Here is a 72,089-nt window from a genome sequence, read left to right as displayed (position 1 = left end):
CCATCCTGCATGGCTGAAATATCGCCTCTTTACTTTTCTCGCACGGCTGCAACATCGCCACCTTCATTTAAATTCGGTACCGGCTGAAAGATCGCCACCTTTTGCATTTCATGGGCTGAAAGATCGCCAACCTATTCAAAGGCATCATAGTTCGGAGGCACCATCCACATGGCCCGAGAACATCATTTCATGGCCTACGAATTTTTATTTACGCTCTTCATAGCCCGGGACGTCATGGTCCAAGGACGTCATCCTAACCGTCCAAAGACAGCATTCATGGTCCAATGAGAACTTACATCACGTTTAAATTTATGTACAATCTATGCTGTATTGCCCACTTGCAGGTACACCGGCTATCAAATGGCCGTCTCAGTAGTAGCGATCCCGCTCCAGTTCTTGCAGCCTATTAGACTTCGACTATCCTTCTTAACTAAGGCATCGCGTCCGTTCCTTTCAATAACTCTATCGGCATATTTCGCCGATGGATACTGAACTACATATGGCCTGATTCCTGTAAGACCAGGGATATGTAGGCAGCTCAAGAGCCAGAGCTCGGTCAGAATTCTTTGCAAATCGTCTCTTTCGGTCAAAATTGGCCATCATATCTTTACCCGACAACTCTTTCATCATTCCCGGGTAAAGAAGGGCAGTTGGTGATACCCAATTTTTTCCTATGTATTTCTTTTACATGTAAATACTTTCAAATATCATGTACATACATATATAAGTATGCCAAAGTGTTTTAGTATTTTTCCAATTTTTTAAAACATTTTTAAATTGATTTATTGCTCTATAATTATTCCCAAAATTATCACTTTGGTGAATAACTTATTTTATTCTCATATTTATACCAAAATATAGGTATGTTACTTTTCATATATTTTTACAAATTAATTTGGTATTTTAAAAGCTAAATTGCATATAATTGCAATTTTAGCCTGCTTTAAGATTTAATAGCATTTTATAATTATGAAACTGGTTCCAATATTTTTTAATTAATATTTATATACTATTAACGGATCCAGTGCTTTTAATTTGCTTTCAAAATCATTTTTTACCATTTTTTATAAAATAAAAAGGGAAAACTGGCTATTTAAATTTTGGCCTCAGTTCGTTTCAATTGCAGCCCCATTACATTTCGATTTTAGCCTAAAATTGACCCAATTTCAAACTCAAATTCGGACCAGCCCAATTACCACTCTAACCCAACCCAGCACCTATTCAACCGACCCAGCCCATAACCCCTTTTAATCCCGACCGTTGATCATTTAGATCAATGGCCACCGTTGCTTCTTACCTTTTTAATCCAAACGATCCTAAACCCTACCTCATTCTTTTAGAGATGCCGCCTTTGAATCCCTTATTTCTCTCAAGTCTCTCTCAACTCACCTCATACCCTAGCCGAAGCCTCTCAATGAAACCCTAATCCAGGGCTTCCCAGGCTCATCGGAGGCCTATACCAGCCTTTCATGGCTTCTACGTGCTCGTTTCTGAGGTCCTATGACCAGATCTTGAAAGGTTTTGACCAAGCCTTTGCTTGGTGACTGTTCTCCGTTCGTCTTCAACCTTTGTCCGGCCAGCCATGGCTATCCGAGTTTGACCTTCGACTCTCCTACTTAGATCGATGGTTTTCAAAGCCTTCCTCATCACCTGGGTTTCTTACGAAACCCTAATCTCTAAGGTTCCTCCAATTTTATTTCAGATCTGCTCCGGATCTATGTGTGTTTTGAACTTGCTAAGCATTTTTTCTCGAATTTTCTTTAATTTTGCTTTCAAAACTCTTTATTCTTCAACTAGGGTTTCATGTTAAGTTATTTCGAATCTCTTCTCTGATTCTCGACATATTTTGCTGTGTTTTGCTTGTATTGTTTTTCTATTTGAGTTAGCATGTCGAAAACCCTAATTTTTGGAATTTTGTTTGAGTTTCTTAATCTGTTTGTTTGTATTAGTTTGATTTACCTTGTTTACACCTGATTAGCGTTGAAAACCTTAATTTTTGGGGTTTATTTGAGTGTCTGAATTCGCTTGTTTGTTTCACTTGTTTATCGCCTCTAAACTCGACTAATTATCGAAAACCCTAGTTCTTTGGGGCCTATTCGAGTCCCTTGAGTTTATTCGTGCAATTCGTCTGTCTGAAGTTGCTCAGCCTGATTCTTTTTGTTTCAGCATCTCTCTTCCTTATGTGATTCCTTTTTGTTCTGAGTTCTGACGATCTGTCAAACTCTACTATGTTTTCAGAAAGGTTTTTACTTGATTCTTTGCATGCTTCTGATCTTTTCCTCTACTACTAAATCACTGAAACCTGTCCTACGTGACTATCATGCTATGAATGCTTGCTCTATGCTATTACTGTATGTTGTTCCTTCTCGCCATAGCTTGGCCTCACATGCTTATTACTTGTGCACTTCATTTATATACTGAGTCCCTTCTGTGATTGATTTTCAAACTCGTGATTGATTTTCAAAACTTTTCCTTATGAAATTCTAATTTTTTACTCGCCCGTCAAGGGTTAATTGATTCTCTCTCTTTGTTTGGCCTTACCAGATCCTTTCCAAAATAAGTACATTCCTGTATTTAGACTTAATCCCTTACTATATGGTTTTACTGCTCCTTTTATGGTAACAATCATTCTGCTTACAAATTGATCTTCTTTTCTTATATTAATCCTGTTAGTATCCGTTTGAGCAGTAATCTCTTGATTAAAGGGGAATACCTGTGTTAATTGATTCTGACTATGTTTATTTCCATATTTGTTACCTTATTCTCTACTCGTTTTCAAAACTATAAATACTTGTACCTCTTCTCTTTCAAAAAACAAGTTCGAACACACAGCATAAGTCACCACTTCTTCTCTCAAATACACTTAGGTTTTCTAAAAAAGCATTCGAGTTTTCTCTGAACTCATAAGCTCTCTTCTCTGATTGTGTTTTGGCTGCAAGTATCCTGCTTTTCTTTGTGCTTACTTTTCTGCAACTGGTATGTCTCTTCTTGTTTAAATTCTGCCCCCTCTCTTACGTGTTTATGCTTCAGTCTTTTCTTTGTTTATTTTACTTCTTTCTGCAAGCTTGTTATTCCTGCTCCTATATGAATCCCTATTCCTGAATCCTTTGTCTACTGAGTTATGGTTCAGAAAACATGACAACCCTTGACATTGTTGTTCATGTATATGGACTGGACTCCTTGAGTCCTAAACTCTTTCAATTCCCATTCCTTTTCCCCCTTATATGTATTCTGTGCTTGAGACCTTGGTCTGGCATTGTCCTAATCACTGCCCAGACCATAGTCTAACCTTCAATAGGTCTGTGCTCTTATTTGTTGGCTGAACAGGCTTGGTCAGGGGTGTGCCAGCCTACCTTGTGGCTAGGCAGACCACCAGCCTGCCATGGCCTTCCCCAACCCCTTGTCTTGCACTTACACTCATTCTTAGAACCTAAGTTCTGCCCCTCTCTTGTGAGCCTTGCTTTGGGATCCATGAGCTCCCTCTGAACTTGGACACCTGAGGGCTGGCTCTTCCACACTGCACTGTAACCCTTTTTAATTAACATATTGGGTGTAAGCACTGCCCGGAGTTCCTGAAACTCCTTGGATCTCTGAAACACCCTAGATAAGAGAAGGCTTTGGAAATCTGGATCTCGGAAGTGGTTCAAGCTCATATTGTTAGATACTAAGTCTGAATTAGGCTGCTCGGATGTAGCAGTAATTTCTGATGTATTTTTTATTTCTGTCTTATTTTTTACTGGTCTGTAATAATTTGTATAAACTCATGGGATTTTAGTAAAAAGGGGAGGGGGTTACTTTTCATGCACAAAAGGGTAGAAATCATGTCTATAGGTTTAATTTCTACACTGCGCAATTTCACACGTAGAGACCATGCCTATAGAATTTAACTTCTAAACTTTCTGCAACTATGCATATAGATCCCGTGCTCATAGGGGTTTACATTTCTGCACATAATGATACCATTAGGCAAACTGTAAGCTTAATTATAAAGTTTCATGTAGATACCATGTTTGTTAGACTCATGTTAAAAAGGTGTTAAAATTAGTTAACGTTTAGAAAGCATGCCTATAGGAACTTCGAGTCAGAACTGTCTCATTTGTTCAAAACAGCACCAACCGTTTAAATTAATATATACTTTGGTAAAACTGGCAGTCTTATGTGATTTTCTGAACCTCGTAAGTTAACAAAGATTTTCTAAACCAAACTGGCATTTTCTGAAACTCACTTTTTTCTGATAAGGTTCGTGAAACTCTTTTTTTCCAACTAGTCTGCATGTCTTCTGAAGCTCCTTTCTTTTCTTTTAAATCATTTTCAAAATAGTACATTCTTTTTCTGAAACTCGTTTCACTCTGATAAAAAACTGGTAACTCTTCATAACCAGTTCGCTTTTCGAAATTGTTAGTTCTATCCTACACATATCTGAAAGTAGACTAGTCCTTAAGAACTGCATTCGAGCGAGCCTAATGCGGACTTCCTGTCTAAAAGTATGTGTTGAACAAGTCCGCTTATCGCTACTTTAAAGACCAAACCAGTACATGCAAGACATGCTAAACTCTATGTCTTATCTGACTTAAAGAGGTTTACTTGAGCCTTACTTGCTTATCTGCTTCCCCTTTTACTTGCATTATGTGTTTTGATTGACGCCTAGTATTTTGTCCTTTAAAAGCTCTCAAAAGGCCCCAAATCCTTTTCCCTTTAGGATTAGTAGTCCTAAATGCCTCCGGGACTGATAAGATTGGGACGGGTACTAGCATGCAATAAGTAACGAAACTTTCTGTGCTTTAATACCTTAACGGAGTGGGATGGGTAGAATATGGAGATGATGATCGATGCGCTAATATCACGTGCGACCCCTCTTTTTGAGGAGTGATTGCTGGGTATTGCATTGAAGTGATCCATATTAATCGTAAACCTAGGACCCCCTCCCCTTATTTGCTTTCATCTCTTCTCGTGAGACCATTCAAATCTTTTTTTCATAAATTTCTGTCCTCTCTACTTACCTTCAAAAGTTTTCAACCTAATTGCAATGTTGTATGCAAGTCCTTATTTCTAGCCTTGATTGTTTAATTGTAAAGTCACAATTTCTAGTGGATCTTGAGGGGTGCCTAACACCTTCTCCTCGAGATAATTTCTAGCCCTTACCCGAACTCCGGTTTTTCCAACTCAAACCTTTATTAAAGTGTCCTAATGCACTATAATCATTAGGTGGCGACTCTTCAAAATTCCAAAACCCAATTCTCGAAAGGGAATAGAGTTGTCCTCCCAATGTCGTATACCCGATTTCGACCCGTAGAAAAAGGGGGCGTCGACAATAACTTTAACTTGTTTTCATTCAATTTACATTGCCATTTCATGAATTTCACTATCAAATCGAAGATTATAGAGTAGAAACTAGGGCTATTGGGTAGAATTTAGAAAGTTTATAAAATTGAGATTTAGACCTCAAATTGAGGCCAGATTTTGAAATAAATCATATATTCGGGATCAGGGTAAATGGATAATCAGAATATGGTCTTAATTTCGGATTTCAACCACGTCGGTCAGGGTTGACTTTTTCAATTATGTTAAACATTGAACCTTTTTTGTACAAGGGTAGTTTCTAAAGCTTGTTTGTCTTTTTGAGCATTATTTGACTAGATTTGGTGGATTTGGAGGCTCGTTCCAAAGGGAAAGTCGTGCTGGATTATTGATTGTGTTCGGAAAACAAGTAAGTGTCTTAGTTAATCTTGATTGAGGTAAATAAGATATAATCGAGTCTATTTGCTATGTTATCTATGTGTTGGGGGCAGGGTATAAGCAAGGTGACAAGTGTATATGCTTCAGTCATGGGAGAAGCATGCGGGTAGAATTAGCCTTATTTGTGCCATGTTACTTTGTGTATTATGTCTTTCATGCTTTAGATAGGTTGTATAATTCTTTTATTTTTAGTGTTCATGTTATTTCCTATGTTGAGAATTATTGGGATATTGGGTGTTGAAATAGTTGAATTGTTGATTGGTTGTTGGTGCTAAATTATTGGTAAATTCTCATATGATGAGTAGTGTTCAAATACTATTATTGATGTTGAATATGCTTCCCATCTTACTTGGTATTGTGTTGTATGTGATACTTGGTATGGAAGAGTGATACATGAAGTGTGTTGTCGTGCTTGTTAGGAAGAGTGTTTGTGCACGAAGGGTGTTTCCCGCCTTATTCATATATTGATATCATTGCACGAAGGGTGCTTTTGTGCTTGAGTTAAAGTGATCGAGGATATGTACGAAGGGTATTTTCGTGCTTGCTATTATATTATGATGAGAGGATGAGAGTAAAAGTATGAAGGGTAATGTCGTGCCGTTTTGTTGACTTCATTGCTCCATACTTGATATTCGGAATGTGGACTTGGCTTTGTGGCTTCATTATTTACTTTTGAAAGATTGTTTAGAGTTGTTGTAAAATTTTGAGTTGAGGCCTACTCAGTGACACTTTACTTTATTTTTTTGTTTTTGCCCCTTTACTTTTATCCATTTTACTTGTTGTTATCCCATTGTTCTACCTGATACTTTACCTGTTATTTCGTTACTTCATGATATATAACTGCATAGGTTCCTTACAGGTGTCTTGTTTTAGCCTCGTCACTAGCTCGTCGGGGTTAGGCTCGACACTTACTGAATATATTGGATCGTTTGTACTCATACTACACTTTTGCACTTCTTGTGCAGATTCAGATATAGGTACCAGCGGAGTTCCGAGTGGTTCTTAGTAGATACCAATCAGGTGATTCGAGGTAGAGCTGCATTCTGTTAGCCGGCCTTAGAGTCTACTTTCTATTTCTATTGTAATGTTTCTACTTTCCGGATAGTGTTGTGCTTCTTTCAAAATAATGTATTTAGTAAAGTCTAGTAGCTCATGTACTTGTGACTCCACGTTTTGAGATGGTTGAACTCTAGTGTGGATTTTAGACTTATTTTATACACTCCTGGGATGCTTTTACAATTTCTTATTATCTTGCTATTAGTCGTTAATTGCAATTTTTTGTATGTTTCTGTTATTTTTTAGCTTGCCTTGCAAGCGGTGTTAGGCACCATCACGATCCCGATTTATTGGGGTTTTGGATTGTGACATTTCATTCATTGTAGCATCTATATATGCGCGAATTCTTTTAGTTAAAGGTCGCGTTTTTATTATAAAAATGAGTTTTTAACTCATTCTGAAAGAGGAATTAGGTCATAGAGATCTTCATTATGAGCTTTTAGAGGTAATTCTGTTATCCAGTTGTAGCATATGGTATTACCAAAGCTTGAAGGTTTGAGATGGTCGATTATGAAGGACCATTATGCTATGTTGTCTCCCCTTAATTAGAAAGGAGCGATCAAATTGTTGAGGAGTAGTTTATATGAGAAGGCTAGGTTTCTCGAAATGAATAGAGTAGGCAAGATTCAGGTGAGTGTGATTATTTTGGAGAATTTTCTTGTCGTCCTCATCGACCTTTTTCTTTTCTAATTAAAAAGGGAAGTTTAAAATATATGCATGCATATGCATGTGCATGCACATGTCTGTGTCTACCGTGTGCGTGTGAATGTGCACGTACATATCTCGAGTTTTCTTCTTCTTTTTTGGCTAAACGGATGCATTATATTAAAATAACAAACAAAGTAAGTAGTATACAAAATAGGAAACAAGCATATTTATTCGTTAAACTACATTGTGCAAACACTTCCATCACAAAGAGTGGGGGAACTCATTGTGATTAAATCCTACTAGTTAATCAATAGATAATTTGACATCCCAACTTATAAGTTAGGAGGTACATGCTGTCATTAACAATAAGAAACATGATCACTTACAATATTAGTATCTCTTGTGAATCTATGCAGATTTATAAAAACTAAAGCTATATCCAAGGCGCTTGAAAAATAATAGAAGTCAAATACTTATTTGTTTACCGCAAAACGATACTCTTGAATTTGTTACGTGGTTTATATATAAGCGAACTGATTTGATCCAAAAATAATAAATAAACTAGATTAAAAATAAGACTTAGCGATTAAAATCGAAGAAAATGACAAGCCTGGTTCCGAAAGTAATGCCACTGAGAGTAGAAATAAGAACAAAATAAAACAACAAGTAATGTTGTTTTATTTAGCTTGAGAATATAATGTAGCACACGTTTTGCCAAGAATTCCTGTCACGAACCTAACCCGGTCCCGGTCGTGATGGCACCTCTCATGAAAACAAGGCCAGCCGACACTTACCATTTCAGTTTTTAAGCAGTTAACAATGAGAATTAAGTCTGAAACATGATAAATAGTCCAACATTTAAGCAGCCAACAGTACAAATATGCGGACGAACAACCCAACACAGCCCGATACCGGAGTGTCACTAGCCATGAGAAACTAAAAATCCAAAATACTCAGAAAAATCTACAGAGTTTAATACAAAAACTAAAACAAGGAGAAATAAGATAGGGAAGAATCTCTGGGCTGCAAACGACGACAACTACCTAGAGAATCTTCGGATCCGCCTGAGCTGGAAAGATCAACACTCGGGAGCGGGAATAGATGTGCCTAAATCTGCACACGGGTGCAGGGAGTAAAGTGAGTACTCCAACTCAGCGAGTAATAATCATAAATAAAGACTGAAGACAGAAAATCACGTAAGGCACATTACAGGCTATAATGAAGCAGTAAAACCAATAAAAATAGTTAATCAGTAAAGATATGTGGAAGTCATTTTAGTTCAAATTAAACTTCATGAAAAGCCTTTTTTCAACAATTAAGCAGGTAAATGACAAGCAATTAAGGAAGATAAACACATGAAGGTTCGCCCCTCGGGCACAATATCAACAAATCCTCCCCTCGGGCAATATCTCAGAACAATACCAGCCCCTTGGGCTATATCTCACATCACAATGGGTACTCACGCTCACTGGGGGTGTGCAGACTCCTAGAGGGGCCCCTTACGGCCCAAGTGCAATATCAAGCCATCTCGTGGCATCATCACTAGGCTCTCGACCTCATATCAACAAGCCGCCTAGTGACGTACATATCTCAGGCCCTCGACCTCATAATCTTGATCAGTATTTCCTAACAACATACGCCCTTAGTCTCACTCAGTCAAAAATCCTTGTCACACCTCCTTTTGGCCCGCTCCCGCAGGGGCATATAGGGAGTTTTTCCAATTTAAGGACAATCGAAAACGGGATTTATTATTAAGAAATTCAGAGTCGCCACTTGAGATATTTATGGTGTCCCAAGTCACCGGTTTAATCCCGAACCGAAGAAAAGAATGACTCTGTTTAACAGTCCGCGAACCAGAAATCCGGATAAGGAATTTTGTTAACCCGGAAGAAGGTGTAAGGCATTCCCGAGTTCCGTGGTTCTATCACGGTCGCTCAACTGTTATGTTCGGCTTGATTATCTGATTTCAATATATTTTTGAACCTATGTGCAAATTTTAAATTTTTAAACCGCTTTTATAAAAATTATTAAAGAAAATTAAACGTCGTTTAAAACATGTTTTTGGATCACGTCACATGAAATGCACCCGCAATCCTGAACACATTTGACTCGACGTTTTGGGATTTGGATTTGGGTCACATGAAATGCACACCCGAGTTTAAGAAAGTAAATTATTAAAAGCGCGCCTAAAAGTGACTAGCGTATTATTATTTTGGTGAAGGCCGTGAAATTTGCTAGACGGCCCATCCCGAATTCTAAGTATTTTTAATATATATATGCATTTATGAGGGCCCCGCGGCTTGTGCGTTTTATTTGGCGAGGCTCGTCTCGTTTATTATAAAAGGATAATCATAAAATGACTATTTTTTTTCTATTTTTGTTCGTCTCTAAAAATGAAAGAAGAAAAAGTCCTAATTAAATTACATGCTTGGCAAGTTCGGGTCTTTTATTAATTATTAGATTACAAAAGATGCTAACGGAAAATTGCACTCAAACTCATAAAAATGGAAAATTGTTTCGTGCCTTATTCTATAAGCGAATATCGCTAAAATTGAAATTATATATAAAAGCATACGAGATTGCAAGTTTAGTTCTAGTGACTCGTAACGCCAACTACTGAAGTTACCAATGTCTGCTCTAAAAGAATGAACTCAAAGGCATATTAATTTTGACAATTGAAACCTACTCTACTGATATTTAACTATTGCATTCACTAAGGAGGCATGGACTTACTGATTTCAATCTAACAATATACTTAAACTGTTCCTAATTTTTAACTTCAAATAGAAAAATGCTATCATACAAACAAAACTAACTACAGCTATAAATACCACCTAATAGTTCATTATAACTATAACTTCAATTAATCCAAATCAACTGAAAACAGTCCAGCTATACAAAGCAGCAGAAATCTACATAATAGTAGTATACAAAATGTTCTAACTACAATCAGTAAAAAAAAAAACTGAATCAAACTTCAGACTTCCATTTATATATATATTCATACTTCCACATATTTCAGCTTACAATAGCCAGTGTTACAGTCGTGTACCTGGTATTGGAAACAAAAGAAGAGGAAGATGAGAAACAGCAGATGCAATAGCAACACAGCAACATCAACAAACAACATCAACCCAATAACAGATTAAAACCAGCAAAATCCCAGCAATAACCAATAGAACAGTAACGAGAAATCCACAACAAACTCAGAAAAACCAGTTGACAACCCCAACAATACCAAACTGAACCAGAGAACTCCCAGAAACAAACAGAGGGCAGAAATCAACTCAGAAAAGCAATAAAACAGTACTTTCTGATTCTCTATTCTTTAACTCTTAAAGAAGAACACTTTCAAGAAACTCTACTCTTTTAACTGATTTTCAGCAATCAAAGAAAACTAGGCTTCCTTACTCTCAATATTGAATTCTTAGTATTGAAATCCAGCCTGTTTTCACTCTCTAACTAATTGAACTTTTGTGTTAAAATCTAGTTACTTTCACTCTCAAACTAAACTGACCTCTTCAACATTAAAAGCCAGCCTATTTTTAAATATTTCTAATTCTGAATTTCTGATCTCCAAAATTCCGCCCCTTAATTAGTCCAAATGCCTTCTATTTATAGCCATTACAGACCTGCCCCCCTTTAAAACTTCACTACCCGACCCCCAGCAACCAAAATCTGCATATTTCCACTTAAAACCCACTAGAAATGCTTTTCCTTATTTTCCGCCCCAAACCCCTCTTGTTCCCCATTAACTTATTAATTTAAAGACATTTAATACCCCACTAACAAGACACTAACATTAAAATATTATCCTAATTGTTCCATTCCCAAATCACCCCTGAAACCCCTTAATATTACTACCCTAATACAATATATTCATTTGCATTAAAACCTTTAACTCTAAAATCTGTTCAAGCTAACAATTATCTAAAACTAATTCTGATTAACAGCTATAACCAATCCTCCTGACAACTGAATGACTAAGGTTGAATTCCAATTGAAACAAATGAACTGAATTTAAATCAAAACCAAACTAACACAACACAGAACTCAACAGAATCATTAAAGCTGAAGCTAAAACTGAATCAAAATCACATGAATGCAGGGATTAAACTAACACAATTCTAAGCCAAACCTATACAAGAATGCAGGATCATTGTCAGTATATTGACAATGCCCTGAAGCTAATTGCCTAAAGATCAGTACATACAACATTCGACCTCAAACCATTTGACGAAAACTACTAATAAAACTGAATTAATCGACGATAACTAATTAACCGTTTGCATATAACAATTGACAACAATCAATCAGAAATAGATAATCAGGCAATTCAAGCGGCATTGACAAGAACATGGATTTATAATAAGACTTAACTAATCTACGAAACTTATTCGAATCGATTACACAGCCTATAATTATACACAACAACGAGCAAAAACAAATTAGACCAAATAAAAGGTCTGAGGGAGAAGAACAGAACAATCGACAAAAAATTGAAAAATTAATATAACAATACTAAACAAAATAAATAGACATTAATATCAAAAATAGAATAGAAGGGAAAAAAGAAAAAATACCTTAAAAAAATAAAAGTAAAAGAAAAGAACAGAAAACAGACGGGCTTGACCAACTCGGACTCGAACCTTTTTTTTTCAAATGAACCTTATTCGAGTGTTCTCGATTGAGGACACTGGACTAAGGTTAGTTAGAAACCCCAAATTCCCATTAATTTCGGAGAAATCCCAATTTGGTCTTCGTTTAGGGTTCCTGGTTCGATTTGGGATTCGAACCGTTCTAGCACGATTCGAACCAAACCAATGGTGGTTTATAGGTAAGGGAGGTCAGGTGGATATCTGGTGTGAGTTTGGGGTGGATTGGTTTTGGTTTATGGTTTGCTCGAATCTTCAATTGAAGATTCAAGAAGCTGGGGGATGATTCGAAGCAAATGGTTAACGGATTTGGGTTGGGGGTGTTTAGGTGCACTAGGGGTGTTATTTTGGTGACCGGCGGCGTTGTTGCCGCCGGGTTTTAGGCGAAGGTTTGAGAGGGCGGCTAGGGTTTGGGATATGGCGAGGCTCCATCTATGAGAGAGACGATGAATAGGGGGGTCTGGTTTGGGGGGTGCTGGGTAGAGATTAAGGTTATATAGGGAGGGGGTGTATTAATCTTGGCCGTTGGATCAAGCACGATCAACGGCCTGGATCAATTCACTTAAAGGAAATGGTGACGTTTGGTCATGCATCGAGACTGGGTCGACTCGGGCTGAAATGGACCGGGTTATGGGGGAAGGCTGGGACCGTTAGATCACTGGGAACGGACAGCTCGGATCAACTCGCCTAAAACGGCGTCGTTTCAAATAATGCTAGGTTGAACTGAGCCGTCTATTGGAAACAAATCAACGACTTAGATCTGAAGCGCCGAAACGACGTCGTTTGGACTGTCTGAGAGACCAGGCTTATTGGATTGATATGATTTGGGCCTGATTTTACATTGAAATTGGCCCAGTTCCGATTTGGTCCAATTTTTCACTCCTTTCTTTTTTCCTTTCCTTTTCTTTTAATTCCTAAAAACCAAAATTCCTAAATTAAATTGTAAAACCAAGATTATTTTAAAAAGATATTAATTAACCCTTAACAATAATTAACACACAAGATTAAATATTGATTAAAATAAAATCACACAATTAAACAATAAAAATGACAAAGCTACCAAAATTCATATTTTTGTGATTTTCATTCTTTTAAAATAGGACATGGTTTAATTAATTCAAAAATGCACAATTAAATCCTAAATATGCATGCAACATGTATTTTGGTATTTTTCAATTAATTAAAACAAGATAAACATTCACAGACAAAAATAATTATCCAAAATGTCACGCAAAATTCTCAAAATTGTACCCAAAGGCAATTTGTTTTATTTTTCGATTTCTTTTGGAGTAATTTTCGTAAAGCAAAAATCACGTGCTCACAGCTGCCCCTCTTTGTCTGAAAACACAAAGAGTTTTCGTGCAAAGATAAAGTGAGCGGATACGAGCGATTTTTGCCCGTTGGAATACTCTGTGTGAAGCATTTTTGAAAAGATTTAACCGAACCTTTGCTTCAATGGTTTCCTACATATCCCTGGCTAAAAGGGAATCAAGTTAATTTAGTTCGGGAAGTTTTGGTAGCTGGGACTACCATGGAACTGCATTTTTGCTGTTACTGCTGCTGCATGCTGTTGCTACTACTTTTCGATCTCCTTATTACACCGTGCCAAAAGAAAACAAGAAGCTAGACTTAAACTAGGAACTACAAAATCTTATCTATCTCCGAATTGTTCTTATAGTCTTCTTTCTGATTTTGCGATGGGATTCATGCTGGGGGTATTTTGTTGTAACCCTCCGCATTACTGACCTCTGATTTGATCTTGAAATGTATTCCTCTGTTCTGCAGGCAGGCTCCTGACTTTAACAACTTAAAAAGTAACGCCTCCGTTCTACGGGTGGGCTCCCGAATGTAACAACTTTTAAAAAAAGTAACGCCTCCGTTCTACGGGCGGGCTCCCGACTTCATCAACTTAAAATTTAACAACCTCCATTCTACAGGCGGGGCTCCTGACTTCATCAACTTAAAATTTAACAACCTCCATTCTACAGGCGGGCTTCTGACTTCTTCGACTTAAAATTATAACAACCTCCGTTCTACAGGCGGGCTCCTGACTTCATCAACTTAAAATTTAACAACCTCCATTCTACAGGCGGGCTCCTGACTTCTTCGACTTAAAATTATAACAACCTCCATTCTACAGGCGGGCTCCTGACTTCATCAACTTAAAATTTAACAACCTCCATTCTACAGGCGGGCTCCTGACTTCTTCGACTTAAAATTAAAACAACCTCCGTTCTACAAGTGGACTCCTGAATTCTTCGACTTAAAATTATAACAACCTCCGTTCTACAGGCAGGCTCCTGACTTCATCAACTTAAAATTTAACAACCTCCATTCTACAGGCGGGCTCCTGACTTCTTCGACTTAAAATTATAACAACCTTCGTTCTACAGGCGGGCTCCTGACTTCTCCAACTTAAAATATAACAACCTCCGTTCTACAGGCGGGCTCCTGACTTCTTCAACTTAAAACATAACAACCTCTGTTCTACATGCGGGCTCCTGAGTTCTTCAACTTTTAAAATAAACAACCTCCGTTCTACAGGCGGGCTCCTGACTCCAACTTAAAATTTAACAATCTCCATTCTTCAGGCGGGCTCCTGACTCCAACTTAAAATTTAACAACCTCCATTCTACAAGCGGGCTCCTGACTTCTTAAGCAATTACTTCCCTCAAACTGGTATTTTCACTTCTCTAAAACCTACCGGGGATAACACTGCTGGGGAATTATCTTCCTTCTTTAAGACTAGTTACTTTCCTCCTTTTAACAATGGTAAGGATGATACTGATTCAAAGACCACTACCCTTAACACTTGGGTTATCTTGCTTCTTCCAAGATTGCTTTCTTTAAAACTTGTATTGCCTACTCCCGTAATGGGGATTCCACTTCCTTCAAAACTTGTGTTATCTTCCATCTTCCCCAAGTGGGTATCTGATTTCAAGAAAATTTTCGCAATGAGAGAAAATTTTCTGCCTCAGTTTGATAATCTTCTTTATGGCCCTGTCTTCCCGCTGTCAATAACATTTCCTTTCCCCTGCTTCAAATCAAAGAAAAATTTGTTAGTTTAAAACGTGGTGAGTGGTCGTGCCACTCCTGCTGGGGATGGTTTTCCCTTTTTCCTTTCCCTGCTTTGCATTTTACTACAAAACTTGCTGGGGATGATATTATTTGCTGGGGATGATATTCCTGCTGGGGATGGTTTTTCTTTTCTCTTCCTTCCCCGCTCTGTGTTGTCCGACCATCACGGAACTTGGTCGATAATCTGTCGGAGTTGTTCCTGCATCTCGCAAATCTGCTGGGGATCCTCTTGGAATTTGATCCATAACTTTTCAACTTCCTAATTTTCTGTTTTTCTCCAACTTCCCCTGAAAATTTGGTCCGCTTGGAATCTAGACCCATTCATCATTTGGTCTTGTGATAAACTTCTTTTCGCTTTGTCGCCTTATCTTTGGCCTGTCTTATTTGCATTTTGCTTTGCACCGTTTTGGCAACTGGTAGTTTGCTCTAAAAAATATTTCTTAAAACAAACTGCTGGAGGAAAAATTCTTAAAACAAAAGAAATGAAAAGTGATGATTTCAAAAGATGGAAAAAGAAGAAGTCTTTCCGAACGAATGCTGGGGAGAAGAAAAGGAAAAGGACTTATCTGAATGATATAACCGTTCCCAACGATCATGTCGTGCATTTCGGATTAATCAACCCATTCTATTTGTATCAATTAATCTTTTTGGTGGCCTCATTTCGCTGGGGGATATGCAGGCGCCCAACTCTTTTTGCCAAATCAACACTTTTGCATTGTTTGATGCCTCGACGGATCCTTTCCGCCAATCTTATCATGTCGCCTCATAGTGCCCTTCGAGGGGTTTCACTAATAAGACTCTCTCATTTCTCTCAACTCCCGTCGCCTTCTGGTGCCTATGGAGGTTTTCACCATAAGACTCTCTCATTTTGTTTCTCTTAGCTTTCGTCAGTTTATGGTGCCTATGAAGGTTTTCACCATAAGACTCTCTCATTTTATTTTCTCTTTCTCAGCTGGGGATTGGAGTGTTGCCGATAAGATTCTCTCTACTGGGGATTCCTTTGGCTATCAATTCTGTCGGCTCATAATCCTCTTTTAGTCGGGGATCAGTGTGTTATTCTCGGCTTTCATTTACCTGCTCGGCATCTCTCGGATACTGATCGGGAGGTCTTTTTGGACATCAAATATGGGTTTTTGTGTGGGGCTAAAAGGAAAAGGATATCAAAAGATTCAAAATAACTTTAATGGGTAAAACATTACAACTCTCGGAATCAAACCTTTTTCCACAACTTAAAACGTAACTTCGGCCCCAGTTTTCTTGTTTGGGGGATTTTTTTGATTTTTGTTATACTATGACCGAGCCGTGAGGCGCCTACGTATACTCTTTGAGGAATCAGGTCGAACGTAGTTCATTCGATTCCTTTGTATTTCTTTTCTTGTGGCTTTTCTTTTTGTTTTGTTATTATTTTTTCATCCTTTTCTTTTTTTTTCTTTTTTTTTTGTTTTTCATTTTCATTAGTGATTCCAAGAGAGGGGTATGAAAGAATAAATAAGGCTCAAAGGGGGAAGCAAAGGTAAAAGTGTTTGAATAGAAGAAAGAATTGCCTCCGTCATTTCATTCTCCGATAAATGCCAAGTACAAACAGACAAACATCAATTGCAATCAAAGGAATTACACATAATATCTCTTGACTGCGTCAGAATTGATAGCCATGTCGATGCATCTTCACTCGACATCTGTCAAACATAAGGCGCCGTTGGATAACACTCTAGTCACAATAAACGGCCCTTGCCAATTCAGGGCGAACTTGCCCTTTGCTTCGGCCTAATGTGGCAAGATTCGTTTCAGCACCTGCTGTCCTACTTCAAATTTCCTGGGACGCACCTTATTATATGCTCTTGCCATCCTCTTTTGATACAACTGGCCATGACATACTGCTGCCAATCTCTTTTCATCAATCAAGCTCAACTGCTCCAATCGGGCTTTGACCCATTTATCATCATCAATCCCAGCCTCAGCGATAATCCGGAGGGACGAAATTTCTACTTTTGCCGGTATCATTGCTTCAGTTCCGTATACCAATAAATAAGGAGTTGCACCTATTGAAGTGCGGACAGTAGTGCGATATCCCAACAATGCAAATGGCAAATTTTCGTGCCATTGTCAGGACCCTTCTACCATCTTCCTCAATATCTTCTTTATGTTCTTGTTGGCTACCTCAACCGCGCCATTTGCCTTGGGACGATACGGGTGGAATTATGGTGTGTAATCTTGAACTGTTGACATACTTCTTTCATCAAAATGCTGTTAAGATTAGCGCCATTGTCCGTGATGATCACTTTGGGGATCCTAAATCTACAGATGATATGGGAATGAACGAAATCCACCACCGCCTTCTTGATTACCGACTTGAAAGTTTTAGCCTCAACTCACTTGGTGAAATAATCGATGGTGACCAGAATGAACCTATGACTGTTGGAAGCTGCCGGCTCAATAGGTCCAATGACATCCATGCCCCATGCAATAAATGGCCATGGTGCTGACATTGTATGCAATTCTGTTGGCAGAGAATGAATCAAATCTCCGTGTATCTGACACTGATGGCATTTTCGCACGAAATTGATACAATCACGCTCCATAGTGAGCCAATAATACCCTGCTCAAAGAATCTTCTTCGCCAATACATATCCGCTCATATGTGGCCCACAAACTCCCGCATGTACCTCTGTCATCACTGTCGTGGCTTGACCAGCATCTATACATCTCAACAATCCCAAATCTGGTGTTCTTTTGTATAACACTCCTCCACTGAGGAAAAATCCATTTGCCAATCGCCGAATGACTCTCTTTTGATCTCCGATGGCCTGCTCTAGGTATAACCCATCCTGAGGTATTCCTTGACATCATAAAACCATGGCTTGCCATCCATTTCTTCCTCTATCATGTTGCAATAAGCATGTTGATCACAAACCTGGATATGCAACGGTTCAACATGAATTTTGTCTGGGTGGTGCAACATCGATGCTATAGTGGCCAAAGCATCGGCAACCTCATTGTGAACTCTTGGGATGTGTCTGAATTCCACTGATCGAAATCGCTTGCTCAGATTGTGCAAACATTGTCGATATGGTATAACCTTCAAATCCCGTGTTTCCCATTCACCCTGGATTTGATGCACCACGAGGTCCGAGTCTCCCAAGACCAAGACGTCCTGGACATCTATGTCTGCAGCTAACCGTAAGCCCAAAATGCATGCCTCATATTCATCCATGTTATTGGTATAATAGAAACGTAGCTGTGCCGTAACAGGATAATGATGTCCTATTTCAGAAATAAGTACCGCTCCTATTCCAACTCCTTTCGCATTTGCGGCTCCATCAAAGAAGAGCTTCCAACCTGGTTCCTCAGATAATTCCAACTCATCTATATGCATCACTTCTTCATCAGGAAAATACGTCCTCAATGACTCGTATTTTTCATCAACAGGATTCTCAGCCAAGTGATCGGCCAATGCTTGGGCTTTCATGGCCGTCCTCGTCACATAGACGATGTCGAACTCCATGAGTAATATTTGCCATTTTGCTAACCTCCCTGTGGGCATAGGCTTCTGGAAAATATACTTCAGTGGATCCAAGCGTGAAATGAGATAAGTAGTATATGATGACAGATAATGTTTAAACTTCTGTGCCACCCAAGTTAGGGCGCAACACGTCTTCTCAAGTTGAGTGTACTTAACCTCATAGACCGTAAACTTCTTACTGAGATAATAGATGGATTTCTCCTTCCTTCATGTGATATCATGTTGCCCCAGTACGCAACCAAATGAATTCTCCAGTACCGTTAGATAGAGAATCAACGGTCTTCCTGGTTCAGGTGGGACCAACACAGGTGGGTTTGATAGATACCCCTTGATTTGGTCGAAGGCTTCCTGACATTCTACCGTCCATTCTACCGCAACATCTTTCTTTAGTAACCGAAAAATGGGTTCACAAGTCGCCATGAGTTGAGCGATGAGCCTGCTGATATAATTCAACCTTCCCAATAGACTCATTACTTCTGTTTTGTTCTTCGGCGGTGGCAATTCCTGGATGGATTTGATTTTTGACGGGTCCAACTCAATGCCTCGCCGACTGACGATGAATCCCAACAGCTTTCCAGATGGAACACCAAATGCACATTTGGCTGGGTTGAGCTTAATGTCGTACCTTCGAAGTCTTTGGAAAAACTTCCTTAGTTTTACCACGTGGTCTTCCTGACGCTTAGATTTTATGATCACATCATCTATGTACATCTCAATCATGTCATGAAACACCGTAGTCATTGCTCTTATGTACGTTGCCCCAGCGTTCTTCAAGCCAAAAGGCATTACCCGGTAGCAATAAGTCCCCCACGGCGTAATGAATGTCGTCTTTTTCGCATCTTCTTCATCCATCAGAATCTGATGATACCCAACATAGCAATCTACAAAAGACCCGATCTCACGTCCGGCACAATTATCGATCAAGATATGGATGTTGGGTAATGGAAAGTTGTCCTTGGGGCTTGCCTTGTTCAAATTGCGGTAATCGACACACACTCTGATATTCCCATCTTTCTTCGGCACCAGCACCACATTAGCCAACCAATCAGGATATCGAGTGACCCGAATAACCTTTGCCTGCAGCTGCTTGGTTACTTTTTCTTTAATCTTTACACTCATATCTGTCTTGAACTTCCTCAATTTCTGCTTGACGGGAGGGCACGCCGGGTCAGTGGGCAATTTGTGAACCACTAGATCGGTGCTTAATCCCGGCATGTCATCGTACGACCATGCAAAAACATCTTTGAATTCAATGAGTGCTTTGATTAGTTACTCTCTGATGTTCGGCTCAATGTGTATGCTTATTTTGCTCTCCCTGACATCGTCTGCATCCCCTAAATTGACAGCTTCAGTGTCGTTCAAATTGGGCTTGGGTTTCTCTTCGAACTGGCTTAATTCTCTGTTTATCTCTTCAAAGACTTCATCCTCATCGTATTCCGATTCATCATCATAATCGACCTTTTGTCCAATTAGTTCGGAATCAGATTGATTTTTTAGACTAGGTTGAAGATCCGTTGTGCATGCCATGTCATTAGAACCAATATAAAGAGAACTGTTCAGAAAGAGAAAAGAAGAAAACAGAATTAAAACAAAATAAAGAGAGAAAACTTTCACTTTATTAAAATGCGGGATAACAGAGTTTCACGCTTTTGTCGAATACAAAAATAAAACAAAACTGGATTACAACTCTGGAATAATCCAGTAAACAAGAAAGAAAATCCAGAGCCTACTACCAAGACTCCCTCCGAGTAGGAAGAGAAGTATCTGTCCAATTGTTGATATTGGCCCTAGGCCCCACAAACTGTATATCTGCCCTACTGGAACCTTCTCCAGCTTATATCACGTTGACGTTGGCGAACAACCTTTCAAAACCCTGATTCAAATCTCCATCTGACCCAATCAGAGGTCTGATAATTCTGGGGACTGACAACCTTCTGATACCTGCTCTGATAAAGGATCTGGAAAGATGTGGAACTGGCTTGGGAAGAACCCAAACTTTCTTCTTCAACTTTCGGGCCTGCCTTACATCTGCTGCCGTAGGCTTGAATCCTAGCCCAAAAGTGTCCAGGTTCTTGGGCAAAGAAACTGGCTAGACCATACCTTGTAGATCAACCCCCAAACCTTTTTCTGGTACAAACTCGTTGTTTAGCATTTCCGAGGCTACCATGAAGGTCGCAGCTCCGATCCTAGGAAGTGGAAGGTCCTTGCCTTTAGAAATTTTATCCACTGAAACCGCGTCGAAAACCTGGTACACCCATGGACCTTTGTCGTCATCAGTTTCTATGAATGGCACAACGACATCACTCACAATGTATGTACCATCATCCCCGTGCACCACTATCTCCTGCCTGTCCCATTTAAATTTCACCATCTGGTGCAATGTAGAAGGCACTACTTTGGCGGCATGGATCCAGGGTCGCCCCAATAGAAGATTGTATGATACTGCCACGTCTACCACTTGGAATTCCATGGTGAATTCCACTGGACCAATGGTCAATCCCAGTATGATATCACCCACCGTGTCGGTACCACCTCCATTGAAACCTCGGACGCACACGCTGTTCTTGTGAATCCGGTCATGATCAACTTTCAGCTTATTCAGAGTAGTCAAAGTACAGATTTTGGCGCTTGATCCATTATCAATCAATACTCGGGTGACCATCGAGTCTTCGCATTTCACGGTCAAGTATAGGGCTTTGTTGTGTTCTGTACCCTCTGCTGGCAATTCATCATCAGAAAATGTCACTCGGTTTACCTCGAAGATTTTGTGCACTATCCTCTCCAAGTGATTTACAGAGATTTTATCCGGAACATGGGCCTCGTTCAGAATTTTCATCAGTGCTTGTCAATGATCGCTGGAATGGATTAGTAGTGATAGTAACGAAATCTGCGCTGGGGTATTTCTTAACTGCTCCACAATGGAGTAGTCTTGTGCCTTCATTTTCTTCAAAAACTCCTCAACCTCTTCCTCTGTCACTGGCTTCTTTACCACTGCTGGGTTGGACCTTCTTAACTCTATGGGAGAAAAACACCTTCCTGAACGAGTTAAGCCCTGGGCCTCACATACTTCTTCCACAACCTCCTTCCCTTTGTACATTACCATCACTTTACTGTAGCTCCATGGCATGACTTTCTCGTTGGTTATCGGCATCTGCATTACTGGCCTGATGACAACTGGCCCTATGCATGCTGGCTTGCTTGGTACCCCTCGCACCGTTACTTTGACCGGCTCTGGATTCTTTGCAACAACAGGAGAACTCTTCCCCATCACCACTACTGGCTTGACGTCTACATTTTCCAACTGTACCACCTCTTCTCCACCTGTCGACTTTTCTTTTGGACTGGAACGGATCATCATCACCGTCTGTAAGGGTTTCTTTAGCTCCCCTCCTTCGTGCACAAGCTCGATCATGTGGATTTCGTGGTGTGCTGACAACGGGTTCTGATTGATGTTGGGTGCCTCCGGTGTCTGAACCTCGATCTTGTTGGTGTCAATAAGATCTTGCACTACACGTTTCAACTTCCAGCACTTCTCGGTATCATGTCAGGGAGCCTCCGAATAATACTCACAGCTTACCGAGTGGTCCATATTTTGGGGAAGGGGATTCGACAATCTGGGCTCAACAGGACTCAACAAACCTAACGGCCTTAATTTATGGAACAAAGCAGTATAGGTTTCTCCCAACTCAGTGAATATTCTTTGTCTCTGCACCCTTTCATTTCTAAAAGCCTGATTCCCCCGGAAACCTGGCCCTACGGGATTCCTGTAGGCCCTTGGTGGTGGATATATGTTTTGTGTAGGTGAATATGTATTCTATGGAGGTGGATAGGTATTTTGGGGAGCCGACGCACGCCACTGTGGGTGAGCCGGAGGCTGGGTATATGTCTAGGCTTGATGGACAGAGAAATGTGGTTCTTGTGGTAGGTAGTAGTGTTGTGGGGGTAATTTGGAGTGTATGGGTAATTTGGGTGATAGGGTCTGGTTTGGTAGCGGGGGAAAGGACCTCTCGATCTGGACCAATTACCTGCCTCTATTGTTGTGACCTCTTCTCTTTTCTTCTTCCCGAGCGCACCTCCTGTGCCGCTCTGAATGGCCTGAGTTGTTGCTTTGATTATCGAATAGCTCAGGATTTTGTTGGACTTAAGTCCTTTTTCAATCATACCGCCCATTTTCACCACCTCGTTGAAAGATTTGCCAACTGACGTCACCAAGTGACCAAAGTAAGTTGGCTCTAGAGTCTGCAGAAAGTAGTCCACCATTTCCCCCTCTCTCATCGGAGGATCAACTCTTGCTGCCTGTTCTCTCCACCGGAACCCAAATTCTCTAAAGCTCTCTCCCGACTTCTTCTCAAGTTTTAGTAATGTGAGACGGTCAGAGACGATCTCAAGGTTGTACTGGAAGTGACGTGCGAATGCTTGTGCTAGATCGTCCGGGGTGTACCACCTGCTCGGATCCTGTCTTGTGTACCATTCCAGTGCAGACCCACTTAGACTTTGACCAAAGTAAGATATTAGCAGCTCATATTTACCACCTGCTCCTCTCATCTTGCTGCAAAACTCTCATAGATGTGCCATTGGATCACTGTGCCCCTCGTATAGATCAAACATTGGCATCTTGAACCCTGCCGGTAATTGAACATCAGGGAAAGGACATAGATCTTTGTAAGCTACACTGACCTGATTGCCTAACCCATACTGCTCCAGGCTTTTAAATTTTCGAAGCACTTCGTCCTGCTCCAGGCACTTAGCCGGCTTTTCAGTCTCTACCGGGATTTCAAAGTAAGGATTATAAGTATATGGCTCGGGTGCTTTGAGGGTAGGTTCAGGGGGTAATATTGGTTATCGTGAGCCTGAAACAACGGCCCACTAGATAATCTTTGTAACGTGGCTGGTGGGGGTGCCACGAAAACAGGAACATTTGGTGGGGGAAGGTTCTGATTGGGTGGTGGAGCTTGGGGATCATAGGGATTTCTTCCCTGATAGTAGTGGTGACTTGGGAAGCATGTCGAAGGGCCGGGTGAAGGGTATTCCGACGTGTGTCCTGGTGGGAGAGTAGGAGTAACGGGTGGTTTGGGCCCCTTTTGTACCCTAGCCAGGGCTAGCTGCATTTCGTTAATCTCCAGTCTCATTTTTTCCATTTTTTCCATTGCCTCTTTCAGCATCTGACTTTCCGTCCTTTCCTCTTCAACACTATTTTCTAAGTTAGTCATGCTTTTCGGTATGGGCCCTTTGGATCTTGTTTGGTAATGGTAATATGCCAGAACGTTCTAACAAACTAACTGGTTTGAAATCTCTGGAAAACAACAAACTTGTTAGCGTTAGAGTTTAACACATATTGCAATTGCACGTTGGGGGATGCAATGTTCCTAGGCAGTTTAACCATTTCTAACATGTCTTTTCTCCATATGCATCATCCCGGCTTATTTTACTTGTGCCCTTTAGGTGTTTCTGAAACTTTTCTTTATTTGCTTTCTCTTTCTCTCTTTTCTTTCTTTCTTTTCCTTTCTTTTATTCACTTTTTCTTTTAGCGGTGGTCGAATCTTATGTGGATTGCCTACGTATCATGTCCCCGCATTAATAGACCGTGCGTAGTTCTACCACAAATAAAGACACCAATTTTTGGAAAATTTATTTCATTACTAAAACTTCTATTACAAACTACCCATTTGGAAAAGGAAAACAAAATACAGACTCCGAAGTACTAACATAATTTGATGCCAAAAGGAAACACACGGACATACAACATACTTTTGAAAATAGAAAAATACAGATTTGAACTAGGAGTACATTAATGCTTTGAATTTTTGTGCCCACGGGGTATCGTTCGGCCTTTCCGCGGGCTTTGGTTCAAGGCCCCTTTGCAAGCTTTTCAATTCTTCCATGATTCGGTGGACGTAACCCATGACTGAAGCAAAAAGGGTATCACAGGGTATTTCCTCACATGCTAGGCACCTCATGGTGATGTAATGCCCAATCTCCTCAATTCTACCCCTGGTTCTATCCCTTTCCATGAACAGTTGCTCTATTCGTTGATTCTTTGCTCCCAGTACTTGAGCGTTGTCAGCGATTTGATCTTGGAACTTCTCCATTTGTTCTTCCATTCGGGCCATTAAATCATAGCAGCGCTTCCTGTCCGTTCTGGCATCTCGGGCTTGTTTAAAGACCCGATCTTTGAGAGTGGAATTTGTTTCTCTTAATATTTCAATGCTCGCTTCATAATCCCTTCTCACTTGCCGTAAGTGCTTTGCTCGCGCTGTTGTACCTTTTGCCCATCTGGCCCGAATTCTTTCTATGCAGGCCTCTGATCTTGCCAAACCCTCTTGGCTTTCAATGACTTGGTTCCTCCACCCAGTTATCCGACCTTCCTCGGACCGACTCCTTTGTTGGTTGTCGGCATCCATTCTGACTCATTGGATTTGGGCTTTCAAGGCCTTATTTGCTTGAGTTAATCTGTTCTTTTTTCCTGTGTCAGCATCGACTTGCACGTTATTTTCATATTTCAGATCCTCAATTTGCTGTTTCAGCTTGCCAATTTCAACCCGATAGCCTTCTTCTCTTGCCAGCCAGCCCCATTGTTCTTGGGAGTCATTCGTGAATTGCTGGACATGGGCTCTTTTAGCAGGCCTTTGACGAATCCGGAACCTTTTCCCAAACCATTGCATCATACTTCGGGTCCACCTCGCCTTTGGCTAAATCTCGCACCATAGTTTTGGGCTCAAGGAATCTGCATTCATGCCACAATTTGCGAATTGTATCTTCCGGGGCTGTGGCATTCGGTCTTAGCTCGATGGTATGCATGCTCAAATATTCATCATGAGGGATAATCTGGAACCTTCCCAATTGACACAATACCCGATGGGGAGCGTATGGTTGGATACTACGGACACCCATCAGAAGAACATAACATTCTTTGGCCAACATGTATATTGCTTCAGTAGCGGGAAACCACCCAAACGCCCATTCAATTTGGTCCGCCGTTAGTGATCTCAGTCGTATAAACCAATCTCCAGTACCCTCGGGGAACGCAACACCCGTTACCCACTTCTTAAACTTTTCAATGCAGTTTAAACCAGTCAGCCCGAAGTTCATATACTCCACTCGATGGCAGAGATGTTCCTGTATCCACAACTGAAGTAATAGATTGCAACCTTGGAAAAAACAACCTCCCTCCTTACACAGGGTCAATGCTCGGTATATTTCTGATAAGATCAGGGGAACTATAGTGCTGTCAGCCCTTTTCATTGTGACATCAACCATCCCCACGAGACCTATCTCTATTTTCTTGTCGTCTCGTGGGCAAACCATGATTCCCAAGAATGCCGTTATGAATGCCAAGGTTCGTCTTGCTTCCCATTTACCTCTGTTTCTAGCGTGAGTCAGTCCCAAATTTGGCTAGTCAAAACCCCACGGATTACCATAATGCTGATATAAGAACTGAAGAGCGCAACATCCCTTTGATAAATCATTATTTTGCACAGTCCGGCTGATATTTAACAAGTCCAGAAATCGGTGTGGCGATACCGGCCTTGGTGACAATAGATACTGACTTCTCAGATTCCCATTCATACCCGCATAACCTGCTACTTCCTCCAGTGTGGGTGTAAGCTCAAAATTCGCAAAGCGAAATACATTTCGGGTCGGGTCCCAAAATGGTATCAAAGCCTTGATGACATCCGTCCTTGGCTTGACATTTAGTAAACTGATGAGACCCCCCAAGACTCTGACCACTATTTCTTTGCTGCTTTCTCCCAAATCGTCCCACCACATATGGAGCTGGAGAGGGACCTCGCTAAAGACGGTGAAGGATTTGTTTTCACTTGTGCTCATCCTGCACATTTATTAAGGTGATTTAAACAAAAGCAAAAAAATTATTTGACTCAAAAAATGATTTGACTACATTTTCAGAAAGAAAGATCCGATTTTCCGAACACGGCCTTTCAGCATTTCGGGGATGAAGATTTTAAGGTTGTGAGGGTCAACCGATCAAAACTCTAAAGGATGATCAAAAGTGGCCGTTTATGCAAAGTCATCCTTCCGGCGTCCCTTTCGGGAACATTTCGCTATTTTTGACAAAAACAACATCACTTGATTTATTTAAGACTCCTTTCTTGTTTTTCCAAAATAGTAACCCGACATTAAGAACACGGCCTTACAGAGCTTCGGGGACGAGGATTCTAAGGCTGTGTGGGCTAATTGGTCAAAATTCAAAAAACAAATGACCAAAAGTGGTCGTTTATGCAAAGTCAGCCCTCCGGCGTCCCTTTCAGGAACATTTGGCTATTTTTGACAACAACAGCACCGCCCGACTTATAATAAAATTTTTGACATTTTCTGGGTATTTTTGCAAAAAGGAGAAGTTGGACCCGATGAGGGTTGCCTACGTATCTCACATCCGGTGAGAATCAAACCGACGTAGTTCGGGCAAGGAAAACAAACTAAAAAAAACAAGACTCCTTTCTTTCCAAAAATACACTTCTTTTTTTTTCAAAATTTCGGCAGAGTTTCGACACTACTTGGACATTGGTTTTTTCTGAAAATAAGTAGTTATCTCTCTACACTGTTATTTTCTCTTTTTCACGATTTTCTAGTATTCCCTAATTTTCGTAAGCTGAACCGCATGTAAATCTTGAACAAACAAATGCATAAATCAAACAAGATGTAGTAGGATGATCTTTTCACTTCAGGATGCTTGTCCTAGACGGACCCAACCCCTGTGTTGAGTCCCCTAAGTCAAAATGCACATGATGCAAATAAACGTTCCTACTAGGGATCCGACACGAGGTTGAGTTATTCTAGGTTCAAAACCTAGGTGTTTGTTCTAGACGTGACTTACCCGAGCAGACAGCTCGAGCCGAGGGGGAGGCAGCGTACCGGGAATACAGAAGCTTCACCGGCTTTGCAACTTATCCAAACCTCGTTCTAAATTGGGAATTAGACACTATACAGAAAAGAAGTCACACGAAGTGCACGCTTCTTCATGATTTAGAAGACTCGGAGAGGAGATGGGTTTCAGCACAGTTTATATATAGTTCACATAATATCAAAGCGGTAAAAGTAGTCAATTAGCACATTAGGCATAAATCATGTAACAAAATCAGAAAAAGCCAAACACAACAATTATCTAAGCTCGAATTCTGAACCTTGAACAAAACGTTCTAGGTTCTAGTCCCCAGCAGAGTCGCCAGTGCTGTCACACCTCCTTTTGGTCCGCGCCCGCAGGGGCATATAGGGAGTTTTTCCAATTTAAGGACAATCGAAAACGGGATTTATTATTAAGAAATTCAGAGTCGCCACTTGGGAGATTTATGGTGTCCCAAGTTACCGGTTTAATCCCGAACCGAAAAAAAGAATGACTCTGTTTAACAGTCCGCGAACCAGAAATCCGGATAAGGAATTCTGTTAACCCGGGAGAAGGTGTTAGGCATTCCCGAGTTCCGTGGTTCTATCACGGTCGCTCAACTGTTATGTTCGGCTTAATTATCTGATTTTAATACATTTTTGAACCTATGTGCAAATTTTAAATTTTTTAACCGCTTTTATAAAAATTATTAAAGAAAATTGAACGTCGTTTAAAACATGTTTTTGGATCACGTCACATGAAATGCACCCGCAATCCTGAACACATTTGACTTGACGTTTTGGGATTTGGATTTGGGTCACATGAAATGCACACCCGAATTTAAGAAAGTAAATTATTAAAAGCGCGCCTAAAAGTGACTAGCGTATTATTATTTTGGGGAAGACCGTGAAATTTGCTAGACGGCCCATCCCGAATTCTAAGTATTTTTAATATATATGCATTTATGAGGGCCCCGCGGCTTGTGCGTTTTATTTGGCGAGGCTCGTCTCGTTTATTTTAAAAGGATAATCCTAAAATGACTACATTTTTCTATTTTTGTACGTCTCTAAAAATGAAAGAAGAAAAAGTCCTAATTAAATTACATTCTTGGCAAGTTCGGGTCTCTTATTAATTATTAGATTACAAAAGATTCTAATGGAAAATTGCACTCGAACTCATAAAAATGGAAAATTGTTTCGTGCCTTATTCTATAAGCAAATATCGCTAAAATTAAAATTATATATATAAAGCATACGAGATTGCAAGTTTGGTTCTAGTGACTCGTAGCGCCAACTACTGAAGTTACCAATGTCTGCTCTAAAAGAATGAACTCAAAGGCATATTAATTTTGACAATTGAAACCTACTCTACTGATATTTAACTACTGCATTCACTAAGGAGGCATGGACTTACTGATTTCAATCTAACAACATACTTAAACTGTTCCTAATTTTTAACTTCAGACAGAAAAATGCTATCATACAAACAAAACTAACTACAGCTATAAATACCACCTAATAGTTCATTATAACTATAACTTCAATTAATCCAAATTAACTGAAAACAGTCCAGCTATACAAAGCAGCAGGAATCTACAAAACAGTAGTATACAAAATGTTCTAACTACAATCAGTAAAAAAAAAGAAAAAAAAAGTTGAATCAAACTTCAGACTTCCATTTTTATATATATTCATGCTTCCACATATTTCAGCTTACAATAGCCAGTGTTACAGTCGTGTACCTAGTATTGGAAACAAAAGAAGAGAAAGATGAGAAACAACAGATGCAGTAGCAACACAGCAACAACAACAAACAGCAACAGCCCAATAACAGATTAAAACCAGCAAAATCCCAGCAATAACTAATGGAACAGTAACGAGAAACCCACAACAAACTCAGAAAAACCAGTTGACAACCCCAGCAATACCAAACTGAACCAGAGAACTCCCAGAAACAAACAGAGGGCAGGAATTAACTCAGAAAAGCAATGAAATAGTACTTTCTGATTCTCTATTCTTTAACTCTCAAAGAAGAACACTTTCAAGAAACTCTACTCTTTTAACTGATTTTCAGCAATCAAAGAAAACTAGACTTCCTTACTCTCAATATTGAATTCTTAGTATTGAAATTCAGCCTGTTTTCACTCTCTAACTAACTGAACTTTTATGTTAAAATCCAGTCACTTTCACTCTCAAACTAAACTGACCTCTTCAACATTAAAAGCCAGCCTATTTTTATATATTTCTAATTCTAAATTTCTGATCTCCAAAATTCCGCCCCTTAATCAGTCCAAATGCCTTCTATTTATAGCCATTACAGACCTGTCCCCTCTTTAAAACTTAACTACCCGACCCCCCCCCCAGCAACCAAAATCTGCATATTTCCACTTAAAACCCACTAAGGAATGCTTTTCCTTATTTTTCGCCCCAATTCCCTCTTGTTCCCCATTAACTTGTTAATTTAAAGACATTTAACACCCCACTAACAAGACACTAACATTAAAATATTATCCTAACTGTTCCATTCCCAAATCACCTGTGAAACCCCTTAATATTACTACCCTAATACAATCTATTCATCTGCATTAAAACCTTTAACTCTAAAATCTGTTCAAGCTAACAATTATCTAAAACTAATTCTGATTAACAGCTATAACCAATCCTCCTGACAACTGAATGACTAAGGTTGAATTCCAATTGAAAAAAATGAACTGAATTTAAATCAAAACCAAACTAACACAACACAGAACTCAACAGAATCATTAAAGCTGAAGCTAAAACTGAATCAAAATCACATGAATGCAGTGATTAAACTAACACAATTCTAAGTCAAACCTATACAAGAATGCAGGATCATTGTCAGTATATTGACAATGCCCTGAAGCTAATTGCCTAAAGATCAGTACATACAACATTCGACCTCATACCATTTGACGAAAACTACTAATAAAACTGAATTAATCGACGATAACTAATTAACCGATTGCCTATAACAATTGACAACAATCAATCAGAAATAGATAATCAAGCAATTCAAGCGGCATTGACAAGAACAGGGATTTATAATAAGACTTAACTAATCAACGAAACTTATTCGAATCGATTACACAGTCTATAATTATACACAACAACAAGCAGAAACAAATTCGACCAAATAAAAGGTTTGAGAGAGAAAAACAGAACAATCGACAAAAAAATGAAAAATTGATATAACAATACTAAACAAAATAAACAAACATTAATATCAAAAATAGAATAGAAGGGAAAAAAGAAAAAATACCTTTAAAAAAAAAGAACAGAAAACAGACGGGCTTGACCAACTCGGACTCGAACTTTTTTTTCTTCAAACGGACCTTAATCGAGTGTTCTCGATTGAGGACACTGGACTAAGGTTAGTTTGAAACCCCAAATTCCCGTTAATTTCGGAGAAATCCCAATTTGGTCTTCGTTTAGGGTTCCTGGTTCGATTTGGGATTCGAACCGTTCTAGAACGATTCGAACCAAACCAATGGTGGTTTATAGGTAAGGGAGGTCAGGTGGATATCTGGTGTGAGTTTGGGGTGGATTGGTTTTGGTTCATGGTTTGCTCGAATCTTCAATTGAAGATTCGAGAAGCTGGGGGATGATTCGAAGCAAATGGTTAATGGATTCGGGTTGGGGGTGTTTAGGTGCTCTAGGGATGTTAGTTTGGTGACCGGCGGCGTTGTTGCCGCCGGGTTTCAGGCGAAGGTTTGAGAGGGCGGCTAGGGTTTGGGCTATGGCGAGGCTCCGTCTCTGAGAGAGACGATGAACAGGGGGTCTGGTTTGGGGGGGGGCTGGGTAGAGATTAAGATTATATTGGGAGGGGGTGGTTTAATCTTGGCCGTTGGATCAAGCACGATCAACGGCCTGGATCAATTCACTTAAAGGAAACGGTGACATTTGGTCATGCATCGAGACTGGGTCAACCCGGGTTGAAATGGACCGGGTATGGGGGAAGGCTGGGACCGTTAGATCACTGGGAACGGACGGCTCGGATCAACTCGCCTAAAACGGCGTCGTTTCAAATAATGTTGGGTTGAACTGAGTCGTCTAATGGAAACAAATCAACGTCTTAGATCTGAGGTGCCGAAACGGCGTCGTTTGGACTGTCTGAGAGACCAGGCTTATTGGATTGGATCGTTTGATATGATTTGGGGCTGATTTTGCATTGAAATTGGCCCAGTTCCAATTTGGTCCAATTTTTCACTCCTTTCTTTTTTCCTTTCATTTTCTTTTAATTCCTAAAAACCAAAATTCCTAAATTAAATTGTAAAACCAAGATTATTTTAAAAAGATATTAATTAACCCTTAACAATAATTAATACACAAGATCAAATATTGATTAAAATAAAATCACACAATTAAACAATAAAAATGACAAAGCTACCAAAATTCATATTTTTGTGATTTTCATTCTTTTAAAATAGGACATGGTTTAATTAATTAAAAAATGCACAATTAAATCCTAAATATGCATGCAACATGTATTTTGGTATTTTTCAATTAATTAAAATAAGATAAACATTCACAGACAAAATTTATTATTCAAAATGTCACGGAAAATTCTCAAAATTGTACCCAAAGGAAATTTATTTTATTTTTCGATTTCTTTTGGAGTCATTTTCGTAAAGCAAAAATCACGTGCTCACAATCCTCACGAGCCACTCGACAATAGTGAAATATGATTCTCAGCCCAATTATCATTTAAAAGATCATTTAAGTGTTAAAACATAGTAAACATGGCTGAGTATAAAATTAGTGGAATATAACATGACTGAGTTCAAGTATAAAGTCAAAACAGTGAGGAAATATCAATAAAAATCCCCGAAGGGTTCAAATAGTTGGCATGAGGCCCAAATATGGCATTCAACCCAAATCATGGTGATAGCAAATAGATTTCAGTCAAATACATGATAAAATAGTCATTCGGGATGGACTAAGTCATAATCCTCAGTAGTGCACGACCCCACGCTCGTCATCAAGCATGTGCGTCACCTCAATATAGCACAACGATGTGCAATTCGCGGTTTCATACCCTCAGAACATCATTTACAATCATTACTCACCTCAATCCGGTCAAAGCTCTATCCCGCGATGCCTTTGCCCCTTGCATCGGCCTCCACTCGCGTCGAATCTATCCAAAATCATAACCACGACGTCAAAATATGCTAAGGGAATGAAGCCCAAGCGAAAATAATTAATTTACAACACAAATCTTGAAATTACCAAAACCCGACCCCAGGCCCACGTCTCGAATTCCAATAAAATTCACATCAATGAATTCCTTATCACTCCCCGAGTTCATTCATACCAAAAGCATCAAAATCCATCCACAAATGACTCCTCAAATCCCAATTCTAGGTCTCCAAATTTCAAGCCCTAGTTCTTCAATTTTAGGCTTAGATTCCATGATTAATTAGGTAGATTTCACATTAGAATCGAGTTTTAAGTCCATGAATCTTACCTACAAGTGATTCCTATTGAATCCCTCTTCGATCCTCTTCAAAAAGCTTCAAAAACGATCAACAATGGAAGAAATAAACCCCAAAATTGCAGACAAGACGACTATTTAAACCTTCTGCCCAGGCCTGAAATCGTTCTTCGCGAACGCAGTCACAGTCTCGTGTTCGCGAAGCACAAAATAACTTTTACCAAAATTTTCCCTTTCGCAATCGTGACCTTCCCATCGTGAACGCGATGCTTTACTCAGACCCCCCTTCGCGATCGCGTTATCCCTCTCGCGAACACGATGAATAAAGTACCTCAAACCCAGCTAACCACTTTTCCTCTACCCAAACGCGGTCCACCTCACGCGAACGCAATGACCAAATGCCCAGCCCTTCGCTAACATGTAGCCTTCCTTGCGAACACGAAGGCTTAAATCCCAGCTTCATCAACTGACGCGAACGCGAAGGTCATTTCAGCACTAATCTGCAATTTTCTGTAATTCCAAACTTCATGGTATGGTTTAATTGACCACCCGAAACTCACCCGAGGCCCCCGGGACCTCAACCAAATATGCCAACATATCCCATAACCTCATTCAAACTTGTTCCAACCTTCGGAACGCTCAAAACACCAAATTCGCATCGGGTTCAAGCCTAAGAATTCCAAAATCTTCTAAATTACGCTTTCGATCAAAAACTCAACCAAACCACGTCCGAATGACCGCACACATTACAAATGACACAGTGGAACTACTGCAACTCTCGGATTCCATTCCGACCCCTATATCAAAATCTCACCTACCAATCGGAAATCGCCAAAAATCCAATTTCGCCAATTCAAACCTAAATCTACTCCGGACCTCCAAAACTCATTCCAATCACGCTCTTAAGTTCCAAATCATCTCTCGAAGCTAACCGAACCATCAAAACTCACATCCGAGCCCTCTAACACATAAGTCAACATCCTATTGACTTTTTCAACTTAAGCTTCCTCAAAAGAATCTAAGTGTCTCAAACCTTACCAAATCCTTTTTGAACCTGAGCCAAACAACCCGATCACATATAGAACCGATAGACAAAGCAATAAAAAGCATAAATGGTGGAAATAGAGTGGTAACTCATGAGACGACTGGCCGGGTCGTCACAATTCTGTGTCCTTACAATGGTTGTTGAAACTACTATTTATAGCTATACCCAGGGAAACAAGATCCTAGGATCAAGCCCTTCTTTAGTGACAATAAAGGGGCCATTGATGAATATGTAACGGTAGACCACAAATACAAATATTCTCTACAACGACTGCCCATTTAATGCTAGGAAATATTCTTCATTGAATACCATCCGATGACAAACATTGGATCTGTTCATGTTGATTGTGTTCCCTTCGGGGTCTATCCGATGCCAACTGTAGCAACGATCAATGCTTTAAGATTCCAAAAGAATCCAACGCTATAAAACAATATATATAATTAGAATTGCGTTAGACAAGAGAATTTTCTTTATATTTTCACGAAAACAATAAACAATCTCTCATATATTCAACCACAAGAGATATTGAGTGAGTAACGTTCAACAAAGAGTTTTTTTCATTCATTGTAGTATCTATATATGTGCCGATTCTTTTAGTTGAAGGTCATATCTTTATTATAAAATTGAGATTTTAACTCATTCTAAAAGAGGAATTTGGTCATACAGACCTTTAAATTTAGAGGTAATTCTTTTATCAAGTTGTAGAATATGGTATTACCAAAGGTTGAAGGATTGAAATTGCCGATTATGAAGGACCATTATACTATGTTGTCGCCCCTTAATTAGAGAGGAGCGATCAAATTGTTGAGGAGTGGTTTATATGAGAAGGCATTAGAATTCTCTGAATGACTATTTTGTAGAATTTTCTTGTCGTCCTCGTTGACCTTTTCTTTTTCTAATTAAAAGGGAAGTTTAAAAGATGTATGCATGCGCATTCACATGTCTGTGTCTACCGTGTGAATGTGAACATACATACCGGGGGTTATTCTTTTGCTAAACAGATGCATTATGTTAAAATAACAAACATAGTAAGTATAGTTTATACAAAATATGAAACAAACGTATTTAGTCGCTAAACTACACTGTGTAAAAACTTCCATCCCAAAGAGAGGGGGAACTAATTTTGATGATCGGTACTAGTTAACCTGTTGATTATTTGACATCCCAACTTATAAGTTAGGAGGTACATGTTGTCATTAACAATAAGAAGCATGATCATTTATAATATCAGTATCTCTTTTGGACATATGCTTATTTAAAAAAATTAAAGCTATATCAAAGGTGCATGAAAATAATACAAGTTAAATATTAATTACTGGGACATAAAGTAAAATCTTATAACCATTACAGTTTCAAACTCAAATACACCTGCAATATGAACCGTGATAACAAACGATACAACTTATATAAATTTTTGCATACACAGTTTATCCTAACTGTAATACCCCAGATTTTAGACAAGTGTAACTTCGGTAAAACATAAGAGAGATAGTGGGTATATAAGTTAGCAAGCCTTAGACCATAGTGATACGTTTTAAATCCGTGAGGGCCTAGGCCCAGAGCGAACAACATTACTAGCATGATGGGCTGTTACATATTGTATCAGATCCACTCTTGTATCAACCTTGCTGATGGTGGGTCAGATTTCAACTGAGTTTATGCAAATTCCGGTTAGGTGGGGCAAACCTCAGTGCTGAATCTAGACGAATCCTATGCGGGGAGGCAAACCTTAGCGAGGACGCTGAGTCCAAAAGAGGGCGTGTATGTAACACCCCAAACTTTAGACAGAGTCCTACTTTGGCAAAACATAGGAGGGGTGCTGGGTATACAGGTTAGCAAGCCTTAGACCCTAGTGATGTATTTTAAACCCATGAGGACCTAGGCCCAGAGCGAAAAATATTACTAGTGGGCTGAGCTGTTGCACTAAGATTGGTACGAGAATCTGTAATGGTGAATGCCACCACGTGTTTGCATTCCTACTGTTACATATCGCGTTTTCGTACGTTAAAAGTTTTGTCTTCAGTTAATCGACGTAAACTCGGGAATGAGATTATCTTGAGGTCAACGTATTTACATTATTTATAACAAGCGATAAGTAAGTGTCATGAAGGATAAAGGGTACACGGATTAAAGAAAATAAGTTTCGTTGAAAGTGGCTAATTTGGGATAAAATACGGGTCGAGCGATAAAATCCGATAATTATGGACTAGTACCATACAAGGTATCATATGTCCGTGATAGTATGATTTATTAAGTATATTAAAAATACGTAGAATTTTAAGTAATTTGAGATAATTTTTAATTATACGGATAATTGGTTAATTATCGGGTAACGGGACAATACCTAATTAATTAATAAGTGGGTAAAAAAGTAATAATTCCCACCCAAAAAAAACGTGGCAGCTAGCCACCTTATACGGATATGACTAAGGTCATTCCTTGATTATGTGTCACAAGACTAAATATCCTTTCAATTCCAAGGATTTCAATTTTTGAAAACATTAATATTCTATCCAAGGTTACATAACTTCATCATTTTCATTCCTAAATGTGAGTATAACACTTCTACTTCTCATTCTCAAAGGAACACTCCAAAAATCATAATTTATACGTTAAGTAACGTGGTTAAGCCTGTAGAAATGTAAATTTTCAACAGTTCAACGTAAAAAATTTGCGGTTCTAAAGGAGTACTGTGCAATCTTCTCCAAGAATATTATACGGAGTTTTCGTTACTCCAGGTATGTTAAGGCCATCCCTTCTTTCTTTTGGCATGGTCCAAGTTATACAGAAGAAACGAGCAAATGCACAGTTTTCATAAACGACTTTATTCATAAAAATACTAGGGGTCTCTATATTCTTGATTCCCCATGTGACATATTGTTATATCTTCTATTCTTGGGTCTCAGAATAATATGTAGTTGAAAAAGTTTATCCAAAAGGAATATTGAGATTATTATATATTTTTCATGCATATCATTCATTTATACATGTGCATTAACCCATGACCAGATGACGTTATATACGCGTATTTATATGTATACATATATATATATATATATATATATATATATATATATATATATATATTTGGATGTGGAAAAAAGGTTCCAGCGTTATATACGCACCGCCACCTGATAAGTTAGTATATGTTGATGATGTTGCCCACAGAGGCCGACACGATATGATGGGATGCCCTCAGTGGCTTGATGATATTATGTACACCCATACCTATTAATGACACAACATTTATACGCATGTGCATGACATTATAAATGTTTCAGAATTTACAAAGATAGTCAGATTTATAGATGGATTTCTCTATTCCATGTTTCATCCATGTCTTTTACGTACTGATTTTCATACCTTACATACTCAGTACATTTTTCGTACAAACGCCCTATTTCATGGGGCCTGCATTTCATGCCCGCAAGTGTAGGTAGGCAAGTTGACGGTCCCCCTTCTTAGGATCCTTGATCAGCGAGAGTTGGCGTGCTCCACTTGATCCGATATGTTTGTATATATATATGGATATGACGTGTCTCGGTCCCGTCTTTGTACAATTATATTTCTATTAGAGGTCTGTAGATAGTATGTCTAGTGGGGTTGTATGTGGCCTTGTCGGCTTTCAGTTTTGGGTGTATAGTTGTCTATAGCAGCCTTGCTAGCTCGCCAACTGTATTTTGCATGTATACGTACATATGCCTTTTTGGCAGGTTTCTTTCATGTATATTATTCTCGTAATTTAGTAGATGTTATTCAGGTTTACATCTTAGACGCATACTTAGGGGTGTCTGACAGGTAGGATACGCGCACTCATCGCGGCCCATATGTTTGGGTCATGACAAAAGTGTTATCAGAGCGTTTCTGTCCTAGGGCTGTGTACAGACCGTGTCTAGTAGAGTCTTGTTTATGGGTGTGTTATGCACCACACTTATAGACAGGAGGCTACAGGACATATAGGATGTTATCCTCTCTTCTTATCTTAGATCGTGCGATATAAGAATTCATGTTCCTAACGATGTGTTACGTTTTCAGCGATGCCTCCGAAGACTACAGCCGCTAGCATGGGTTAAAGGGCTACAAAGGTGTTAGAAAGAGATATAAGTTATACTATGGAGTCAGACCTATCGGAGATCATGGGTTCTATTGAGGAGGATCCATCCTAGGATCCGTATAAGTCATCCGTTCGAGCTGTTTCCACCACTCCGGTAGTAGATGGGGTGAGAGGAGTTTCGACCGCACCAAGGCCCTTAGTTTCATTATCACAACCCGTTTATCAGGGTATGAGGGGAGTAGTGCGTGGATTGGCACATCCGGGTTTCCCTCAGGCTCAATACTATGTCAAGGTATTTGCGGACACTAGCTCTTCTGAGGTTCCAGATAGTCCACAGTCTTAGGAGTCCGTCAATCAAGGTTCATCGGTGTATGTAATGGGATACGCAGAGGAAGAAGATAGTAGTCACGCCAAGAGGAGGAAGGTAACTGATAAGGGCATGAAGATTCCGCTTCGAAGTGTGTACGATCGAGGCTCTCATATAGGACGAGGCAAGGACCCTCTACTCTAGACTTCCTCTAGATGTCAGCTTTTGGGTGGTGAGCTCCACTTCTTTTGGGAATATTGCCAATTCACGGATCAGCACATGTTAGGATATTTTATAAGGACGTAGGGAGCTCTGTCCCGACTTGTAGATATACTATGGTTATGTTTATGTTACGCCTTGCAGTATTACGTTACGATGATGTTATGTTTCGCAGTATTAAGTTATGATAGTATTTCACCCAACAATATTACATTACGGTGATGTTACGCTTCGCAGTATTAAGTTACGACAGTGTTGCACTAAGCAGTATTACATTACGGTGATGTTACGCTTCGCAGTATTAAGTTACGATGATGTTGCACCCTAAAGTATTATATGATAAACTTGTCGAAAGGTAATTGACATCAGTATCAGTAAAAGATTATCTGGAAATTATCAGGATTATGCTATTTTACAAGCGATTAGTAAATTCATGAAGGTGAAAGGAGGAGAAAGTCAAATAAAATGAATTTTGTCCAAGTTTGGCATTTTGGGGGTAAAATACGGCCCAAGCTAAAATACCCGGTAATGGACTAGTATCATACAAGGTACTACATGACCATGCTAGTAAGGTGTATAAGGTGCGTTAAAAGTGAGTAGTATTTTAAGTAATTCGATATAATTCTTAATTACGTGGATAATTGGTTAATTATTGGATTAGTAGGGATTAATGAGTTGATTATAGAATTAGGTGGATGATTTTTGGATAAGACGTATAACCATTTAGGTGGCAGCCATAGAGTTCTTGAATGATGACTCTTAATTTCATATGAAAGGTGGCAAAGATTGGAGAAATTATTGGCCAACTAAGCCATAAAGCGGGGCCAACTCCCAAAGGTTAAGAAAACCTTTCCAAATTCATTTTCTAGTCTCTACAATGACATGAAAACTTCAGCAACTCAATCAACATGTTAGCAACGTGAATTTTTCTACAAAAATCACATTAGACTATGTTATGTTATAGAAACAGGATTTTGCTACAAAAATCCATGTGTCATAATATTTTATCATCTGTTCTGGGTCTCAGAAAAATATGAAAGTTGAAAAGAGTTTACTTTATGATATTACTCAAAGGCAAAATGGTCTTATGACGTTCCGAAAGATTTTATTAACGTACTTTTCATGCATTACGTTCATGTACATTGACCCGTGACCAGATGGCGTTATATATATATATATATATATGTATATGGGATATGGGAAAGGTTATGGCGTTATATACGCACCACCACCTGATCCGCTGGTATACGTTGATGATGTTGCCCACAGTGGCCGATATGATATGATGGGATGCCCTCAGAGTCTGATGATGTTATGAAACATGTACCTATACACAACATGACATTCATATGCATATGCATGACACTAAAAGTATTTCATGATTTACAAAGTTATCCAGACTTACAGGTTGAGTCAATTACTCTATATTTCTTCTATGTCTGTTATGTACTTATTTAAGTACCTTACATACTCAATATATTTTTCGTACTGACGTCCCTTTTGCCTGGGGACGCTGTGTTTCATGCCCGCATGTCGAGATCCCTCCAAGTAGGCTATCAGCGCGGAAGATGTTGGTGCGCTCCATTTGCTTCAGAGTTGCTTGTTTGGTTAGTATGATTTAGACGTGTATTGTTTGGTATGGCGGGACTCTGTCCTGATCTTTATGATATTTATGTACTCTTAGAGGCTTGTAGACATAAGTCGTGTATGTGAAAGTTTGTACGGCCTTGTCGGCCTATGTTTTGAATTTATAAATGATCATGTTAGCTTATTAGACCCGTATGTCACGTGTATATGATGATGTTATAAGAAAGATACATTACGTTGGTACTCGGTTGAGTAAGGTACCACGTGCCTGTTGTGGCCCATCAGTTTGGGTCATGACAAAAGTGGTATCAGAGCAGTTCTGTCCTAAGGAGTCTACAAGCCGTGTCTTGTAGAGTCTTGTTTATGGGTGTGTCGTGCACTACACTTATAAGCAAGAGGATACAGGGCATTTAGGATTGTCACTCTTTCTTCTTACTCTAGATTGTGTGGTAGATCTCACTTATAAGAATTCAAATTCCAAAATTCTATTTTATTCGTAATAAGACGATACCTACATCCGAAAAGAAGGTTGGAAAGAGAGATAGTTGTGGAAGATCTGAGTTAGAGGAATTGGATTTTTGAAATTTGCCTACGATAAGTAAATGTGAGGTCTCTAGCAGATTATAGGTGTACTGAAAGGTGTAAGTTTCCTGATAAGAAGCCTTAAGGCAAGAATGCCTATCCACATTTATGGTGAAAGACAATAAGAGATTAAGAAGATAAATAAAGTTTCAACAAGCAAAATAAGCAAGATGAAGAAGGGTACGAGACGCCCAGTTAATGAAGGTTAACAGCGTTTATACTTCAGGTAGAGGAATATAAGCATTTTTAGTTACTTTCAACAGTAACAAAGGTATGTACAATCAGCTATATCTATCTCAGTTATGCCCTATGGGGGCTAACATGTTTAGTTTAAGAGAGGAACAAGATATCAAGATTCGGCTAGGGGTAGAGTAACCCAAAATGGTGAATGGATTGTTTGCATTAGTTGACGTTTCAGAAGGACATTGCAAATGTACGAAAATCTCTTTGTAAGACACCCAGATGGTGCATTCTAAAATAGTACAGCTAGATATGGGTACTATAAAGATAGGCACTGGAAGCCTTGAAAGGATTAATGTTACCTTAATATGACTCCCATCCCTAGTAAAGAAAGAATGATAGGCAACCCGAACAGCCAGTAGATGGAGCAAGGGGAGCTAAAAGAAAAGTAACGTCCTATTAAAATTTTCAGAATAAAGTGATAGATAAAAATGTTAGCAGGAAATAAGAAGAGAGCTAATGAAGCATTAAGAGAGATGTGATACATGGATGACAACGGTAGGTCAAAAAGATGACAGAGTCTATAGTCAAGTGAAGGAAAAGACGAGGTGTGACAGGCCTTGAGACAACAGAAGAGTATATGCGATAAAGTCATATCCTCTTTTCGAGAAATAAGTTCGCAACTCTGACGCGATTACCAAAAGGAAAAGTTAGATCCTAGAGTAATAGAAACTAGTACGGGCTGGTGAACAAGGTACAGTAAAAATGAATTAGGGATTTAGTGATTTGATAATGGTTGACATCATGAGAATTTCAGATTCATGCCGACAATAATAGAATGGACCATAGAAGAAGATTCATGAGAAATTCAGAGAATGGTCATTCAGGTAGACGTTTCCTTAAAACAAGCAATGTGAGTAAAGTTAAACTTAAGGGATTGTAGGTGCCAGTTACACTAAGTGTTTCCCTCATGAGTAAGGAAATTTGTTATCCTTGGTACATAAAGATGACTGCAAGGTGAGTAAGGGTCATCGATGATGTAAAAGGACGCCAAAGATAAAGAGGTTAAACATCTATAGGTAGATCGTCATAGCACTAAATCTTTGTACTCCCCTAAAGGGGGGAATATGGAGTGATGTGGCATTAAATCGTAATTAAGTAGTTCTAGTAATAATGAAATGGTAAATGAAGAATGTCACAAAAAATGAAAAAGGGATGAGATTGCACTTATTCAAATCCTACATATATGCTACGATTCAAGAACATTATGCAAACACGACGTCAAGGAAAGGAAGTAAGGATTCCTGCGTGGGATGTTATTGATAAATAAGGAGCCAGTGCGAGAGGTAAGTTAAGACAAAGGAAATAACCCAGGAAAGATAACACGGAATATTAGTATGAGAATGGGCCGAGTAGTTAGTAGTTAATTCAGGAAGAGCCTAGTTATGGCTAGATAAGAGGATACAAATAAATCGACAAATCGTGCAAGATAAATAGAGTAAAATCCAATATGGGGAATTCAATCTCGCAAATATGACATCATAACCTTGGGAAATATTCAGATAGGAGTTGGGGTAGTTAAAGATATCGTATGAGTGTTACGGGAATAAAAAAGAGTGCCACTGGAAATACAGTCAAAATATCAGTTCACAAGCAACCCTACAAGTACAAGGATGTGGAAGTAACTAGGGATAATTATAGGCAAGAAAGGACATCAAAAGATCCGTAATAAGCCCACAACTTTACAAGAGTCAGAGAGTCCTCCCTAAGTACTACAATGGAAGACTAGCTGTAGAAATAAGGAAGAAGGCTTCAACCTAAACATGGTGACTCGAAGGAGAAATGGTCATGTAAAAGCAGTCTCACAACCAAAAATCGTATGCCCTCCAAAAGAAAGTGGCACCTACCGTGGCTAATGAATGGGGAGAATGATCGAAGGTATTATTCGAGACTATATGAGTTCCACAAAAATTTTGGTGTGTGTGGGAACTAGGATGAGTTACGTATGCACGCAACAAGGGGCAGGAAAACCAGGAAAAGTAATTGCATAGATTTAAAGAAAGCTGAGATGGAGCGAAAGGAATTATTCGATCAACGATCCAGAGTTAGTACATTATGGATACACTCAATATTTTGAAAAATTATCCAGGCAACATATTTGTTGACAATCATACATCCATAGAAAACTCCGGTATAAGTTAAAAGAAAGAATTGAGCCCAGGGCATACACAAAGGAGTGAATTATTAGAAGATTGTAACATGGATATTCCATAACGCCCATGAAAGGCTAAGGTAATAACTGATACAATGAGCCACAGATTGGAAGATAGCTTAAGCCTACATAAAGATTAATCAGAAGGAAAATAAAACTAAAGAATTACATCACCCAAGTAAATTAAGAGTCTGATTATTAGACCTAGAAATAATTATAGAAGTTGTGCTTGAGAACATGACAGAATCACTCTTAATATCACATGTTCAAGAGAAATAACACAACAACCATAATCTATAATGACTCTACAAGGACGCCAGTTAGAAGAAGTACCGGCCTCATAAGAAGTCAGTATGAAGCTCCCACCGGATTATGTATGTACCTGAGGTGCGAGTATTATAATAGAGCTTCAAGTTATGGACGTGAATTACACCTAGGTGGAAAGGAGGTCAGGAAAGAGATAAAAGATGCGATGCAAGATTTTTAGGTAAGTAAGGTAAAGCTGAACAACGTACGAGATACTCAAAGGCAGAAGATCGTGAATAGTACATACTTCTGATAGAAGGATATAAGCACGGGGATCCGATAACCGGGAATGATAGCGGCATCATCGGTGGCATATCTTCCAGCCTATGATTTATAAGTACTGAGAGATCTAGTTACGAGAGTAGAGAAAGAGACGATATGATATCTCGCTTGACGTTACAGAATAACATAAGGAAATCTATGGTGCAAGTAGTATAAATGGATATGTATAGGTCACAATCTAAAGTATGGTAGAGCGACAAAGTTTTAAGGAAACATGAGTAAGGATGAGGAAAGGTAAGTGAAAAGGTGACAAAAATGGATAAGTCCTCAGGATTAAGTCCATGGAAACAAGGGAGATAATGGTTCCTCTAAGTTATTGAAAGTTCAGTATAGCTTGAATGAGCTCAAAGGAGTCTAAGATTAATAGCATTTAGAAGGAATGAAATGCTGACCTGGTAATAAAATGAGGGTATAATTGTGATAGATAAAGGATGATATTTGGGCCTTCCTTTGAATAATGATTCGAAAAAAAAGAAGAGAAGGAGAAAAGATTTCGCTGGCGGCACGAAATTAGGATACCCCCATAAGGTGAATCACATTGAGACACTATGAAATATGATTATGGGAATCACTTTGAATATTCCTTGATGTGACGTAAGCCCTAGGGGAAAGGTATTACGTAAGAAGTTTCAAGTTATCAGTGGTATATTGTAGATCAATATTGAGGTGAATCAACAATGGATGGACAAAAGTCACAAAGTGGTATGCGATTAGGTCGGCATTCTAAAGATGAGCAGTAATGAGGAAACATTAAAGGACTTAAATTTATACATATAGAATAAGCAATGAGAGTAAGCTGGGATTTGGTAGCAGACCTCAGCAACGATAAATTAAAGTAATAGTTATGGCAGTAAATTCATACGGATGGCTAAACGGACCTATGCGATAAGATATAGCAATATTCGTAAATTCAACAAAGTATCGAGCGAAGAATTTCAGTATACTCACAGATGCCCAACGGGACATACTATCAAGCTCTACATACGAAGCCTAGAGATTGGGCACACTTACAAGGTCAAAATTGTACATGCTACATGATGAAAGGTAGCAACAATTACGAGATTGGAAGGATTCCGACTACAAGTTGTGGTGTGAGAAGGAGGCCTAAGGGGGGAAATGCCCCGAACTTTGGAATCATTCACAGAACAATCGCCTAGATAGAAAGGGAAGTTCTAAAGTATTCGGAAGATATAAGTAATGAAAATGATAAGTGCATCAGTCTACATTCGAGGATGAATGTTCCAAAGGGAGGAATAATGTTACGCCTTACATTATTACGTTACGATGATGTTACGCTTCGCAGTATTAAGTTACAATAGTATTGCACCCAGCAATATTACATTACGGTGATGCTACACTTCACAGTATTAAGTTACGATAGTGTTACACCCAACAATATTACATTACGGTGATGTCACGCTTCATAGTATTAAGTTACGACGATGTTGCACCCTGAAGTATTGTACGTTAAATTTGTCGAAAGGTAATTGACGTCAGTCCAAGTAAAAGATTATTTGAAAATTATAAGGATTATGCTATTCAACAAGCGATTAGTAAATTCATGAAGGTGAAAGGGGGAACAGGTCAATGAAAATGAATTTTGTCCAAGTTTGGCATTTTGGGGTAAAATACGGCCCAAGCTAAAAGACTCGATATTTATGGACTAGTGTCATACAAGGTACTACATGACAATTCTAGTAAGGTGTATAAGGTGCGTTAAAAGTGAGTAGTATTTTAAGTAATTCGAAATAATTCTTAATTACGTAAATAATTGGTTAATTATTGGATTAATGGGGATTAATGAGTTAATTAAAGAATTAGGTGGATGATTTTTGGATAAGACTTATAACCATTTAGGTGGAAGCCATAGAGGTCTTTAATGATGACTCTTAATTTCATATGAAAGGTGGCAAAGATTGGAGAAATTAATGGCCAACTAAGCCATAAAGTGGGGCCAACTCCCAAAGGTTAAGAAAACCTTTCCAAATTCATTTTCTAGTCTCTACAATGACATGAAAACTTCAACAACTCAATCAACATGTTAGCATCGAGAATTTTGCTACAAAAATCACATGAGACTATGTTATGTTATTGCAACGGGATTTTGCGATTCTAAAGGAGTACGGTGCAATCTTTCTCAAGAATATCATACGAATTTTCCCCTACTTCAATCCGTCGATACGTGTTGTTGCAATTAACGGGTGTTAAATCGGTTGTCAAGAGAATTGGTTCAGGTATGTTAAGGCTATCCCTTCTTTCTTTTTGGCATGATCCATACAATATGAAAGAAACGTGTAAATGCACAAATTCCATAAATGACTCCATTCATAGAAGTATTAGAGATATCTATGTTCTTGAATTTTCGCGTGTCATAATATTTTATTATCTGTTCATGGGTCTCAGAAAAATATGAAAGTTGAAAAGAGTTTACTTTATTATATTACTCAAAGGCAAAATGGTCTTATGACATTCCGAAAGATTTTATTAACGTACTTTTCATACATTGCATTCATGTACATTGACCCGTGACCAGATGACGTTATATACGCGTATATATGTATGTATATATATACATGTATATATATATATATATATATATATATATATGTATATGGGATATGGAAAAGGTTATGGCGTTATATACGCACCACCACCCGATCAGCTGGTATACGTTGATGATGTTGCCCACAATTGCCGATATGATATGATGGGATGCCCTCAGAGGCTGATGATATTATGAAACATGTACCTATGCACGACATGACATTCATACACACATGCGTGACGCTAAAAGTATTTCATAATTTACAGAGTTATCCAGACTTACAGGTTGAGTCAATTACTCTATATTTCTTCCATATCTGTTATGTACTTATTTATGTGCCTTACATACTCAGTACATTTTTCGTGCTGACGTCCCTTTTGCTTAGGGACGTTGTGTTTCATACCCGCAGGTCCTGATAGACAAGTCGAGATCCCTCTAAGTAGGCTATCAGCATGGAAGATGTTGGTGCGCTCTATTTGCTTCAGAGTTGGTTGTTTGGTTAGTATGATTTAGACGTGTATTGTTTGGTATGGCGGGATTCTATCCCAGCCTTTATGACATTTATGCACTCTTAGAGGCTTGTAGACATATGTCGTGTACGTGAAAGATTGTATGGCCTTGTCGGTCTATGTTTTGAGTTTATAAATGATTATGTTGGCCTATTAGGCCCATATGTCACGTGTATATGATAATGTAATAAGAAAGATACATTACGTTGGTACTCGGTTGAGTAAGGTACCACGTGCCCATTGCGGCACATCGGTTTGGGTCGTGACAAAAGTTGTATCAGAGTAGTTCTGTCCTAGGGAGTCTACAAGACGTGTCTAGTAGAGTCTTGTTTATGGGTGTGTCGTGCACCACACTTATAAGCAGGAGGCTACAGGGCATTATTTTTGATTGTCACTTTCTTCTTACTCTAGATCGTGTGGTAGAGCTCACTTATAAGAATTCAAATTTGGAAATTCTATTTTATTCGTAATAAGATGATACCTACATACGGAATGAATGTTGGAAAGAGAGATAGTTGTGGAAGAGCTGAGTTAGAGGAATTGAATTTTTGAAATTTGCCTACGATAAATAAATGTGAGGTCTTTAGCAGATCATGGGTGTACTAAAAGGTGTAAGCTTCCTGATAAGAAGCCTTAAGGGAAGAATGCCTATCCACATTTATGGTGAAAGACAATGGGATATTAAGAAGATAATTGCAAGTTTCAACAAGCAAAAGAAGCAAGATGAAGAAGGGTACGAGGAACCCAGTTAATAAAGTTTAATAGTATTTATACTTCAGGCAGAGGAACATAAGCATTTTGAGTTACTTTCAACGGTAACAAAGGTATTTACAATAAGATATATCTATCTCAGTTATGCCTATGCGGGCTAACATGTGTTGTTTAAAAGAGGAACATGATAGCGAGATTTGGCTAGGGTTAGAGTAACCCAAAATGGTGAATGGATTGTTTGAGTTAGTTGACATTTTAGAAAGACTTTGCAAATGTACCAAAATCTCCTTGTGAGACACCCAGATGGTGCACTCTAAAATAATACAGGTAGATATGGGTACTATAAAGATAGGCACTGGAAACCTTGAAAGGATAAATGTTACCTTAATATGACTCCCATCCCTAGTAAAGAAAGAATGTTAGGCAACCCGAAGGGCCAGTAGATGGAGCAAGGGGAGCTAAAAGCAAAGGAACGTCCTATTAAAATTTTCAGAATAAAGTGATAAAAATGTTAGCAGGAAATCAGAAGAGAGTTAATGAAGCATTAAGAGTAAGATGTGATACATGAATGACAACGGTAGGTCAAAAAGATAACAGAGTCTATAGTCAAGTGAAGGAAAATACGAGGTGTGACAGGCCTTGAGACAACAAAATAGTATATGCGATAAAGTCATATCCTCATTTCAAGAAATAAGTTTGCAACTCTGACGTGATTACCAAAAGGAAAAGTTAGATCCTAGAGTAATAGAAACTAGTACGGGCTGGTGAACAAGGTAAAGTAAAAATGAATTAGGGATTTAGTGATTTGATAATGGTCGACATCACGAGAATTTTAGATTCATGCCGGCAATAATAGAATGGAACATAGAAGAAGATTCATGAGAAATTCATAGAATGGTCATTCGGGTAGAGATTTCCTTAAAACAAGCAATGTGAGTAAAGTTAAACTTATGGGACTGTAGGTGCCAGTTACACTAGATGTTTCCCTCATGAGTAAGGAAGTTTGTTATCCTTGGTACAGAAAGATGACTGCAAGGCGAGTAAGGGTCATCGATGATGTGAAAGGACACCAAAGATAAAGAGGTAAAACATCTATAGGTAGATTATCATAGCGCTAAATCTTAGTACTCTCCTAAAGGGGGGAATATGGAGTGATGTGGCATTAAATCTAAATTAAGTGGTTCTAGTAATAATGAAATGGTAAAGGAAGAATGTGACAAAAAATGAAAAAGGGATGAGATTGCACTTATTCAAATCCTACAGTTATACTACGATTCTAGAACATTATGCAAACACGATGTCAAGGAAAGGAAGTAAGGATTCATGCGTGGGATGTTATTGATAAATAAGGAGCCAATGTGAGAGGTAAGTTAAAATAAAGGAAATAACCTAGGAAAGATTACACGAAATATTAATATGAGAATGGGCCAACGAGTAGTTAGTAGTAAATTCAGGTAGAGCCTAGTTATGGCTAGATAAGAGGATATAGACAAATCAACAAATCATGCAAGATAAACAGAGTAAAACCCAACATGGGGAATTCAATCACGCAAATATGACATCATAACCTTGGGAAATATTCAGATAGGAGTTGGGGTAGTTAAAGATACCGTACGTGTTACGGGAATAAAAAAGAGTGCCACTGGAAATACAGTCAAAATATTAGTTCAGAAGCAACCCTACAAGTACAAGGATGTGGAAGTAAGTAACTAGGGATAATTATAGGCAAGAAAGGACATCAAAATATCCGTAATAAGCCCACAACTTTACAAGAGTCAGAGAGTCCTCCCTAAGTACTACAATGGAAGACTAGCTGTGGAAATAAGGAAGAAGGCTTCAACCTAAACATGGTGACTCGAAGGAGAAATGGTCATGTAAAAGCAATCTCACAACAAAAAATTGTATGCCCTCCAAAAGAAAGTGACACCTACCATGTCTAATGAATGGGGAGAAAGATCAAAGGTAATATTCGAGACTATATGAATTGTCCAAGTTTGGCATTTTGGGGTAAAATACGGTCCAAGCTAAGATACCCGGTATTTATGGACTAGTGTCATACAAGGTACTACATGAGCATGCTAGTAAGGTGTATAAGGTGCGTTAAAAGTGAGTAGTATTTTAAGTAATTCGAGATAATTCTTAATTACATAGATAATTGGTTAATTATTGGATTAGTGGGGATTAATAAGTTGATTAAGGAATTAGGTGGATGATATTTGGATAAGACTTATAACCATTTAGGTGTCAGCCAGAGAGGTCTTGAATGATGACTCTTAATTTCATATGAAAGGTGGCAAAGATTGGAGAAATTATTGGCCAACTAAGCCATAAAGTGGGGCCAAATCCCAAAGGTTAAGATAACCTTTCCAAATTCTTTTTCTAGTCTCTACAATGACATGAAAACTTCAGCAACTCAATCAACATGAATTTTGCTACAAAAATCACATGAGACTATGTTATGTTATAACAACAGGATTTTGCGATTCTAAAGGAGTACGGTCCAATCTTTCTCAAGAATATCATACATATATTTTCCTACTTCAATTCGTCGATACATGTTGTCGCAATTAACGGGTGTTAAAGGGATTGTCAAGAGAATTGGTTCAGGTATGTTAAGGCTATTCATTCTTTCTTTTTGGCATGATCCATACGATACGAATGAAACGTGCAAATGCAGAAATTCTATAAATGACTCTATTAATAGAAGTATTAGAGATATCTATGTTCTTGAATTTCCATGTGTCATAATATTTTATCATCTGTTCATGGGTCTCAGAAAAATATGAAAGTTGAAAAGAGTTTACTTTATGATATTACTCAAAGTCAAAATGGTCTTATGACATTCCGAAAGATTTTATCAACATACTTTTCATGCATTGCATTCATGTACATTGACCCATGACCATATGGCATTATATACGCATATATATGTATGCATATGTATGTATATGGGATATGGGAAAGGTTATGACATTATATACTCACCACCACCTAATCAGCTGGTATACGTTGATGATGTTGCCCACAGTGGCCGATATGATATGATGGGATGCCCTCAGAGGCTGATGATGTTATGAAACATGTATTTATGCACGACATAACATTCATACACATATACATGACATTTTAAATATTAAAGGATTTTATAGAGCTATTCAGATTTACATGTCAAGTCATTTACTCCATGTTTCTCTCATGTCTATTGTCTATTGATTTTCATTCCTTACATGCTTGGTACATTATTTGTACTGACTTCTCTTTTGCTTAGGGACGCTGTGTTTCTTGCCCACAGGTCTCGATAGATAGATTGAGAGTCCTCCAAGTAGGTGATCAACTCAGCGGAAGATGTTAGTGCACTCCATTTGCTTCGGAGTTGCTTGTTTGGTCAGTATAATTTAGATGTGTATTGTTTGGTATGGCGAGGCTCTATCCCGACCTTTACGATATTATGTATTCTTAGAGTCTTGTATACATATGTCATGTATACGGTTTTTTGTATGGCCTTGTCGGCCTATGTTTTGAGTATATAAAGGATCATGCCGGCCTTATAGGCCCGTGCGTCATATGTATAAGCTTGGATTACATGTTCGATCATCCAATGTCAAGTATTTCTCCATGTTTTATTCTACTTATCTCACGACAGCCTCTCTAGATTACATGTTGGATCGTACTTTTCATGCATTGCGTTCGTGTACATTGACCCATGACCAGATGGCGTTATATATATATATATACGTGTGTGTGTGTATGTGTGTATGGGATATAGGAAAGGTTATGGCGTTATATACACACCACCACCCAATCCGCTGGTATACATTGATGATGTTGCCCACCTTGGCCGATATTATATGATGGGATACCCTCAGAGGCTGATGATGTTATGAAACATGTACCTACGCACAACATGACATTCATATGCATATGCATGACACTAAAAGTATTTCATGATTAGCAGAGTTATCCAGACTTACAGGTTGAGTTAATTACTCTATATTTCTTCCATGTCTGTTATGTACTTATTTATGTGCCTTACATACTCAGTACATTTTCCGTACTGACGTCCCTTTTGCCTGGGGACGCTGCATTTCATGCCCGTACATCCTGATAGATAGGTCGAAAGCCTTCCAAGTAGGCTTTCAGCGCAGAAGATGTTGGTGCGCTCCATTTTCTTCAGAGTTTCTTGTTTGGTTAGTATGATTCAGACGTGTATTGTTTGGTATGGCGGGACTCTGTCCCGACCTTTATGACATTTATGTACTCTTAGAGGCTTGTGGTCATATGACGTGTATGTGAAAGATTGTACGACCTTGTCGGCCTATGTTTTGAGTTTATAAATTATCATGTTGACCTATTAGGCCCATATGTCACGTGTATATGATGATGTAATGAGAAAGATACGTTACGTTGGTAGTCGGTTGAGTAAGGTACCACATGCCCGTTGCGGCCCATCGGTTTGTGTCGTGACGGTTTACTTAGAGGTTTTGCAGGAAGTATCCTATATCTAGTTTTAGGTATAACGTGTCTTCATCCTGGTCAACCCCTATGTATATAAACCTTTTTTTAAGTTAGTTATGCATTTTATGTTTTAATATTGTTACCTATAAATATGGATGTAGCCCAAAATGGCTCGTGATAGATTTGATAACAAACAAGGATAAGGTACGTGGTGTTCGGTTGGGTAGAACTTGATATTATAATGGGTATGGATTGGTTGGCCTTTTGTTATGCTAGCATCGAGTATAGATCAAAGATGGCTTGATTTTAGCTCCCAGGAGAACCCTTTTTAGAATGGAAAGGTAATACAGCATCACCAAGAGGTAAATTTATCTCTTATCTCAAGGCAAGGAAGATAATAAGAAGGGGCTATATTTATCACTGAGTTCGGGTTGGGATGTGGAGGTAGAGTTATCAACCATTTAGTCATTCCCCGTGGTTAACGAGTTTCCCGATGTTTCCCGATGAACTTTAGTGTCTTCCCCTAGAGCAAGAAATTGAGTTGCTATTGACCTACTACAAGATACACATCCAATATCTATTCCTTATTATAAGATGGCTCCTGTAGAACTAAAAGAGTTGAAGGAACAACTAAAGGATTTGCTTGAAAAAGGCTTTATCAGACCTAGTACATCACCATGGAGAGCACTTGTGTTAATTGTGAGGAAGAAGGATGGTTCCTTACGGATATGTATTGATTATAGACAGTAGAATAAGGTGACGATCAAGAATAAGTACCCTGATCCCAAGGATTGATGATTTATTTGATCACTTCTTAGGTGCCATATGTTTTTCAAAGAAAGACTTGAGGTCTGGGTACCATCAGGTAAGGGTTAAAGAGGAAGATATACCGAAGATAACAATCTGGACTAGTTATGAGAACTTCGAGTTTCGTGTTATGTCATTCGGTTGGACCAATGCCCAACAGTATTCATGGATTTGATGAATCGTGTGTTCAGGCCCTTTTCAGATCTGTTCGTAAGTATATTTATCGATGATATATTGGTGTATTCTCGTTCAGAGGTGAAGCAAGCAGATAATTTGCATACTCTGCTCGGATTTCTACAAAGGAGAAGTTGTATGCAAAATTCTCTAAATATGAATTCTGGTTGAACTCTGTGGCCTTCCTTGGGCATATCATTTTGGGTGAAGGTATCCGGGTGGATACACAAAAGATTGGAGCAGTAAAGACTCGACCTAGACCCTCGATACCGACAGAGGTTCGTAGCTTCTCCATTTGATAGGTTATTATAGGAAACTTGTAACAAAACTTTCTTCTCTTTTAGCACCTTAAACAAAGTGGTATCTCGTGTTTCGCTTGATGTTACAGAATAACATAAGAAAATTTATGGTGCAAGCAAGTTGAGGGAAGGTTGTGAATAAGTATAAATAGAGATGTGTGGGTCGCAAGTTAAAGTATGGTAGAGCGATAAGGTTTTAGGAAGATAGGAGGAAGGATAAGAAAAATATGAGTAAAAAGGGGACAAGAATGGATAAGTCCTTGGGGTTAAGCTCATAAGAGAGCTGATGGTTTCTCTAAATTATATAAGGCTCAGTATAGCCTGAATGAACTCAGAGTAATCTAAGACTAGTAACATTTGGAATAGATGAAATGTTTCACTGGTAGTGGAATAAGGGCGTAATTGTGATAAATAAAGGATGAAGTTTGGGCCTTCGAAGAGGGTAATTTCATTTATTGTGAAGGATTAGAATACCCATATAAGTGAACTCAGAAGGGAGCCAAGTTTTAATGGAACTATGCTTCCGAACGAAGTTCCCAGGCATTGAAGGATAGAATAACTTCAACACCGGTTCTAACGCTCCCAGAAATGACCGATGGTTATGTTATCTATTGTGACGCTTCAGGCGTTCGATTGGGTTTTATGTGGATGCAGCATAGTAAGGTTGTAGCTTATGCATCTAGACAACTAAGAAAGCACAAGGAAACTTACTCGACCCATGATTTAAAGTTAGCCGCAGTGATTCATTCACTAAAGATGTGGAGACACTACTTGTATGGCATTCATATTGATATCTATACGGATCATAAAGAGCCTCCGGTATATCTTCAAGCAAAAGGAATTATATTTATGTCAAAGTAGATGGTTGGAGCTACTTAAAGACTATGACGTTGATATTTTATACCATCCAGGGAAGGCAAACATGGAAGCCGACTCCATCAACCATAGATCTATAGGTAGCCTATCATACTTACAGCCAGAAAAGAGGGGAATAGCCCATGAGATTAATCATCTAGCTAGTCTTAGAATTCGATTATTGGACTCGGGTGATATTGGAATTACTATTCAGGATATGGAAACATCCTCGTTAGAAACTGAAGTGAAGGAATGCCGGTACGAGGATCTTGTGTTAGTTCTTTATAGGGATACCGCCCCTTAGAAAGAGAAGACACCATTTGAAATTACAGAAGATAGGGTCCTCAGATAATGAGGGCAATTATGTGTGCTTAGTGTTGTAGGGCTGCGTCGGTAGGTTATGGGGGAAACTCACTATTCTCGTTATTCTATCCATCCAGGAGCGACAAAGATGTATCATGATATCAGGGAAGTATATGGGTGGGACGGAATGAAAAAAGATATAGCAGGGTTTGTTGCTCAGTATCCTAACTGTCAGTAGGTTAAGATTGAGCATTAAAAACTCGGTGGATTATTGCAGGCTATGTAGATTCTGACTTGGAAATGGGAAATAATAAATATGGATTTCATTGTAGGCTTTCCTCGTACCCAGCGTAAGTTCGATTCGATATGGGTAATTGTTGATAGGCTTACAAAGGCAGCCCATTTTCTGCCCGTTAGGACAACATATTCCTCAGAAGATTATGCAAGTCTTTATATTAAGGAGATAGTACGACTGCATGGTGTCCCTATATCTATTATCTCGGATAGAGAATCTCAATTTACAACCAACTTCTGAAGGTCTTTCCAAAAAGGATTGGGGACTCAAGTAAGTCTTAGTACAACATTTTATCCCCAGATAGACGGACAGGCTGAGCGTACTATTCAAACACTTGAAGATATGTTACGGGCTTGTGTGATAGACTTCAAAAGTAGCCGACCTGGGATGATCATCTGCCGATTATTGAATTTGCATTTAATAATAGCTATTATTCCAATATTCAAATGGCTCCATACGAAGCTCTTTACAGATGGAAGTGTAGGTCACCTATAGGGTGGTTAGATATGGGGAAACTACGTTAGTAGGATTAGAATTGGTACAATAGGCAATCGAGAAAATTAAGCTTATATAGGAAAGGCTATTAGCTCAAAGCCGTTAGAAGTCGTATGCATATAATCGACGGCGAGACTTGGAATTCAGGTTGATGAATGGGTATTCCTAAAGGTATCACCGATGAAAGGCGATATGAGGTTCGGAAAAAGGGTAAAACTTAGCCCTCGGTACATTGGACCATATAGGATCATATGCAAGGTAGGCCAGGTAGCATATGAGTTGGACTTGCTTTCGGATTGGGAATCTGTACATCTAGTCTCTCACGTGTTTATGTTTCGTAAATGCATCAGAGATCTATCATGACCCAAAACCGATGGGCCGCGACATGCAACCGATACCTTACTCAATTGAGTACCAACATAATGTATCTTTTCGTATCATACTATCATAGGTAAATGAGTCAGAGAGGTTGTCGTGAGTTAAGTAGAATAAAACATTGAGAAATACTTGACATTGGACGATCCAACATGTAATCCAAGCTTATACATATGACGCACGGCCTATAAGGCCGGCATGATCCTTTATATACTCAAAACATAGGCCGACAAGGCCATGCAATAATCCGTATACATAACATATGTCTATAAGCCTCTAAGAATAAATGATATCGTAAATGTCTGGACAGAGGCCCCCCATACCAAACAATACACATCTAAATTATACTGACCAAACAAGTAACTCCGGAGCAAATGGAGTGCACCAACATCTTCCGCTGAGTTGATCGCCTACTTGGAGGATTCTCAATCTGTCTATCGGGACTTGCGGGCATGAAATGCAGCGTCCCCAAGCAAAAGGGACGTTAGTAAAAATAATGTACCGAGTATGTAAGGAATGAAAATCATTAGACAATAGACATGAGAGAAACATGGAGTAAAAGACTCGACATGTAAATCTGAATAGCTCTATGAAATCCTTTAATATTTAAAATGTCATGCATATACATATAAATGTCATGTCGTGCATAGGTACATATATTCATAACATCATCAAGCCGCTGAGGGCATCCTATCATATCATCTTGACCACTATGGCAAAATCATTAATGTATACCAGCTGATCAGGTGGTGGTATGTATATAACGCCATAACCTTTCCATATCCCATATATATATATATATATATATATATATATATATATATATGTGTGTGTGTGTGTGTGTGTGTGAGTGTATAACGTCATCTGGTCATGGGTCAATGTGCATGTATAAATGCATGAAATGCATATGAAATACGTTAATAAAATCTCTTGGTACATCATAAAACCATCATGCCTCTGTCTAATATCATGAAATAAATTTTACCAACTTACGTATTTTTGAGACCCATGAATAGATGATAGAATAATATGACACATAGGGAATCAAGAACATCGACATCTCTAGTATTTCTATGAATAGAGTCATTTTATGGAATTTGTGCATTTCTTTGTTTCGTTCGTGTCGTATAGATCATCCCAAAAAGAAAGAAAGAACAGCCTTAACATACCTGGAGTAGGAAAAAATCCATATGATATTCTTGGAAGAGATTGCACGGTACTCCGTTAGAACCACAAAATTTGTACGTTACTAAGACTCTAATAATTCTCATTAGATTTTCTTTTGTAGGGATTGTTTGCAAGAAGAATATTGCTAATGTCTCACTTGGATTGAAATGTTTGAAAATGAAATTGGTTGAAAGGCTAGGAGAATTTCTAACGTCTCACTGTTAATTGGAAATGTTTGAAAATGAAATTTTGTTGAAAGTCTAGGAAAATTTGTAACGTCTCACTCTATACATTCTGATTGTAGAATTGTTTTTGATATTTTAGTCTTGGAAATGTAATAGATTCTAAGTATATGCCACCTAATCCAAGTGACTAAGCCATGTAGTATTCATTAGATATGCCACCTCTTTCATTCAATTGAAAGAGTCATAATTTTATATGGCATATGCTGCCACGTTTTGGTTGGAAATTATTGATTTTTATCCGCTAATTAGTTAATTAGGTAATGTCCTGATACCCGGTAATTAACCAATTACCAGCCTAATTAAAATTATCTCAAATTACTTAAAATTCAACTTACTTTAATATACTTTATACATCATACTACCGTGGTCATATGGTACTTTGCATGGTACTAGTCCATAAGTGTTGGGTATTATAGTTCGGACCGTATTTTATCCCAACATGCCAAACTTGGACAAAACTTCATTTTCTTTGACTTGCCTCCTCTCTCACCTTCACGAATTTACTCATCACTTGTTTGAAATAGCATAATCCTTATAATCTCCAAATAATCTTTTCCTTGTACTGATGTCAATTACCTTACGACAAATTCAAGTACAATACTACAGGGTGCAACATCATCGTAATTTAATACTGCAAGGCGTAACATCATCGTAATGTAATACTGCAAGGCGTAAGATCATCGTAATATAATACTGTAGGACGTAATATCGACGTAATATTGCGGGGCGTATCATTATTCCCCCCTTTGGAACATTCGTCCTCAAATGTTGGCTGATTCACTTATCATTCTCATAACCCATAGCTCTTGCGAATACTTTAATATTCTTCTTTCCATTTAGGCAAATGTTCATTGAATAATCCAAAGGCCAGGGCATTCCCCTTTAGGCCTCTTTCCCACGCCTTGACTCTTGATGGAATTCCTTCCAATCTCGTAACTGTTACTACCTCCTATCATGCTGCCTCTACGATACTCAACTTGTATGTTTTCCTATGCGACTCTGCTCTCCTTTTTCCTCCAACTTTTAGCAAATCTCTAGGCCTTACTTTGTAAATATTTACAGTGCTTAATAGGATGCCTCTCTAGGCATCTATAGGTGTATTGAAGTTCCTTACTCAATACTTTGTAGAACTTGCGAATATGGCTATATCTTATTTCATAGACCTGGTTATCCATTCGTATGACTTTACTGTATCTATGTAGGTCATACTATACCATAACTCTTACTTCGATTTATCGTTGCTGAGGTCTGCTACCAAATTCCATCTTACTCTTTTTGCTTATCCCATGTGTATAAATCTAAGTCCTTTAATGCTTCCTCATTACTATTCATCTTAAGAATGGCGACTTAATCTCAGCTCATACTTTGTAACTTTTGTCTATTAATTATGATTCTCCTCAATATTGATCTACAATATACTACTGATAACTTGAAACTTCTTAAGTAATACCTTGCCACTAGGGCTTACGTTGTATCGAGAAATATTTGAAGTGATTCCCAAATCGTATTTCATAGTATCTCAATGTGATTCACCTTATGGGGGTATACTTGTCATGACCAAGTTCGCCCTCCGTAAACTGTCGTGACGACATCTAGTCTCTATGACTGGGTAAGCCTAACAAAATTGCGGAAAAGAAAACAACGGAACAAAACTAGCTAAAACAGAAGAAAAATATCAACTAAAGCGTTAAGATGTTGCCTGGCATATAATAGCACAAGAGTCTCAACCTAACACTCCCAAAATACGGAACCCCATGAATCACAAGCTAATAGATACATAAAAAACTCTAACTCCAGGAATGTTTATCAAAAGGAAAATACAGAAGGGCTATACTAGTACAGAAAATAGAAAGGGGCTCCTCGGTCTGCGGACGTGGCAGAGATACCTCAAAGTCTCTATGAAAGCGCCTCGCCTCAAGTGTGATAAGATTGAGTGGAAGTACTTGGATCTGCACATGAACAACATGCGTAGAAAGGGCTTGAGTACACCACAGCGGTACTCACTAAGTGCCAAGCGTAACCTCGGTCGGGTAGTGACGAGGAAGTTCAGGGCCTAAGGTTAAATAAAATACAAGGTATAACAGTATAAAATAAGATAGTATAATTAAGTGCAACAATAAGAAATAACACAGAATAGAAAGGACAACTGCAACTACAACAGAGACAAAATAAGCACGGAAAAGAGTAAATCTCAACACAGAGGTAACAACGGGGATCTCTCAGTATCTCGAGGATCTCTTAGTATCCTCAATACATGATAGGGATCTCTTGGTATCCCGAAGATCTCTTAGTATCCTCAATATGTGCTAGGGATCTCTTGGTATCCTCAATTTATATGTTGGGGATCTCTTGGTATCCTCAATTTATATGTGATAGGGATCTCGCTGTGTCTCGCACCATAGTCCAAATCAATATATGTGCAGGGGAGCTCCCGTGATACCGTCCCGTAGTCCCAAAGTAAACACACAGCAGAAATATAAAGAATACTCAATTAAAATCTATTTTGTACCAAGGTAAAACAGGTAATTCTAACCTAGCATGTTGCACATAATCCAAATAAGGTAGTTTGAGCAAATAAAGCAATTAAGACATTTAGGCATGATTCTCTAAGCTAATAGCAGGTTTAAAATTTGCAAGTATAATAAACAGGAAGGAAAAACATGATTGAAGTTACTTAATGAAAACAGGATTTCCAACAATTAGCACAAGTACGCACTCGTCACCTCACGTACAAGGCATTTCAAATATCAACATTAGCAAATCTTAAGGGGAGTTTCCCCCACACAAGCTTAGGCAAGCCACTTACCTCGATCCGGCTCAATAATCAACCTGAAACCACGTTCTTGCCATGAGTACTAACTCAAAATGTCCCAAATCTATTCAATTCAATTACATAATATAAATAACACTTCAAATAATTTATTCCACTAATAAATTCTAAGCTAATACGCGAAATTAGGTAAAACGACCAAAATGCCCTCCAGGCCCATAATTGGGTAATATTTACATTTTTAGAATCCTCATACTCTCACTAGTCTAACCATACCAAAATTATCCAAATCCAACGTCAAATTCCCAATCAAAACTCGAAATTTAGGTCTAAGAACTTTTCCCCAATTTTCATCCAAATTCCGAAATTAAATGATGAATTCATGTTTAGATTAATGCGTTACAAGCAAAAAGGATTTAAGAATCGTAACCCAATCGATATCTCTGAAAATCCCAAAAAAAAACTTTCTCAAATCCGAGCTCACAAGCTCTAGTTTTCACAAAAATGGCTAAACCCTCGATTTTGAACTTAACCATTCTGCCCAGACGCGTTCTTCTTCGAGAACGCAAGGCAACAGTCGCGAACTCGATGCACTAAAATTTCACTGGCCAGTTTTCCTCTTCACAAACGCAATGCCCAAGTCGCAAACGCGATGATCCATTTCTCTTCTCCTACACGAATGCAAGACTACCTTTGCAAACGCGAATCATTAATTCCTCACCAGCCCCAGCTCCTCTTCGCGAATGCGAGATCCCACTCGCGAACACTAAGAAGGAAACCAGAACTGACTGCTGCAATTTTTTTTGCAATTTTCTAAGTTCCAAAAATGATCCGTTGAGCATCCGAAACACACTTGAGGCCCTCGGGACCTCAACCAAACATGTCAACCAATCCTAAAACATCATTCAAACTTGTTCCAATATTTGGAACGCTCAAAACAACATCAAAACACCAATTCAACTTTCAGCATTTCAACCCTAAATAAGCTACAAACATCTAAAATACAATCCAAACATGCCCCTAAGCCTGAAATCACCCAGCAGAGCTAACGGAACCATTGAAATTCCTTTCTGAGGCCGTCTTCACACTGCTGTGACTATGGTCCAAATTCTAAAGCTTAAGCTCTCATTTAGGGACTAAGTGTCCCACAACACTCCGAAACTCAAACCCAAACATCCCAGCGAATCAAAATAGTAGAAACAAGTTCATGGAAAGCAGTTAATAGGGGATCGGGGCGTAAATTCTAAAAATGACCGGCCGGGTCGTTGCATCCTCCTACACTTAAACATTCGTTCGTCTGTAAACGAGCATATATACATACCTGAAGTAGTGAAAAAATGAGGGTAACGGTTGCGCATATCCTGCTCGGTCTCCCAGGTCGCCTCCTCGATCGGCTAACCCTGACACTGAACCTTTACTGATGGAATGTTCTTTGACCTTAGCTTTCGAACCTGCCTATCCAATATTGCCATTGGCTGCTCAACATAAGATCGATCCATGCCTAATTGAACTGAACTAAAATCCAACACGTGTGACGGGTCACCGTGATACCTCCGGAGCATCGAAACATGAAATATTGGATGAACTCTTGCCAAGCTGGGAGGTACGACAAGCTCATAAGCAACCTTCCCAACACGCCTCAATATCTCAAAAGGACCAATAAACCTCGGATTCAATTTGCCTTTCTTCCTGAATCTCATAACGCCCTTCATAGGCAAAACCCGAAGAAGTCCAACCATATAGGAAACATCAGGAACCTTCCATGTTTACTGTGAAAATGGTAATAACAATTAAATTTGTAAATGGGACTCTAAATTTACGTGATCTATTTTTATGCTAGTTGTTAGAGCAGTGGATGCTAGATGTGTGAAGTTTAAATACAAAATACAAGCTAAAACAGGACAGTAATCAAACCGAAGGGCTTGCTACCTGGGCCTCAGATTGATCGATGAAAGGCCACGAGGTCAATGCCTGGGCTTGAGCTTGAGCTATCGGGGGTAGCCGGAAAGGGAATAACAGTTAGGATACAATTAAAGAAGGCTCTTTATGACCAATATCAAGCAATAAATGAAGAAGAAGTATGAAAGCAATAAATAAACAAGTAGCCTCGAGCGAGTAAGTTAGAGAGAAAAGAGAGAGAGAATTGTTATTGATCTTCTGTAGAATGGTTGGAGCAACAACAGAGGCTTACAAAGTGATGGGGATCCCCTTTATATAGGAGGGGAATCCCGTCATAGTACAAAATTCATTAAATGTAAAGGTATGGAGATGGGACGCCTCGACGTGACACCTTGAGATAGGCCCCAGATAGGCCAACTTTGTTAGGTTCAGCCGTGTGCCTTGGGAATTCCCCTCTCGCATACTATAGCCGTTAGTACGCAATGACCTCCAGGGCCGGTAGCTGACGACCCCGAGGGTGGGCCTCGACCTTGGCTTTGAGCCTCGAGGAGCATGACCTCAAGAGGACCAAATGATGGGGAAATCGGGCCCCCGAATTTACTGTATACAGATAGTCTCCGCATTTCTTAGAGTGAAAGAGGTAAGAAACAATTTGAAATGATCCTGAATTTCTGCTTCCTTCGATGTTCTTGCACTCGGCAACGGCTACGAGGTGCCAAAATGCAACACGCACGCTGTTCCTGCAGGTTTTCGCATTGACTGTGGCGGTTGGCTGCCTTTTGGCTTCCTTCAATGTGCACACAGTACTTTTATAAATACTCCCCTTATTTCTTTCTATACCCCATCTCATGCCAAAAACCCCTAATAAGGTTCGTTCTTCCTTTGCTCTTGTTCTCTTTCAGGAACACAACTCTTTTTCTTCCTTTAGAATCTTCCAAGGATGGCGAAAATTTCCACTTCTGCTTCCCACGAGGTTGCGGGTTCATCCTCTTAGCTTTTCTCTCAAGGCGAAGTGGCTACTCCTCCTTGTACTGAGGAATGTGTCGTAGGATCCTTTGCGATGACCTCCGATTTCAAGGTCGAGAGACCTTCCTCGAAGCTAGGACGTCGCGAATCTGTAACTCGGTATATCAGCTCGATAATGGATGCCGGGGGAGTGATGGCTGCTTGTCGTTGGGGTGATACCATGCTTGTTGAGATTACTGCTCGGGAGGAGGATATTTGGCTCATAAAGTCGGCTATCTGAGTGTATACACCTACCCATTTACCTTGGGACTGGTGGGGCCATCCTCGCCCCCAATCGACCCCGTGATTCTCGACTTCTGCAGGAGTTATCAAGTGACTCTAGGCCAAATTCATCCTTCGTTCTAGCACGTGGTTTATATGATCAGGCATTACTCGAACATGATAGAGGAGATGCCTTTCACCCTCAACCATCTGATCCGGATGTATAGTCCCCGTCTTTCCCGTGGGGGCTTAATCAAGCTTCACTACTGGGCCCTAAGATCCCTTTTTGCCTGCACTGAGGAGCTCGGGGACGAGGGATGGGTAAGTTGATTCGTCCAAGTGTGGACGTCTGACCTAATTCTAGTGGAAAAGATGTCGTTCCCTGAGAAGTGGAACGTTGGGCGTTAGTAAACGTGTTGTCGGGTCTTTCTTTGCTTCTTTTTTGCAATATTTCTTCAAGCATCTAACTCTGCTTTTCTTTCTTTTCCAGCCGTAGAGATCTACCCTGGTGCGGTGTCGGATCTCCAGGTTGGGTCGACTGCTTACACTCGATTTGACCATATACCGAATGAGTGTTGCGAGATTTATCCCGAGCTCGGTGGGAAACAAAAGACCATGGTGAGCCCTGAGCCTGGTTACATCCTCATACTTTGACGTAGATCGCTATTAGTAGCGTTCTTCATCTTTTGTATTTAACCTCTGCATTCATGTAGATCTGGGGGAAATCCCTTTGACGAAGGAGGCACCACCCGTTAGAGGGGACACCCTAGTTCTCGGCGAGAAGAAGAGAAGGCAGGGAGTCTGCCGGTTGGGCCTTCGAAGCTCAAGAGGGTTAAGGAAAAAGATTCCTACGTTGACCCAGCAGTTCTGACCTCCGAGATGATGGGAAACCTTCGAGCTGAAGATGAGGGAGAAAGGAGCTTCTCAACGGCCCTCGAAGAGCGCATAGACTCGGTCGACCCTCGGGCCATAGGGATGGATGCTCCCAGACCGGAGTCTGATGCTGCTGTGGCCTATCTTTGTGGTGGCAAAGCAATGGATGGAGTATCGAGCACTACCCCTGAGTTGGCAGGTGGCCGAAATTCTTCCCGAGCTGGGATGCCCTTGGTGGGCAGTTCGAAGGGGCCTGGATATTGGGTCCAAGGTGAACAAGGATCGGATATTTTGACTGATCATGTTAACACCTTGGTTGTTACTGATTCTCCTCAGGGAGAGATCCTACCGTCTCACAGAGTGCAAGACGCCCCGCATGAAGAGCCTTCTGAAGCAGGGGCACTAGTCAAAGGCGGAGATGCACTCGACAGGTCGCCAACCACTCTCGAGGGTGGTCCCGAGGTTGATGCTTCATTCATTTCGGCGAGATGGGCAGGCTTTGCGAGCGGCTAATTTTTGCTAACCTTGTCCGCCGCTCTGGGCTATTCTGGTCGTCGCTTGTCTTTTTACATGGATTCAGGCTAAAGTGCTTTATAACTAGGCTTTCACCCAGTATCAGGATGAGGTGAGCCGCCGCGAGCGTGAGAAAGCCTATCTTACCGAGCAGGTTACTCATCCCTCAGTTTTACTATTATTTGAATCCTCGTGACATTCCACTACTTTTAACTTCTCTGACCTAATTTGTGTAGTTTGAGAAGGAGAACACCCTGCTGAGAGGGGAGCTTCAGGCTAGAGATGCTGAAATTTCTGAGCTTAGTCGGTACGTAAATGAAATGGCTTTCGAGAGGGACCACCCTCCAATGGAAGGTAACCTTGATCGAGCGTCAGCTCTAGGATGCGAAGGAGGATAGTGACGAGTACAAGGGTCTCCATTCCGAACAAGTGGCTGCATTGTTTCGGATCAAAGCCAAGGCCGAGGCGCTTGTATCCTCGTACGGAGAGGGAGCTATTGTCGTAGATTCTTGTGTTGGGAAGGAATTTGAGGGGGCTAGCCCGAATTTATCTCGAGTTGTGGATCGTGCCTGGCTGGTTTCCTGAAAGCATACTGTTGGGGGGTGCATCGGAAGGCAGTTCAGGTGGTGCTAAGAATGAGGGTAGATCCCCTGGGAGACAAGATGCCGTTGAGAAGGGGCTATTGTGGGGCTCATAGTTGCTAGGGTGCAACCCTTGGGGAGCCATTGAGGATGCGGGTTTGGCAATAGATTAGGATCTTTGTTGATTTTCCTATCTATTTTCCTGTTGGTCTTCCTGCTTGTATATAGTACTTTCATATTGGCATATGTACAAAGTGAATCCTGCAGCTTTGTTTCCTCTATTCCCCTTTGTTGCCCGATATTCATCAAGAATTGGCAAGAATCCTGAGATGTGTGATATGGCCCTGGGGCTCCTTAGGCAAGCTCGGGGGCTTTCACGCGCCTGGTTGATGCGACCTTTAGTGTAAACTGTAGTTAGAGCTCTTATACTTTTTCTCAATTACTTTGGGTTCAATCTTCTAGTCGGGTTTCGACTTGAGCACAATCGACCCTCAAGTTTTACATTTGCATGGGCTGGCGACAATGGCTCTTATGCCTTGGGCCGAAGTGACCTTTTATGTATGTAGCCCTGAGGCTCATGAAGTTGGAGGCGATGGATATTATGCTCTTTCCCTTAGGCATGTATAATTAACTATTTTGGATTTGGTCTCCGAATCCGGTTACGACTCGAGCTCACTTTGACCCTCAAGCTTTCAAATTTTTAAGCTGGTGACAGTGGCTCTTACGGTTTTGGTCGTTGCGACCGTTTAGTATGTGGCCCTGAGGCTCATTTGGCTGGCGACAATGGCTCTTACGCTTTTGCCCTTAGGTGTATGTACGCTTTATTTTCCTCTCGTTAAGGACTTTTTGAAATGATTTTGCCTGACTCATTGTGGGTTCGGGAAGAACCTTGATTTCAAGTCGTTAGTGGCGATGCTCTAGCACCTTGGAAGGTTTAGCTTGTAGGCTGAGTAGCTCGATACCTTTGTGATTTGGAGCTGACATGGTCGAAGCTCATTTGCCTATCGAGAGTAGCCTGTTTTAACTGGTTCTTTTCGAAGTAGATTCAAATAATGGCCTGTGATTTTGTTAGCAATGGTTGGGTGTCCCCGAGTCATGTTAATTTGGCTGGTGCAGTCGTATTGACCGTAGTCATTTACATTTGGTCGGAGCCATTTTTGAACCCGAGTGTGGTAGTTTAGACATCTACATCAAGGGTATGCCCTTTCTGGAGTCTTACAAATACGACATATAGCCTAAACTTCGGGATTGAGTTTTATGCCTTTTGTAAGGTCTTACAAAAATTTCATGCCTATTGAGGTCTTACAGTTTTTTCATGCCTGTTGAGGTCTTATAGTTTTGTCATGCCTGTTGAGGTCTTACAGGTGTAGTCGTTGGTACTCGATATGAGTCTTTATTTGAGACCGATATTGCCCGCTTGGGGTCTTACGGTCCCGGGTTTTTTAACGAATGGCGATTGGCAACAGTCTCCGAGTCATCGAGTTTGCTTAGGCTCGGGGGCTGTCACTCGTGAGCTCAAAGTTGCCTTCTTCGACGCTTATTTTTTTGGAGGTTCCGACCTTGGGTGCCAAATTATTGATGCTAGTCTCCGAGAATTTTGGGGCGTACTTGATAGAGGGATCCCTATTGTGAACATGCTGAATTCTCTTTGTCGTACGAGATGCATTTGGCGAAAGACATTCTTTGATTGCTTGGCGTAAATACATGTCGTTCTATTGCCGTAAGCTAGGCTTATGCGGACACGGTTCGTTCGACCGTTTGGCCCGGTATATCATTTCCTATTGGAACATTGTTTGTCATTTCTTGGGATAGGGTTGATTGCGAAGGAACCCTGTAAGCTTGTAGCACATGGACGTTGCCTCGTTAAAAACCTTGCCGGCAAAAACCCATTTCGGGATAAAAAACTTGGTTGAAGGAAAAGAGTGCAATGTTTGCTCGAGGATTTTTACGGGATTTTCCGATCGGGTGCCCTAGTAGTAGTACCGTTTAAGCATCGATACATTCCAATTTCTCGGAAGCTGTTCGCCTTCCATGGTGCCAAGTTTATAGGATCCCTTGCCAGCTATCCCGAGGACACGATACGGTCCTTCCCAATTCTGGCCCAGCTTTCCTTCATTAGGGTTTCGGGTGTTGAGAATAACCTTCCTTAGGACTATGTCCCCGATCAGGAAATATCGGAGATTTGTTCTCCTGTTATAGTATCTTTCGATTTTCTGCTTCTGGGCAGCCATCCGAATCAGCGAGGCTTCCCGCCTTTCATCGACTAGCTCGAGGGCCGTTTTCATAGCCTCATTGTTCGATCCCTCATTAGTGTGCTGGAATCTGGCACTCTGCTCCCCGACTTTCACTGGTATCAGCGCCTCGGTGCCGTATACTAGAGAGAAAGGCGTTTCCCCGGTGCTTGATTTTGAAGTTGTTTGATATGCCCATAGCACCTCGGGCATCGTTTCTCTCCATTTTCCCTTGGCGCTCTCCAGTTTCTTTTTTAAGTTCTGAATGATGGTTTTATTTATGGATTCGGCCTGGACGTTTGCACATGGATGGTATGGCATTGACAGGATTCTCTGAATTTTGTTATCTTCAAGGAACTGTGTTACCTTGCTCTTGATGAACTGCCTCCCATTATCGCACGTTATTTCGGATGGGATTATGAATCGGCATATGATGTGATCCCATATGAAGTTGATGACTTCCTTCTCTCTTATTTTCTTGAAGGCCTGTGCTTCCACCCATTTTGAAAAGTTGTCAGGCATAAATAAAATGAATCTAGCCTTACCTGGTGCCGTGGACAAAGGGTCAACGATATCCATTCCCCATTTAATGAATGGCCATGGTGATAAAACAAAATGTAGTTGCTCGCCGGGTTGGTGGGTCATGGGAGCGAATCTCTGGAACTTGTCGCACTTTCGAACGAATTCTCTAGTGTCTTTTTCCATGTTGTCCCAATAGTAGCTCTGATCACCTTTCGGACCAAGGAATCGGCGCCGGACGATTTCCACAGGTGCCTTCGTGGATCTCTTAGAGTATATAATCTGTGTCGCCTAGTCCCAAGCATACCGCCAGGGGGCCATCGAAAGTTCTCATGTATAGAGTCCCATTTTCATCAAGCGAGAACTGGGCCGCTTTGGTTCATAGGGCCCTCGATTCTTTTGGATCTGTGGGCGGCTTCCCGTCTTTTAAATAATCAATATATTTATTTATCCAATACCATGTTAGACTGGTGGAGTTAATCTCCACGTGAACTTCCTCGACCACTGATTTAAACAATTGGACAACAGCTCCGGGGAGTAGGTCTTCTTCTTCAGCAAAAGATCCCAGATTCGCGAGGGCATCGGCCTCGCTGTTCTGCTCTCGAGGTACCTAGACTAAGGTCTATTCGTTGAAGCGACGTAACGCGACTTGGATTTTGTCCAAGTACCTCTGCATCCTATCATCTCGGGCTTCGTAGCTCCCATTCACCTGGATCACTACGAGGAGCGAATCATATTTTGCCTTGACAGTCTCGACTCCCAATTTTTTGGCCAATTCTAAACCTGCAATCATAGCGTCGTACTCGGCTTCATTGTTACTTAATTTTGCATTTTTATGGATCCTCTTGTGTTTGTGGCACTGTCTGTGAACAGGGTCCATACCCCGTAGGACTTGCCTGATTTCAATAAAAGTTCCTTTTCTACCTCGGGTATAAGGGATGGCAAGAAATCGGCCACGAAGTCCGCCAGAATTTGGGACTTGATGGCCTTCGAGGTTGATACTCGATATCATACCCTCCGAGTTCAATGGCCTAGTTGGCCAATCGACCCGAGCTTCGGAGGGGGTATGTTGATAGAACGCAAATACGATGACACTGAAAATAAGGCTTCAGCTTACGCGAGGCGCTTATCAGTGCGAGAGTCAATATTTCTAGATGGGGATACCGGGTTTCGGTGTCCCCCAAGGTTCGGCTTACGTAATAAATAGGAAATTGTGTACCTTGATCCTCTTGAACTAGTACGCTGCTTACCGCTATTTCAGACTTGGCCATGTACAGGTATAACGTTTCATCCTCCTTAGGCATGTGCATCAAAGGTGGACTAGTCAGGTATCGTTTTAGTTATTCTAGGGCGTGTTGGCATTCTGGAGTACATTCAAAGTTGCTCTTTATTTTGAATAGAGAGAAGAAATGGTGACTTTTGTCTGATGACCTTGATATGAATCTGCCTAGGGCCGCTATCCGCCCTGTTAGCCGTTGGACGGCTTTTACATTGTTCACTATCGTGATTTCTTCGATGGCCTTTATCTTGTCGGGATTGATCTTGATCCCTCTATTTGAAACCATGAAGCCCAGGAATTTGCCCAAACCCACTCCGAAGGCACACTTCTCGGGGTTGAGCTTCATGTTGTAGCTTCTGAGGATGTCGAAAGTTTCCTCCATTGATTTACCTACTTGATACTTGAACATTTTATTAACTAGGCGCTGGTACGTTACCCTTGCCTTTTTTAGTCTGAAGGGCATGACGTCATAGCAGTATGTACCATATTTTGTGATGAACGAGGTTTTTCCCTGTCCTCGGGGTTCATCTGGATTTGATTATACCCCGAGTAGGCATCGAGAAAAGTGGGGGTCTCGTGGTCGGCCATAGTATCGATCAGACGATCGATATTAGGTAATGGGAAGGAATCTTTGGGGAACGCCTTATTCAAGTCTTTATAATCTACGCACATTCTTAGCTTGTTCCCCTTTTTGGGCACTACTACTACGTTGGCCAGCCATTCAGGGTACTTTACCTCTCTAATGTATCCGATTTTAAGAAGTTTTGCTACCTCTTCTTTGATGAAGGCATGTTTTCCTCGGATTGCGGTCTTCTCTTCTACTTCACGGGTTTTAATTTAGGATCAACGCTCAGCCTGTGGGAGGTTATTCCGACGGGATTCCTGTCATATCTACGTGGGACCAGGCAAAATAGTCGATATCGTTACTAAGAAATTGAATAAACCCTGCCCTGAGTTCGAGGGTCAACCCCGTTCCCAGGGATATATCTTACGATCCGGGAGGTGCTCAATTAAAATGGTCTGCTCCATCTCTTCGATTGTCGATTTAGTCGCATCCGATTCTTCAGGGGCGACGAATGTTCGGGGAGCGAAGAAATCTTCCTCGTCGTCCTCGGGGGCCTATGTGTTTCTATCCTCATCCAGGATCGGGCATGTAGGGATTGGCGTCTCATGGTGGACCGCGAACTTTTCTTTTGATTCCCGCTGTTCTCCATGTATGGTCGTGATGCCATCCCTCGTGGGAAACCTTATCACCTAATGCAAGGTTGAGGGTACTGCCCTCATGTTGTGTATCCAAGGCTTGCCGAGTAATGCATTGTACCTCATGTCACCGTCGATGACCTAGAACTCAGTGTTTTGAATCACGCCAGACGTGTCGATCGGGAGGGTGATCTCTCCTTTCGTTACTTCGCCGGTCATGTTGAAGCCATGGAGGATTCGAGGGACGAGAACGACTCGATTGAGCAGCCCTAGCTGTTCTACTACCTCCGATCTAATTATGTTGGCGAAGCTTCCTGGATCCACGAGCACGCGTTTTATCCTGGTATTGTTTAAAAGAAATGATATCACCAGCGCGTCATTGTGCGGTTCTATCATGGCCCCGAGTTCCTCCTCACTGAATATGAGGGTGTCTTCGGGCACGCGGTTTCGGGTCAGTCCTTCTCCCGTAGTGGACGTTCTCGTTCGTTTGAACATGGGTCATTGGGGAACGTCGGTTCCCCCAATAATCATGTGGACATCATGTCGGAGAACCTTCCCTTCCGCCTGGGTTGAGTTCGGTGGTGTACCAACATCTGGAGCAGTCGTGTCCTTCTCTCTGCTATTTTCAAGATTTTGGTTCCCCATTTTGTTCATCGAGCTAGGCACTCTGTCCTTCTCTCTGCTATCTTGGACAAGAAAAAGCATGAACGATAACTTGTGTTGTGTAACGAAACCAACAAGAAAATAATCACTATTATTTTATCCCCACGGTGGGCGCCAAATTTGTTTACTGTGAAAATGGTAATAACAATTAAATTTGTAAATAGAACTTTAAAAATACGTGATCTATTTTTATGCTAGTTGTTATAGCAATGGATGCTAGATATGTGAAGTTTAACGATGAAATACAATCTAAAACGGGGTAGTAATTAAATCAAAGGGCTTGCTACCCGGGCCTCGGACTAATCGATAAAAGGCCTCGAGGTCGATGCCTGGGCTCGGGCTTGAGCTATCGGGGGTAACCGGTAAGGGAATAACAGTTAGGATACAATTAAAGAAGCCTCTTTATGGCCAATATCAAGCAATAAATGAAGAAGTATGAAAGCAATAAATAAATAAGTAGCCTCGAGCGGGTAAGTTAGAGAGAAAAGAGAGAGAGAATTGTTATTGATCTTCTGTAGAATGGTTGGAGCAACAACAGAGGCTTACAAAGTGATGGGGATCCCCTTTATATAGGAGGAGAATCGCGTTATGGTACAAAATGCATTAACTGTAAAGGCATGGAGACAGGACGGCTGGACGTGACACCTTGAGATAGGCCTCGGATAGGTCAGCTTTGTCAGATTCAGTCGCGGGCCTTGGGAATTCCCCTCTCGGGTACTATAGCCATTAGTATGTAATGCCATCCGGGGCCGGTACCTGACGACTCCCGAGGGTGGTTCTTGACCTTGTCTTTGAGCCTCGAGGAGCATGACCGTGAGATGAACTAATGACGGGGAAATTGGGCCCCCAGATTTACCACATACATTCCGGTCTGCGTATCTCTTCTGTCTGGACTGGGCTGTTTGGAGTCTATCCTGAATCATCTTAACCTTCTCTAAAGCATCATGAACCAAGTCTGTGCCCAATAATCTACCCTCACACGGCTCAAACCAACCCACCGAGGACCTACACCGCCTACCATATAAAGCCTCATACGGTCTGTGCCCATCTGAATGTTGGACTGATAGTTATTGTAGGCAAACTCCGCCAATGGCAAGATTTGATCCCAAGACCCTCCAAAATCAATCACACACGCATGGAGCATATCCTCAAGAATTTGAATAGTGCACTTGGACTGTCTGTCCCTCTGCGGGAGAAATGTTGTACTCAACTCCACCTGAATACCCAACTCATGTTGTACAGCCCTCCAGAACCGTGATGTGAACTGAGTACCTCTATCTGAAATGATGGTAACTGGAATACCATGCAGATGAACAATCTCCTAAATATAAATATCTGCCAA

Source organism: Nicotiana sylvestris, chromosome 8 (genome assembly GCF_000393655.2).
Source record: "Nicotiana sylvestris chromosome 8, ASM39365v2, whole genome shotgun sequence".
Lineage (NCBI taxonomy): Eukaryota > Viridiplantae > Streptophyta > Magnoliopsida > Solanales > Solanaceae > Nicotiana > Nicotiana sylvestris.
The sequence above is the reverse complement of the archived record's forward strand: the minus strand, read 5'-3'. Positions refer to the sequence as shown.